The sequence below is a fragment of the Engystomops pustulosus genome, chromosome 10, assembly GCF_040894005.1.
Source record: "Engystomops pustulosus chromosome 10, aEngPut4.maternal, whole genome shotgun sequence".
Taxonomy (NCBI): domain Eukaryota; kingdom Metazoa; phylum Chordata; class Amphibia; order Anura; family Leptodactylidae; genus Engystomops; species Engystomops pustulosus.
The window spans coordinates 24928086-24999361 of NC_092420.1; the positions used below are offsets into that span (position 1 = coordinate 24928086).

At 42.2% G+C, this 71276-nt stretch overlaps 4 protein-coding genes across 9 annotated transcripts; all 4 read right to left on the reverse strand.

Moving 5' to 3' along the window:
- Positions 1–13854: 13854 nt before the first annotated feature.
- On the reverse strand, positions 13855–17628 carry LOC140104120 (DNA damage-regulated autophagy modulator protein 1-like). 2 transcript variants are annotated; one of them, XR_011850248.1, is made up of 8 exons: positions 17471–17628; positions 17237–17304; positions 16659–16801; positions 16249–16420; positions 15887–15942; positions 15515–15601; positions 15244–15409; positions 13855–14170 (listed from the first exon to the last, which is right to left on the reverse strand). XR_011850248.1 is itself a non-coding variant. In XM_072127494.1 (7 exons), the coding sequence occupies exons 1-7, from the start codon at positions 17590–17592 to the stop codon at positions 14108–14110; spliced, it is 711 nt and encodes a 236-aa protein (XP_071983595.1). In that variant the 5' UTR covers positions 17593–17628; the 3' UTR covers positions 13855–14107. The 2 variants fall into 2 exon arrangements, 1 of the variants encoding a protein (XP_071983595.1); XM_072127494.1 differs by lacking the exon at positions 15244–15409.
- Positions 17629–30404: 12776 nt separating this feature from the next.
- Positions 30405–35153, reverse strand: LOC140104076 (DNA damage-regulated autophagy modulator protein 1-like). Of its 3 annotated transcripts, XR_011850239.1 has the most exons (8): positions 34935–35153; positions 34703–34770; positions 33216–33358; positions 32821–32992; positions 32468–32523; positions 32096–32182; positions 31825–31990; positions 30405–30745 (listed from the first exon to the last, which is right to left on the reverse strand). XR_011850239.1 is itself a non-coding variant. In XM_072127430.1 (7 exons), the coding sequence occupies exons 1-7, from the start codon at positions 35054–35056 to the stop codon at positions 30683–30685; spliced, it is 711 nt and encodes a 236-aa protein (XP_071983531.1). In that variant the 5' UTR covers positions 35057–35153; the 3' UTR covers positions 30405–30682. The 3 variants fall into 3 exon arrangements, 2 of the variants coding, with proteins under 2 accessions (XP_071983531.1, XP_071983530.1); XM_072127430.1 differs by lacking the exon at positions 31825–31990; XM_072127429.1 differs by lacking the exon at positions 30405–30745 and having other exon boundaries at positions 30758–31990.
- Positions 35154–46861: 11708 nt separating this feature from the next.
- Positions 46862–53659, reverse strand: LOC140104301 (DNA damage-regulated autophagy modulator protein 1-like). Of its 2 annotated transcripts, XM_072127780.1 has the most exons (8): positions 53502–53659; positions 53272–53339; positions 52701–52843; positions 51629–51800; positions 48308–48363; positions 47585–47671; positions 47301–47480; positions 46862–47176 (listed from the first exon to the last, which is right to left on the reverse strand). In XM_072127780.1, the coding sequence occupies exons 1-7, from the start codon at positions 53621–53623 to the stop codon at positions 47409–47411; spliced, it is 720 nt and encodes a 239-aa protein (XP_071983881.1). In that variant the 5' UTR covers positions 53624–53659; the 3' UTR covers positions 46862–47176; positions 47301–47408. The 2 variants fall into 2 exon arrangements, with proteins under 2 accessions (XP_071983881.1, XP_071983880.1); XM_072127779.1 differs by having other exon boundaries at positions 46862–47671.
- A 12472-nt stretch (positions 53660–66131) lies between these two features.
- Positions 66132–70820, reverse strand: LOC140104538 (DNA damage-regulated autophagy modulator protein 1-like). 2 transcript variants are annotated; one of them, XM_072128113.1, is made up of 8 exons: positions 70628–70815; positions 70394–70461; positions 68977–69119; positions 68681–68852; positions 67791–67846; positions 67428–67514; positions 66957–67326; positions 66132–66852 (listed from the first exon to the last, which is right to left on the reverse strand). In XM_072128113.1, the coding sequence occupies exons 1-7, from the start codon at positions 70747–70749 to the stop codon at positions 67255–67257; spliced, it is 720 nt and encodes a 239-aa protein (XP_071984214.1). In that variant the 5' UTR covers positions 70750–70815; the 3' UTR covers positions 66132–66852; positions 66957–67254. The 2 variants fall into 2 exon arrangements, with proteins under 2 accessions (XP_071984214.1, XP_071984215.1); XM_072128114.1 differs by lacking the exon at positions 67428–67514 and having other exon boundaries at positions 70628–70820.
- Positions 70821–71276: the final 456 nt, after the last annotated feature.

Here is a 71276-nt window from a genome sequence, read left to right on the forward strand (position 1 = left end):
GCCAGGCGAGCTTTCGCCAATCCAAGCCCCTGTCTCTAGGCTACTCCCCAAACAGCACTTCTAAGAACCTTTTGTATAAGATCAAGTGTAGTAGCGTTCTTATAAGTTTGGGATATGGCGGGTGAGGGGAATGTAAACAGATGCGCAAGAAGCGCTGAAATAATATTGGTAAATGATAAAAGTTTATTAGTATATTTTGTGGATAACACAGCTGGGTGGCGACAAAGTTAACAACTTTGATGTGGAATCCATGAAAACAACCCAAATTTCTGCCTGACACACCTCGTTTGATAAAGGGACGATGTATGGAGGCAGCTATATGGACGACTTTTGGAGGTAGCAATGGAGACAACGTGTGGAGGCTGCTATGGAGACAATTTAATTTGGATAGTGCCTGTATGTGGCAGTCCCAAAAATTTTTCAAACCAGAGGAGCAGGTAGGTGGCCCTCCAGAAAAATAGAATAGATTGAGTGCCTGTATGTGGCAGTCCCAAAAAGTTTTCAAACCAGAGGAGCAGGTAGGTGGCCCTCCAGAAAAATTGAATAGATTGAGTGCCTGTATGTGGCAGTCCCAAAAAGTTTTCAAACCAGAGGAGCAGGTAGGTGGCCCTCCAGAAAAATTGAATAGATTGAGTGCCTGTATGTGGCAGTCCCAAAAAGTTTTCAAACCAGAGGAGCAGGTAGGTGGCCCTCCAGAAAAATAGAATAGATTGAGTGCCTGTATGTGGCAGTCCCAAAAAGTTTTCAAACCAGAGGAGCAGGTAGGTGGCCCTCCAGAAAAATGGAATCGATTGAGTGCCTGTATGTGGCAGTCCCAAAAAGTTTTCAAACCAGAGGAGCAGGCAGGTGGCCCTCCAGAAAAATAGAATAGATTGAGTGCCTGTATGTGGCACTCCCAAAAATTGTTTAAAACAGAGGAACGGGTCGGTGGCCCTCCAGAAAAATTGAATAGATTGAGTGCCTGTATGTGGCACTCCCAAAAATTGTTTAAAACAGAGGACCGGGTCGGTGGCCCTCCAGAAAAATTAAATGCATAAAGTACTATAGCAAGAGCCAGTGGGCCCTGTCAAAAAATAGCCAGTTTCCTCTGCTTTACTGTACAAAGAGGAGGAGAAGGAGGAAAATGAGGAGGAGGAGGAGTGGATCAATTATTCAGGTTGAGCTTCCTTCACCTGGTGGAGATTGGAAATTATGAGAAATCCAGGCTTTATTCATCTTAATAAGCGTCAGCCTGTCAGCGCTGTCAGTCGACAGGCGTGTACGCTTATCGGTGATGATGCCACTAGCTGCACTGAAAACCCGCTCGGACAAGACGCTAGCGGCAGAGCAGGCAAGAACCTCCAAGGCGTACAGCGCCAGTTCGTGCCACATGTCCAGCTTTGAAACCCAGTAGTTGTAGGGAGCTGTGTGATCATTTAGGATGATGGTATGGTCAGCTACGTACTCCCTCACCATCTTTCTGTAAAGATCAGCCCTACTCTGCCGAGACTGGGGACAGGTGACAGTGTCTTGCTGGGGTGACATAAAGCTGGCAAAAGCCTTGTAAAGCGTACCCTTGCCAGTGCTGGACAAGCTGCCTGCTCGCCTACTCTCCCTCGCTACTTGTCCCGCAGAACTACGCACTCTGCCGCTAGCGCTGTCAGAAGGGAAATACTGTTTCAGCTTGTGCACCAGGGCCTGCTGGTATTCATGCATTCTCACACTCCTTTCCTCTGCAGGGATGAGAGTGGAAAGATTTTGCTTGTACCGTGGGTCCAGGAGAGTGAACACCCAGTAATCGGTGCTGGAATAAATTCTTTGAACGCGAGGGTCACGGGATAGGCAGCCTAGCATGAAATCTGCCATATGCGCCAGAGTACCAACGCGTAAGAATTGACTCCCCTCACTGGCCTGACTGTCCATTTCCTCCTCCTCCAACTCCTCCAACTCCTCTTCTTCTGCCCATACACGCTGAACAGTAAAGGACTCAACAATGGTCCCCTCTTGTGTCTCGCCAACATTCTCCTCCTCTTCCTCCTCATCCTCCTCCACCTCCACCTCCTCCGATATGCGCTGAGAAACAGACCTAAGGGTGCTTTGGCTATCAACAAGGGAATCTTCTTCCCCCGTCTCTTGTGACGAGCGCAAAGTTTCCGACTTCATGCTGATCAGAGAGTTTTTCAACAGGACAAGCAGCGGGATGGTGAGGCTGATGATGGCGGCATCGCCACTGACCATCTGTGTTGACTCCTCAAAGTTACTCAGCACCTGACAGATATCAGACATCCACGTCCACTCCTCATTGTAGACTTGAGGAAGCTGACTGACCTGACTACCAGTTCTGGTGGAAGTTGACATCTGGCAGTCTACAATGGCTCGGCGCTGCTGGTAAACTCTGGATAACATGGTCAGTGTTGAATTCCACCTCGTGGGCACGTCGCACAACAGTCGGTGAGCGGGCAGTTGGAGGCGGCGCTGCGCTGCCCTGAGAGTGGCAGCATCTGTGCTGGACTTCCTGAAATGCGCACAGATGCGGCGCACCTTCGTGAGCAAATCTGACAGATTGGGGTATGTCTTGAGGAAACGCTGAACTATCAGATTTAACACATGGACCAGGCATGGCACATGTGTCAGTCTGCCGAGTTGCAGAGCCGCCACCAGGTTACGGCCGTTGTCACACACAACCATGCCTGGCTTCAGGTTCAGCGGTGCCAGCCACAGATCAGTCTGCGCCGTGATGCCCTGTAATAGCTCTTGGGCGGTGTGCCTTTTATCGCCTAGGCTCAGCAGTTTGAGCACTGCCTGCTGTCGCTTAGCGACGGCACTGCTGCTGTGCCTAGAGCTACCGACTGATGGCGCCGTGCCCACGGATGGTAGTTCGGAGGAGGAGGTGGAGGAGGGGTGGGAGGAGGAGGAGGCATAGTAGGCCTGAAACACCTGGACCGAGGTAGGCCCCGCAATCCTCGGCGTCGGCAGTATATGACCAGCCCCAGGGTCAGACTCGGTCCCAGTCTCCACCAAGTTAACCCAATGTGCCGTCAGCGATATATAGTGGCCCTGCCCGGCAGCACTCGTCCACGTGTCCGTGGTCAGGTGGACCTTGTCAGAAACGGCGTTGGTCAGGGCACGGGTGATGTTGTCTGACACGTGCTGGTGCAGGGCTGGGACGGCACACCGGGAAAAGTAGTGGCGGCTGGGGACCGAATACCGAGGGGCGGCCGCCGCCATGAGGTTGCGAAAGGCCTCGGTCTCTACTAGCCTATAGGGCAGCATCTCCAGGCTAAGCAATCTGGAGATGTGGACATTAAGGGCTTGGGCGTGCGGGTGGGTTGCACTATATTTGCGTTTCCGCTCCAGCGTCTGGGGTATGGAGAGCTGAACGCAGGTGGATGCTGTGGAGGATCGTGGAGGCGACGATGGGGTTTTTGTGGCAGGGTCCTGGGCAGGGGGCTGACTATCAGCTGACACAGGAGCAGTGGTGTGCACGGCCGGAGGTGAACGGGCTTGTTGCCACTGAGTGGGGTGTTTAGCATTCATATGCCTGCGCATACTGGTGGTAGTTAAGCTAGTAGTGGTGGAACCCCTGCTGATCCTGGTTTGGCAAATGTTGCACACCACAGTCCGTCGGTCATCCGGTGTTTCCTTAAAGAACTTCCAGACTTCTGAAAATCTAGCCCTCGCCGCAAGAGCCCTCGCCAAGGGAGCTTCACTAGTTGACACATTTGGCGCTGATGCACCAGCTCTGGCCCTGCCTCTCCGTCTGGCCCCACCACTGCCTCTTCCAACCTGTTCTGGTCGAGGACTCTCCTCCGTCTCAGAAGCACTGTGTTCACCCGGCCTATCAACCCAGCTTGGGTCTGTCACCTCATCATCCTCCGATCCCTCAGTCTGCTCCCCCCTCGGACTTCCTGCCCTGACAACAACTTCCCCACTGTCTGACAACCGTGTCTCCTCATCGTCGGACACCTCTTTACACACTTCCACTACGTCAAGAAGGTCATCATCACCCACAGACTGTGACTGTTGGAAAACCTGGGCATCGGAAAATTGCTCAGCAGCAACCGGACAAGTGGTTTGTGACTGTGGGAAGGGTCCAGAAAACAGTTCCTCAGAGTATGCCGGTTCAAATGCCAAATTTTCCTGGGAGGGGGCAGACTGGGGGGGAGGAGGCTGAGGTGCAGGAGCTGGAGGAGTGGCGATTTCGGTGACATGGGTGGACTGCGTGGAAGACTGACTGGTGGACAAATTGCTCGAAGCATTGTCGGCAATCCACGACATCACCTGTTCGCACTGTTCTGGCCTCAACAGTGCTCTACCACGAGTCCCAGTAACTTCAGACATGAATCTAGGGAGTGTAGCTCTGCGGCGTTCCCCTGCTCCCTCATAAGCAGGTAGTGTCTCACCCCGGCCAGGACCACGGCCTCTGACCCCTGCAGTAGTTGGACGCCCACGTCCCCGCCCTCGTCCTCTACCCCTAGCCCTCGGGTTAAACATTTTTAAAATGAGAGTTATAACTTTAATTTTTTTTTAACTTTTTTTTGTGTTTTTTGTTTTTTTTTGTGTTTTTGAGTTTTTAAAACCAAACGATGCTATCCTATTGCTATGGCTATTTTCTAGCCAAGTATGAAAGCACACTACTATGCCAGATGAGATGACGCAGAGTTATGAAACAAAATAAACGTAAAATAAAAAAGGAAAAATGGCAGACTGTGCCTAATTGAAATCCAACCCCTACTAAATTTTCCCACTTCGGTCTTTGCAATGGATATGTGCGTCACTAAGCGCAAAACACACCGGTCGCAAGTCTCACTACAAATTGCTCACAATTGGCTAGTAGATGCACTGCAGCAAGTACAGCCACCAGCAGATCAACCAGAAATCAAATATATATAACGCTACTGTAGGCGTAAGTAAGCCGTTTAGATTCTCCTATGGCTATTTTCTAGCCAAGTATGAAAGCACACTACTATGCCAGATGAGATGACGCAGAGTTATGAAACAAAATAAACGTAAAATAAAAAAGGAAAAATGGCAGACTGTGCCTAATTGAAATCCAACCCCTACTAAATTTTCCCACTTCGGTCTTTGCAATGGATATGTGCGTCACTAAGCGCAAAACACACCGGTCGCAAGTCTCACTACAAATTGCTCACAATTGGCTAGTAGATGCACTGCAGCAAGTACAGCCACCAGCAGATCAACCAGAAATCAAATATATATAACGCTACTGTAGGCGTAAGTAAGCCGTTTAGATTCTCCTATGGCTATTTTCTAGCCAAGTATGAAAGCACACTACTATGCCAGATGAGATGACGCAGAGTTATGAAACAAAATAAACGTAAAATAAAAAAGGAAAAATGGCAGACTGTGCCTAATTGAAATCCAACCCCTACTAAATTTTCCCACTTCGGTCTTTGCAATGGATATGTGCGTCACTAAGCGCAAAACACAGCGGTCGCAAGTCTCACTACAAATTGCTCACAATTTGCTAGTAGATGCACTGCAGCAAGTACAGCCACCAGCAGATCAACCAGAAATCAAATATATATAACGCTACTGTAGGCGTAAGTAAGCTGTTTGGATTCTCCTATGGCTATTTTCTAGCCAAGTATGAAAGCACACTACTATGCCAGATGAGATGACACTGAGTTATTAAAAAAATAAACGTAAAATAAAAAGTAAATGGCAGACTGTGCCTAATTGAAATCAAACCCCTAATAAATTTTCCCACTTTGGTGTTTGAGGTGGATATGTGTGTCACTAAGAGCTAAACACAACGGTAGCAAGTCCCCCTGCAAATTCCTCACAATATGGTACTAGCTGCAAATAAAAAAAAAAAAGTAGAACATTATTGTAGCCCTAAGAAGGGCTGTTGGGTTCTTGGAGAATCACTCCTGCCTAACAGTAAGCTAATAGAACACCCTAACGCTTTCCCTGACCAGCAGCAGCTCTCTCCCTAGCGGCATCCAGACACAGAATGATCCGAGCAGCGCGGGCAGCGGCTAGTCTATCCCAGGGTCACCTGATCTGGCCAGCCAACCACTGCTATCGACGTGTAAGGGTACCACGTCATGCTGGGTGGAGTGCAGAGTCTCCTGGCTTGTGATTGGCTCTGTTTCTGGCCGCCAAAAAGCAAAACGGCGGGAGCTGACATTTTCTCGAGCGGGCGAAGTATTCGTCCGAGCAACGAGCAGTTTCGAGTACGCTAATGCTCGACCGAGCATCAAGCTCGGACGAGCATGTTCGCTCATCTCTAATAATAATCTCTAAGTCTCTGGATAGGTTCATAGAACTGAACGTCATACCCCTACTTAAAAAATGGAGAGATAAGGTTAAGATATGGGCGAAATTAAAACTATCTTATGCAGCGAGACTTACCCTGATAAAGATGGTATTTTTGCCACAAGCGTTGTACATTTTTAGAAATTCACCAGTAAAAATTCCCGGGAGAATCTTTGACAAAATTTGTGTGAATTTCTTCTGGGCAGGTAGGAAAGCACGAATAGGTAAAAGATACTTGAATTGCCCAAGAGAGAAAGGAGGACTTGCTCTGCCAGATTGGAACCTGTATTTTTTGGCCGCGCAGGCAGCAGCCATTTTGAATGACACTCCAGCTGATCTGACACGGGGGATCACAAGTCAGTTTAACTTCCAAGATCGTGAAATAAAGATAGAGGAGATAATGGAAACATACCCCACATTGGAGATAAAGAGGGTTAAGTTGGTAGCCACTTCATTTGATAACTGGGAAAAGGTTAAAAAAAAATGATGGGCAATAACGACTGGCTGGAGTATACCCCTATTTGGGATAATTTAGTAGTGAAAGGGGAAAAATTAAGGGACTATAAGGGTTGGATTAATAAGGGTATAAGGTATATGGGTCAATTAATAGAGAATGGAATATTAAAAACGTTTGAAGTATTAAAAAAGGAGTTTAAGCTAGAGGATAGTGATATGTTTAGGTACATTAGGTTATGGTGGTATTTTCAAAAATCAAAACACAAGTGCACTATATCGTGTTCAGGGAAATTTATTGAAATGGTGAGGGAAAAAAACCTAGCTTTTATTTATAATTTATTAAGTCAGGGAAACACGCAAAAGATAAAGTTCAAATGTATACAGGGATGGGAGCAGGACCTGGGAACTCATGTAGAGGGTGAAGAGATATGGGAATATATTCTAGGGAATTTTACACAGGTATCCAATAATGGTTCACATAGAATTTCACAATTTTTCATCACAAATAGGTTGCACAGAACCCCAAAATGGTTAAATAAGGTGGGATACAGGCTAGATGATAAATGTTTAAAGTGTGGGAAGGCAGGAGCAGACTGGGTGCATCTCTTTTGGAGATGCCCGAAACTTTACCGATATTGGGTGGGAGTTTTTGCAAAAGTGAGTAGGGATAGAGATACAGTTAGATGCTTGGGTAGGAATATTGGGTTATATAAAAAAAATTTAAGATATCAAATAAGGAAAAAAAGTTGTTATCCCAAATGTTATTCCAGGCCAGGAAAACAATTCTTAAGCTATGGATACTGGAAACAGCTCCAACTGTCAATATGTGGGAAAGAGAGGTAAATAGAGTATTAGACATAGAAATGGGATGGGCAAGAGCAAAGGGCCAGTTAGAAAAGCATGAAAATAAATGGGGTAGATGGAAGAAGATGTAGTGGGGGGGGGGGGCGTTGGAGAGAGAGGGGAGAGGGAAAATCTTTTTTTTTTTTTTTTTTGGTGATGGATATAATGCTCGTGTATCCTTAACAGGGGAGGGAGAAAAAAAGAAAAGAGAAAGAAGGGAGAGGGGGAGGGAGGGGAAAAAAGAAAAAGAAAGAGAGAAGGAAAAGGGAAGAAAGGAAGGAAGAAAGAAAAAAAAAAAAAGGGGGGGGGGAGAAAGGGAAGGGGAAGGGAAAGAGGGGAAAAGAGTGGTAGAGAAAATTATGCTACAGTTACTTGTGTATTTAGTTAATGTGTGCTATGTTAAGGCTTTCTGTATTCACTGGGGATGTCCAAACTTTTTTACTACAATATATTTTAAATTGTATATTTCATGTTCAGGGCACCTGTCACTTTGATTCAGGTATATGGGCATTGCCTTATGAGTTGTATTTTAAAGCTTTCTACCTATTTAGAGAATGCCCGAAAAAGTTTACCTACTGGTTCTTTATAATATTAATTAATCTTGCACTAGGCACATGTCACTTTGATACAGTTATTTGTATATCTCTTCAACTTGGACGGTAGCACATTCATGGTTAGTAAATGTACCTTGTAATGGAGATCGGCAATATTTTATGTACTGTAGTATGTATACTCAAGACAATATTAATATTGTTGAGGATGTGGAACAAAAATGTATTTTAGTGTTTAAGGATTGAATATATGTTAAAGGGATGTGATATAATGCATTGTCTTGTACATAAAATTGATAAATAAATTTTAATTTTTCCAAAAAAAAAAAAAAAAACCCTTTAAGTGTTCATATATATGGACCTGCGATTTAGAAACTTTAAAAAATTTTTGGAAAATAAATTCATTTAGGCCAAAACTGACAGTTTCATAATAAATGAAATGATGAAACGCTCTGCAGCATTTGATGCCCAATTACTCCAGAGTGTACTGATACCCCATATGTGGTGGTAACTGCTGTATGGGCGCACGGCCGGGCGTAGGATGAAAGCAGCGCTATTTAAGACAGATTTGTATTGTCCCATTGTACAAGATAAAAATTTTGATTTTTTTGGTAATGCGAACAAATGAGTGCTTACTATTTGCAGGACGAGTTACAATGTATAGATTATTAATTTTGGGGGTCTATAGCTTATTTATGAGATTTTATTAACTATTTCAAGCGGGACACAAACAAAATCATCAATTTTTATTTTGGATTTTTAGCATTTTTTCCCCCCGCTCACCGTAACGTAAAAATAATATTTTATCTTTATTCTCTGGTTCACTACGATTACGGTGATACCTCATTTATATCGTTTTTCTTATCTTTGCTCAATTTTACTGAACAAAACCTATATTGGAGGAAATCACATTTTTTTTTACTATTGACAACTTTTCAAGGCCATAACTTCTTTTTTTTCTGTTGTCAGATCTGGTTGAGGGCTTATTTTTTATGAAAAGAGTTGTTCTTTTCAGTTGTATCATATTTGGGAACATAACTTTTTTTTGATCACTTTTTAGAACATTTTTTTGTGATGGCGTTTGATAAAAAATTGTATGTTACGGGAAGTTTTTCAAGTTTTTTTTTACGTCGTTCACCGAGCGGGTTCAATATTGATTTAGATTTATTGTACAGATTAATACGGACGTGGTGATACCAAATATGTACGGTTTTTGTGTTGTATATACTATTTGCATTTTGTGTGTAACTAGGGAGATTATGGGACTTTTATTTCATTTATTTATTTTTTTTTTTTATTATAAAATGACTAAATCTTTTTTTTTTTTTTTACTTTTTTACATTTTCCACCTTTTGGCTTGAACAAGCGTTCATCCGATCACTTGTTCAAGCCTTTACACTGCTATACACTGCAATACATGCTCAGTTACATACAGCCGGGTGAAACCCGGTGTGAAGGAGAGCCGACAGCCTCGGGGCACTTGCCAGACCCCGGGGCTGCAGCAGGAGGGATCGGATCCCCCAGTAAGCACACCAAGGGGGTCCGATCCACGGTGGGGACACTTACACTCATGCTTGACCTCAGCGTGTAAGGGGTTAAACACCCAGGATCTGAGTTTTTCCAATCCCAGCTGTTAGTGCCAGGTCTGGGCTGGGAAATCACAGCCCGACAACGGTACTATACTGACCCGATATCCCTAAATCGTCTTCTGACGCGCGGCCGTAGAAAGGCGTCGTGTCAGAAGAAGTACCCTTAATGACCGCCGTAAAAAGACGATAGGATGGTCATTAAGGGGTTAAATAAACCTTCCATTATTGGACATTAATGTTTGGTGACTTTTGTGATGAAGCCTAACCCCCACAATATATATATCTACTGTAGATATACTCTACATGCAGTCAAGGCATAAAATGGTTAATGGAGAAAGGTGATCGCTGGGGTAAAATGTATTTTGTGTGTGATTTTCCTGTTAGAGAGTAACACAACCATCGGCCTCAGAAGCAAAATTCCTGTCAGGAGAGAGAGATCGTCCTGTAACTTATATAAATGTTGTTCAGGGGAAGATTTATCAGAAGTGCCTGAGAGCAAAACTGTTCTAGTTGTTTAAGAAAACCAATCAGAGCTCAGCTTTCATTTTCCTACAGCAGTTTGTAAAATGAAAGTAGAGCTCTCATTGGTTGCCATGAGCAACTAGTACAGTTGATAAATCTCTTCTCCATCTTATCTGATGTATATCAGCAGGGGGGCACGGCCATAGATGACAGTCAGGGTGTAGCTGACCGCAAGCCAGGCCGTACACCAAAACTCCAACAATGGGGGAAAACCCACATGTCTGAAATCTAAAGTAGTCAGGAGAGGCACCAACATACAACATATTATAATGTGTGGGGGTCCAGTAAGTGGCAGGGCAAAAGATGCTGCCACATGCCATATCTTTTGCCCCTCATGCGCTGCTGCAAAAGTTTGGAGGTGTGAAACTTGATCATTAGAAATCTATGATGGTTTATGGGGCAGATGCCCTGAAGGTCCATTATAATATAAACTAAGTTTTGATCCCTCGATCACTAGGGATCCCATAGATTGGACCTACATTTGGAAACATTGTTAAACATTGATAGCACAATCCCTTTCAGGCCTCCTGTGCACAGCCTTGTCCTAAGTCAGGCCATAACCCAGATGCAGCTCATGGACGGGTGAAGAAGGGAGGGGGGTGAGAGGGCCTCACCTCTGCACTCTCCATTGAGATTAATGAGGACGCCAGTTGCACATGAAACTGGCGTCCTCTTTAAGATTTTATATTCACATTTCATCTCTATTTCAACATTTTGAACATTAGAGAAGTTGGAGAAAGACAAAAAACAGCGTTTTATGTCTGAATGGTGGTTTGTTCTTGAGGAAGATTTTCTAGTTGTGTAAAAACCTCAAAGAAGCTGCATTACCACTGAAGTTCCCAATACTTTATCAGCATAAAGAGATCAAGAGCTCCGGGCAGATTATGTTTTTCTTAATGTGACTTTTTTGGACATTAGTGGATTGGCTCTGGGCTCATTTTCTTTCCAGATACTGACTCCTGAGTTTCATGTCCAGACTGCTGACACAGAGCAAATTGTTCCTTTTCATTTAGTGGCTAAATAACAGAAAACACTGGACAGATAATAATATTACCTAATACAGGAATGGGTTCAAAGTAACATGAAGGCAGGAATTTATAAATTTTTTTTTCAATGCACATATCAGCATAAATGTCATAGGGGAGGTGGGTATGCAAATGAGACTGAAGAGCTTTGTAATCTCTGTTCACATGGGACAGTCTTGTATCAAATATTTCTGTGACAGACCCAAAAATCTCACTAGGGTCTACAGAAATCCATGTGCCTGTCACCAAAATAACCCACTCTTGTATAGTCTGGAATAAGATGTGCCTTTACAGTGACGTAACAAGACAGCAGTGGGCCCCAATGCGGACTTTGGTTCAGGGCCCCCATCATGCTGCCACCCCTCCCCACACATCACACAGCCTTCCCACACAGAAGCCTCCATTCAAAATATCCAGCAGCAGCCTTCACTCATTAATTAGATGCCCAGCAGCAGCCTCCAGTCATTAATAAGATGTCCAGCAGTAGCCTCCAGTCATTAATAAGATGTCCAGCAGCAGCCTCAACTCAATAAAAATGACCGGCAGCAGCAGCCTGCCCCTAAATAAAATGATCAATAGCAGCCTCCACTCAAAAAAAGTGCCCTGTCAGTAGCCTCCACTCAAAAAAGTGCCCTGTCAGTAGCCTCCACTCAATGAAAATGAATGACATCAGCAGCCTCCACTCAATAAAATGATTCACGGCAGCAGCCTCCACTCAATGAAATTGACAGCAGCCTCCCGACAAAAGCAGCCTCCATTCAATAAAATTGACAGCAGCCTCTATTCAAAATGTCCAGCAGCAGCCTTCACTCATTAGAAAGATGTCCAGCAGCAGCCTCCACTCACCAAAACGTCCAGGAGCAGCCTCCATTCATAGAAATGTGCAGCAGGAGCCTCCACTCACTGAAATGTGAACTTTGTGTCAGGGCCCCCATCATGCTGCCACCCCCTTCCCACACATCACACAGCCTTCCCACACAGCAGCCTCCATTCAAAATGTCCAGCAGCAGTCTACACTCATTAATACGATGTCCAGCAGCAGCCTCGACTCAATAAAAATGACTGGTATCAGCAGCCTTCACTCAATAAAAATGACTGGTATCAACAGCCTTTACTCAATAAAAATGACCGTCAGCAGCAGCAGCTTCCACTTAATATAAATGTCCGACAGCAGCTGCAGCCTCCACTCAATTAAAATGACCAGCAGCAGGCTCTACTCAATTAAAATGATCGACAGCCTCCTCCACTCAAAAAAAGATCGACAGCAGCAGCCTCCACTTAATAAAAATGGCTAATGACAGCAGCCTCCACTTCAGTGGGCCTTTGGGCGACAGAGCCTCAGTGGGCCCTTTTGCATTAAACTCATATAGTATCATTGGATTAATTATATACAGCCCCCTCACCCCCAAGGATTATATGCAGCTGCCTCTTCCCCATGGATTTATTATATGCAGCCCAGATCCCCTCACCACCCATAGATCAATTATATGCAGCCCCCCTCCCTCACATGGATTGTATGTATCCCCCTTACTTCCCTTTATATGCAGGCCCCCTCCCCCCATGGATTTCTGTGTACGGGGCGATACTTTACGGAGCCTGCGCCTGGCACAGGTAGGCTGTTGGGGACGGATATGTGGCCACAAGTTGGCCCTTCCAGCAGCTGTGGGTCCCTGCACTTGCCCGGGTTTGCCAGTTTGTGACGCTGGCCCTGAGGTATATACATTCCAGCTGGAACCAGTCCGGTTCACAGAGGCACTCATCCATGTACCTCCCGGCTTTTTCACACTTCTGCGCATAAGTAATGTGGCAAAGCACTGGCAGGGTAATGAAGTCACTGTCCCACACTACTTCAGTAAACTGTGTGACAGAGCCGGAAGTGTCCGTGTGTATCACTTCCTTCTCTGCCTTGGCTTTCAGCAGTTCCGGAGCACAGCTCCGATACATCTCAAATCTGCACTATGAAACCTGGATGGACCCCCGATATCAATTAATATGCCAACAGCATATTTATGACAGCGGCCCGGACCGCGGCCTCCACTGTTCATTATTCTACCACTTACAGCCTCGGCCCCGTCCTATCCCCTCCAACGGGCCCATTAACTATAACTCCCAAAGTCAAAAATGGCACTTTTTTGCCATTTTGAAAAATATAAAAAAAATTCTATAAAAAGTGATCACACAAATATAGTAGACCTGTCATTTGGGGTGCACCATGAATGCTGTCTAATCTAATCCCACAAGAAAAAGGCGAAAGATTCATTTTTTCACCAATTTCACTGTATTTGAAATTTTTTTCCCACTTCCCAGTACACGGCATAGAATATTAAATACTGCCACTATGAAGTGTAATTTTTGACACAGAAAACAAGCCTTCACACAACTCTTTACATGTAAAAATAAAAAGTTATAGATTTTTGAAGGTGGGGAGTGAAAAATGAAAACGTAAAAATGAAAAAGTGCTCTGGCGTTAAGGGGTTAAGGCAAAGCCCTAAGATCCCAAACTACACATGTAATGTATGGACTAAACACTTCTATAATGTGCGGAGACAAAGATACACAGATTGATGCTATAAACTGACTTCTTTATTAACTACATTATAGGTTTTATATGTAGAGGTTGTTATGAGAAGTCCGAGCAGCAATCCTGTGGCCCTGTAGATGGTGATGATGGGTCTCTGACTCACAAACAATTGTCCTTCAGCAACTCAGGAGAGGAAAAACCCCCAGTGGAGGAAACCTCTAGGGAACCATGGCTGAAGGACTGCCCTTCCCTTGGGCAATGGATGACGATTTGTGAGGACAGAGACCGGGCCCAGAATCTGCTTCTTGAAGTGCGGGTCAAGTGATCCTTATATGGTGGTCATGATGTTATCGATGGTAGAGTCATCACTTCTATCTGAAGACCCCGCTCTGGAATAGTAATCTGCAAAACATAAAAAGATAATGGACTATGATTGAGTGTGGAGCAAGTATATATTTGCAGAATACAATTTACAAAGTATAATGTATGAGATTGACTCTATTCTGTCTTAAGTTGGGAGGTGAGTGATTGGACACAACTCTTCTGGATGGCGCAGTATTACTCTGCTGGGATATGAAGTACACAATTTTATGATGAGCATAAATGACAAACTAACGTATATAATTGAGTATAAGTTGACTCGAATAAAACAGAGGTATACACTTTTACCGCAAAAAACTGTGAAAAAACCTATTGACTCGAGTATAAGCCTATGATGGAAAATGCCACAGCTACTGGTAAATTTCAAAAATAAAAAAAAAGATACCGGTACCAATATAACTACAGACATCAGTAGGATAAGTGTTTATACTTTGGTATATGGAGCTATTTTAGGAGTCATACTTTGCAGGCTGAGATGTTGTTTTCAGTGCTACCATTTTAGGGACTGTATGACCTTTGATCACTTTTTTATTACTAATCAGTGCCAGTACCAACCAAGGAAGGATAGGAAAATGCTTGACTTGCCAAAATATGGCATGGAGTTATAATGGAGACTGCTTCAGTTGGCCTCAGAGGATACACGGAGAGCATGAGGCTGGCACCCAGCAGGTGAGGAGGTTTGGAGGAGGAGGTTTTCTATGGGAGCAGCAGTGGTTAAATTAACTGCTTCTGTATCAATCCATATAATAAATATAAACCCCTTTTCCACTAGTAGATCAACTTTCATAGACTGTCACAGACAGTTATATACTGTGACAGCCTAGGAGAGCTAATCTTGGTCAGGGAACACTGCTGCCATTATTTAGGGGTGCCAGACAGGGGCCTCCGCACCACTGACTGTCACAGTGTGTATATGTGTACACATACAATCGGAGGACCCTGACTTATCACCCATATGAAGGTCCGATATTACACTGACTTGTGTATAAACCAAGTCGGGATTTTTTAGCTCAAAAATTGAGCTGAAAATCTTGGCTTATAAATAAGTATATATGGTAATCTCTGCTATATTGATATATGGACATCATACTTACCTTTTCTGTGATTTTATCCATCACAGACATCATTACACAAGCCTCAGGGCGTTACCGCGCTATTTGCTGGGTGTCCAGTTCACAGCCCATGTGGTTACACTGCAGAGTCCTGGTTCTCTCTTTTGCAGATGGTGTAGCCTTTCCAGGACACTGTCAATGACAATTGCTAAAGAAAAAGAAATCCTTATTATAAGCCCAAGGATTGTACAGAACAATAATAATGTTATTATAGTAAGAGAGGAAATAGTAAGTAAGGTGAGCGTCAACTGACCTGCATAGGCTGAAAGCAGGTAACTAGCTGTATCAGGATGAGGAGCAGCATCAACCATTCTGTGCTGATGGAAATTATTTCAATGATCTGTAGAGAAATCATATTAATAGTAAAAAAAATTGAATATAACAATAACTTTAGAATAAATTTTTACTGCATTCCATTGAGTCCTGTGACTGGCGGCCATGCCACATAGAGATAACTGGTTATGTGATAACATAGACATCATGGCCCCTATGATGATATGATTAAGTTCTAAAGTTAGTGTTCCCATTGCTGTCCCATAGAACTGCTAGAATGTGTCCAATAAAACATATTTCTTAATAATAAGATTTAATCCAGGTGATGTTTATAGAAATGTACAGGACTTACCTTCTCATAGTCTCCGATGCACAGCTTGGTGAAAACTGATACCCGACATCCAATGACTGATGAATTATAATTCAGGAAAGTAACATAAGATAATCATGTGTTTTATAGCATTTACTACATTTTATGAGGGACCTCCTTATTGTGGGCCGCAGGATATATAATAATATACGATATATAACACAAGGCAGCACCGCAGATTTCTTTTCAGTTTGTAAAAAGTTCAACAATGTCGCCTTGTTGTAGCAGCAGGTCACCATCTGACGGCTAACATCATAGAAGTGACCAGAAATAGTTTTCTAACTAAGTCTGATTACAAAGGACGGGCGGATTTCATGTGATTGTATTTAGTATAGAAAGGATACAGGTAATAACACCGATGAAGGCCATTGCGCTGGACACCATTCTTATATGGCAGATGGCTCTGCGGATTCCAGGAACTTCGTAGAGTAGTATGGCCTGCCACAGGTTGTAAACGCAGCCACAAGCAAAGGCGAAGAATGCTCCTACACGATGCGTCACTGGATAAAAATCGGTCTATATAATAAACAGACATGAGTTAGACGAAACTCCACAACTCTATGAGAGCGGTGGAAATAGCCAATACTATATACTCAGGACAATACACTTCCAGCCCACCTGGTACATGGTAGAACATACAGATGTCCTATATACAGATGTCCTATATACAGGTGTCCTATATTCTATACTGGTGTGTCCCAACAATTAATAAACACCACAGGCACCCTTACACTTACAATCTTTAATAACTTACCTCAAACACAGCCAACACAGCGGTGCCAATACAGGATGTTATTCCCATCGCCAGCAGGATCCTCTGTATCATGGGCTGACGAGCTCCAAAGGCCTCGGCATGAAGCAGGATGAAATTATACTGGAGCAACGCCAGAAACAGATCTGAAAAAAGAGCCAATGATCAGAATAAACCATGTAAAAAAACCTAGTGACCGACCCTAAACCAGACAAATGGAACCTTCCATGATGGACCATTCCATTTACCTGCATAGTCTTATCTGGCCCATTATTATCAATAACAATTAAAAACATGTCTAATTCACTTTATTTCTTATTTCTTATTGTTATTACGGACTGGGATAAGAAACGGCATTGTGTGACTGATAATAAGTCTGAGTTCTTTTTGATACTGGTTGCTAAGGATACACTTACTTAGCGACCACAACTTTTTCTATGAGGTCATCAGGAAATGTCACACTAGAAAACTCCTTGCTGCCTTAATACTGAGATGGTAAGTTTTAGGCCAGAATTATCTTATAACCTGTTATCAGCAGCAGTAAACACATATTATCATACATTTCTATAAAATTGACTTACTGGCATTGGACATCCCAAGGAATCCGATTTTAAATGTGATGTTTTCAGGATAATAATTTCCTGTATCGCTGTGAAATGAAAAAAAGAAAGAGGGTCAAATGTAAATTATATGGGGAATGTATCAAATTGTATAATCTGAATTTTCTGTATATTACAATCTATAGGACGGAGGGGTAAATTATTGATATATAAATGTAATAAGTGATATGAGCGTCTTGTGTTTCTCCATCTTACCTGATATACATCAGCAGGGGGGCATGGCCATAGATAACAGTCAGGGTGTAGCTGACCGCAACCCAGGCCGTACACCAAAAGGCAATGAAGAGGGGGACGAACCCCAATCCTCTAAACTCCATAGTATGCAGGAGAGTCACCGATACACAACTAATCGCTCTGTGTCATCCACAGAAATGAAGTCTGGCTGTCTGTCACTGGAATGTTACCTCCTGGCTGTTTATGACATCACAGACAAGTGATGATGTCACAAAGGTTTGCTCAACCAATCAGGATGCTTCTTTTAGATTTCTCAATAACATGTACAAAGTAATTGTGGCAGAGAGAGACATAGTCTCACTGCTCTCAAAGAGGACAAGTATCCATATTTCTGCCTAGAGTTTTGAGACTTTTTGCTTTTTTATGACTTCACTGCGACTTTTGTTGTCGTTTCTCAATTACTACCTTTGTGTGCACCTTGTGCAGTGTCTTATTTATCTTTATTTTCCATACATTTTGTGCGACTTTTCACTTATGTATCACTGTTTTGGCTTACTTTTGTGACTTTTTAGGTGCAAATCTTCACCTGGTCCAGGGAAGGTGCAGAGGTGGGATTTTTTTTTTATGGACTCTGTTTTAACATGTTATTTGAGATTATTTCACCTGCTTTACATGTTTAAAATATTGCACATAAATCTGCTGGGCATTGAAAGTTTGGACTATATTTTTTTAATTTATAAAGTTTTGCATTAACCCCCCGATTTGTGTCGCATAAAAGCAGGTGCGATTGCGACTCAATCCAATTGCGTGCGACACAATCCCCGGCGCGATCCCCGAAAAGTTGGGAAACTCGACAAAAATGCAGCTTAGTAAATAAGCTCCATTGTCACGGTGCTTCCACAACCCTTATCACAGGTTGCGGGCTCACCCATGCCCCGCGCCGGCATCACGTACCCGTCCTTGCTCCAGTCCCGGGCCAGCGCACCAATGATTGGTGCTGGCCGTCCCCTGGAAGTGCATAAAAGCCGGTCTCCCCAGCATTCCCCGCCGGATCTTCGTGCTTATGCCGATGAGAAAGCTTCTGTCCCTGCCTTGCGCTAGTGTTTGGATTTCCCGTTGTGAAGCCGGTTCTGTGTTTGACTATGATCCTGTTCCGCCTGCCATGACCTCCTGCTTTGTTCCTGACATTGATCCTGTGCTGCCTGTCTCAACCTCCTCCCTGTCCCCGACCACAAACCTGCCATCTGTTTCTGTACCCTGTATTGTACCTGCCACCGTGGACAAAGTCGCACCTGTGGAATGATCTGGTGGTACCACGCCGCAGCAAGTCCAACCCGCTTTGCGGCAGGCTCTGGTGATAACCGGGTGCCACTTAGACTCCAGTTCCAGGTGTCGGTTTACGACATTATCTACAGTGGTCCAGTGGGTCCACTACCCCTGGAGCCTGACAAACACCCTCAAATCCAAAATTTACAGTAGTGTCCACACCTGTACACACTGTAACTCCCTCAAGTGGCTTGTGTCCATGTGGATGTGAGACATTTGCAACAAAAAGTCTAAAAAAAAGCCAAAAGTTGTATGTATCTAAACATGTATCATAAAAAAGACATGAACATACATAGGGTTGCAAAAATGACCTTTGTGTATTTCAAAGTGGGAGGAGCTTGGCCCAGGTACATTCATGTACACTGAAATACTTGCAAAACATATACCATGTGTTTAGCATGTAAAAAAGCAAAACACAAATAAGTGTTTGGAGAGAAGTTACACCAGATCTGCTGGATCATACACCACCAAAAATACAGCTATGTGCATGTAGTCTAAGGATTTTGGCAAACATACATGTGCAACGCCCGCGCCAGGCATACGTTCAGCAGGAGAGGTGAAGGGGTGGGCGCTGTTGCTCCATTGTTTTCCCAGTGTGGGGATGCTATGGTGATATGTGTATGCTTACCATACTGTGCCGTACATAATGCACTCACATGGTGGCTATATACTAGCTGCCATCGATAAGGCTAGCATATGGCCGCCATATAGGTTTTATGTGAAAGGGGCCTAAGGTGGGGATGGGACTCATTGTGATAAATGATGAAAGGAAACCCTGCTTCTTTGCAAAATATCAGCACCCAACTGTTATAATTACACTTTAGAACTGCTGTTCTGTGGGGAAACACAGGGATTTCGTGCATTATGTATCACCATGATTCCATCCTCACTGTGGTGAATCCATTAAATCCTAAAATACAAATGTGTATCCACATACCCTGAGAGCCGATACGTGTCACCGAGGTGCCTGGCCTCAGTGAAGTAAGCCTCTAATCTTTGTCAGTAACCTAAGGTTTCTGACCCCTATTTAAAAGTAGTATAGCTGCTTGCTGCTTTTAATGGAGTACTCTGAGAGCTGGTTGGGATGACTACTGCCTTGCATTTATTAGCCTGGAGGTGTAGCAGATCTGAGAGTGTGTGGCTCCAAGCCTGAAGTGTTGGTCTGGTGTCTTTCTCTTGCTGTTGTCTCAGGACTGGGTCAGAGACACTGGAGGACTGTGCTGTAACTTTGCAGACTGTATGGCGAGGATAACCTGTCTTATGGTAAAACCTTTTGCCAGAAGAAAAGTCAACTTTATGTTATGCCTTTATTTTGCACCCTGCTGAAAAAAGCTGTGTATTTTCATTAGTGACTTTGCTTTAACCCCTTATCACCGGCACTAGTTTTCAGCTTAATGACCAGACTTGATTTTTCAAATCTGCCCTGTGTCACGATAATTGGTTATAACTTCGGAACACTTTAACATACCCAGATGATTTTGATAATGTTTTCTCGTGACACATTGTACTTCATGTTAGTTGTAAAATTTAAGTGATAAGTTTTGCGTTTCGGTCTGAAAAAAAAGTGAAAATTTGGCAAAAGTTTGTAAAAATTCTTCATTTTCCAAGTTTGAAATGTTCTGCTTTCCACACAGGAAGTAAAACTACCCAAAAAGCTTGATAATTAACATTTACGGAATGTCTGCTTTATGTTGGGATGATATTTTATGCATCCTCTCATTTTTCTAGGATGTTATGAGGCGCAGAACTTTAGGTGCAATTTTTCTCATTTTCATGAAAATCCCCAAAACTCACATTTTGTGGGACAACTCGGCTTTCAAGTGACTTTGAAAGACCTAAATAATAGTAAAACACCATAAATTACCCCACTATAGAAACTTCACCCCTCAAAGTATGTAAAACAACTTCTATTAACCCTTTAAGTGTTTTTGCCGCTGGGTACTCGATTTACTCTAGGGGAGTCTGTATACTGATAAGGAACACCACTAAATTTGTTTCTCAGGGGAAATGGATCGATAAAGAAGGGAGGTTTGTGCTTCTACATTGTATAATTCAGGAGTTGGAGTGTCTTATTGCATCTATTTATATCCCTCCACCATTTGAATATGGAGTCTGTAAAAGGTTACAAGAGATAGTCCAAGATAACAACTTGTGTGACTTACCCTTTTTATTCATAGGGGATTATAACGGGGTTCTAGACCCCGGGAAGGATCGGTTAAATCCAAACTCGCAAAAGCAGGGAAATGTGGGTGGCTCCAAACTCAATATATGGTGCGAGGAACTGGGGTGGTTGGACCTTTGGAGACTGAAATACCCAGAAAAAATGGTTTTCTCCTGCCACTCCAAATCTTGGGGCAGTTTTTCTAGTATCGATTTGGCACTGGGTAATGAAAGGATGTATCAAAATATACAGGATGTTAACTATGGTGTAAGGGGCTTTTCAGATCATTCCCCGTTGATTGTTAAACTGAAGGTAGCGAGTACAGGGAGTCAGTGCAGATGGAAGATAAACAGCTTTTGGGTGAACAAGGTTGGATTACAGGGAAATATAGAACCAGAACTAATAGAAATCTTTAAAGAATCCCAGGGGGATAGGGGGAAGATGGAGCAATGGGAAAAAATGAAAAAAGCTCTGAAAAAAATATATATAAGAGAAGTATCAGCCTGTAAACTTAAGTTCCGTCAAAAGGAGGAAAGGTTGAAGAAAGAAGTGGAAAAGACCGAAAAGGGATATTTAAACACAACTTCAATAGAGAAAAAGGTACTGTGGGAGAATGCTATTGAGGAGTATGAGAAGCATATCGAACAAAAGGTTTACAGCTCCTCACTTATTTGTAAAAGCATGTGGTATATGGAGGGGGAAAAACCCAGTAAACTTCTTGCAAAATTAGTAAAAGAAAAAGGGGACTCCCAATTGATAACAGCTATTAAAAATAAATGTGGGCTTATGTTAAATAAGGAAGCAGAGATTTTGGATTTCTTTCAGGAATACTTCAGGGACATATATACTTCAGAATGGAAGGAGACAAGGGAGATGCTATATGAATTTTTTGAAGGGGTGGAAGTAGAAGTATTAAGAGAAGATAGCAGGAAACTACTGGATTCTCCTCTGTCAATACAAGAGATTAGGGAAGTCATTAAGGGACTTCCAGGGAATAAAGCTCCTGGCCCAGATGGGCTACCAGGGGAGGTATATCAGAGATATGCAGAGATCCTAGCGGCGGAATTGTTGGAGGTATATGAACAGGCCTTCACTAAGGGAGAGTTACCTTCATCAATGTATGAGGCAGATATCATCTTAATCCCAAAACCAGATAAGGACAGAACCGATCCAGACGCATATAGACCTATCTCACTTTTGAATGTCGATGTAAAAGTCTTAGCACAAATTTTGGCTAAGACACTAATAAAAGTTATAAAGGAGATTGTCTCGGAAGATCAATGTGGCTTTATGGCGGGTAGAACAACTACGGGTAATCTTAGGAGGTTGTTTCTATGCATTAACGATTCGGAAGTGCTGGGGGACGGGGGGGCGATCCTCTCCCTTGATGCAACCAAGGCGTTTGATCGAGTAGAATGGGACTTCTTGTGGGTGGTAATGGAAAAGATGGGATTTGGTAGATCATTTATTAGATGGATACAATTACTATATAAACACCCAGTCGCCGCGGTTTGCATTGGGGGACGGAGGTCGCCTCCCTTTTCCTTAGCCAGAGGGACAAGGCAAGGCTGTCCTTTGTCCCCTTTCATTTTTTCCTTAGTGATAGAGGTAGTGGCAGTCATGATTCGCAAGGAGGGAGAGATTAGAGGAATTAGTTTTGGGGAAAGCGAACTAAAAACGTCCCTATACGCGGACGATATGGTAATTTTTCTTGGTAACCCGTCAGAAGACATAAGTAAGGTGAAGAATATTTTATATAAGTTTGGAAAAATGTCAGGCCTGAGTATAAACTGGGTAAAATCAAAGTTAATGCCCCTCGGGAAAGAAGTAATTGTATCTGACTTGCCAGTGGAAATTATCTCTGGGCAGAAAACTTTTAGATACTTGGGGATAATAATCTCTAAGTCTCTGGATAGGTTCATAGAACTGAACGTCATACCCCTACTTAAAAAATGGAGAGATAAGGTTAAGATATGGGCGAAATTAAAACTATCTTATGCAGCGAGACTTACCCTGATAAAGATGGTATTTTTGCCACAAGCGTTGTATATTTTTAGAAATTCACCAGTAAAAATTCCCTGGAGAATCTTTGACATAATGGACAAAATTTGTGTGAATTTCTTCTGGGCAGGTAGGAAAGCACGAATAGGTAAAAGATACTTGAATTGCCCAAGAGAGAGACTTGCTCTGCCAGATTGGAACCTGTATTTTTTGGCCGCGCAGGCAGCAGCCATTTTGAATGACACTCCAGCTGATCTGACACGGGGGATCACAAGTCAGTTTAACTTCCAAGATCGTGAAATAAAGATAGAAGAGATAATGGAAACATACCCCACATTGGAGATAAAGAGGGTTAAGTTGGTAGCCACTTCATTTGATAACTGGGAAAAGGTTAAAAAAAAAATTATGGGCAATAACGACTGGCTGGAGTATACCCCTATTTGGGATAATTTAATAGTGAAAGGGGAAAAATTAAGGGACTATAAGGGTTGGATTAATAAGGGTATAAGGTATATGGGTCAATTAATAGAGAATGGAATATTAAAAACGTTTGAAGTATTAAAAAAGGAGTTTAAGCTAGAGGATAGTGATATGTTTAGGTACATTAGGTTATGGTGGTATTTTCAAAAATCAAAACACAAGTGCACTATATCGTGTTCAGGGAAATTTATTGAAATGGTGAGGGAAAAAAAACTAGCTTTTATTTATAATTTATTAAGTCAGGGAAACACGCAAAAGATAAAGTTCAAATGTATACAGGGATGGGAGCAGGACCTGGGAACTCATGTAGAGGGAGAAGAGATATGGGAATATATTCTAGGGAATTTTACACAGGTATCCAATAATGGTTCACATAGAATTTCACAATTTTTCATCACAAATAGGTTGCACAGAACCCCAAAATGGTTAAATAAGGTGGGATACAGGCTAGATGATAAATGTTTAAAGTGTGGGAAGGCAGGAGCAGACTGGGTGCATCTCTTTTGGAGATGCCCGAAACTTCACCGATATTGGGTGGGAGTTTTTGCAAAAGTGAGTAGGGTAGTAGGGATAGAGATACAGTTAGATGCTTGGGTAGGAATATTGGGTTATATAAAAAAAATTTAAGATATCAAATAAGGAAAAAAAGTTGTTATCCCAAATGTTATTCCAGGCCAGGAAAACAATTCTTAAGCTATGGATACTGGAAACAGCTCCAACTGTCAATATGTGGGAAAGAGAGGTAAATAGAGTATTAGACATAGAAATGGGATGGGCAAGAGCAAAGGGCCAGTTAGAAAAGCATGAAAATAAATGGGGTAGATGGAAGAAGATGTAGTGGGGGGGGGGGGCGTTGGAGAGAGAGGGTAGAGGGAAAATCTTTTTTTTTTTTTTTTTTTTTTGGTGATGGATATAATGCTCGTGTATCCTTAACAGGGGAGGGAGAAAAAAAGAAAAGAGAAAGAAGGGAGAGGGGGAGGGAGGGGAAAAAAGAAAAAGAAAGAGAGAAGGAAAAGGGAAGAAAGGAAGGAAGAAAAAAAAAAAGGGGGGGGGGAGAAAGGGAAGGGGAAGGGAAAGAGGGGAAAAGAGTGGTAGAGAAAATTATGCTACAGTTACTTGTGTATTTAGTTAATGTGTGCTATGTTAAGGCTTTCTGTATTCACTGGGGATGTCCAAACTTTTTTACTACAATATATTTTAAATTGTATATTTCATGTTCAGGGCACCTGTCACTTTGATTCAGGTATATGGGCACTGCCTTATGAGTTGTATTTTAAAGCTTTCTACCTATTTAGAGAATGCCCGAAAAAGTTTACCTACTGGTTCTTTATAATATTAATTAATCTTGCACTAGGCACATGTCACTTTGATACAGTTATTTGTATATCTCTTCAACTTGGACGGTAGCACATTCATGGTTAGTAAATGTACCTTGTAATGGAGATCGGCAATATTTTATGTACTGTAGTATGTATACTCAAGACAATATTAATATTGTTGAGGATGTGGAACAAAAATGTATTTTAGTGTTTAAGGATTGAATATATGTTAAAGGGATGTGATATAATGCATTATCTTGTACATAAAATTGATAAATAAATTTTAATTTTTCCAAGAAAAAAAAAAAAAAAAACCCTTTAAGTGTTCATATATATGGACCTGCGATTTAGAAACTTTAAAAAATTTTTGGAAAATAAATTCATTTAGGCCAAAACTGACAGTTTCATAATAAATGAAATGATGAAACGCTCTGCAGCATTTGATGCCCAATTACTCCAGAGTGTACTGATACCCCATATGTGGTGGTAACTGCTGTATGGGCGCACGGCTGGGCATAGGATGAAAGCAGCGCTATTTAAGACAGATTTGTATTGTCCCATTGTACAAGATAAAAATTTTGATTTTTTTGGTAATGCGAACAAATGAGTGCTTACTATTTGCAGGACGAGTTACAATGTATAGATTATTAATTTTGGGGGTCTATAGCTTATTCATGAGATTTTATTAACTATTTCAAGCGGGACACAAACAAAATCATCAATTTTTATTTTGGATTTTTAGCATTTTTTCCCCCCGCTCACCGTAACGTAAAAATAATATTTTATCTTTATTCTCTGGTTCACTACGATTACGGTGATACCTCATTTATATCGTTTTTCTTATCTTTGCTCAATTTTACTGAACAAAACCTATATTGGAGGAAATCACATTTTTTTTTACTATTGACAACTTTTCAAGGCCATAACTTCTTTTTTTTCTGTTGTCAGATCTGGTTGAGGGCTTATTTTTTATGAAAAGAGTTGTTCTTTTCAGTTGTATCATATTTGGGAACATAACTTTTTTTTATCACTTTTTAGAACATTTTTTTGTGATGGCGTTTGATAAAAAATTGTATATTACGGGAAGTTTTTCAAGTTTTTTTTTACGTCGTTCACCGAGCGGGTTCAATATTGATTTAGATTTATTGTACAGATTAATACGGACGTGGTGATACCAAATATGTACGGTTTTTGTGTTGTATATACTATTTGCATTTTGTGTGTAACTAGGGAGATTATGGGACTTTTATTTCATTTATTTTTTTTTTATTTTTATTATAAAATGACTTAATCTTTTTTTTTTTTTTTTACTTTTTTACATTTTCCACCTTTTGGCTTGAACAAGCGTTCATCCGATCACTTGTTCAAGCCTTTACACTGCTATACACTGCAATACATGCTCAGTTACATACAGCCGGGTGAAACCCGGTGTGAAGGAGAGCCGACAGCCTCGGGGCACTTGCCAGACCCCGGGGCTGCAGCAGGAGGGATCGGATCCCCCAGTAAGCACACCAAGGGGGTCCGATCCACGGTGGGGACACTTACACTCATGCTTGACCTCAGCGTGTAAGGGGTTAAACACCCAGGATCTGAGTTTTTCCAATCCCAGCTGTTAGTGCCAGGTCTGGGCTGGGAAATCACAGCCCGACAACGGCACTATACTGACCCGATATCCCTAAATCTTCTTCTGACGCGCGGCCGTAGAAAGGCGTCGTGTCAGAAGAAGTACCCTTAATGACCGCCGTAAAAAGACGATAGGATGGTCATTAAGGGGTTAAATAAACCTTCCATTATTGGACATTAATGTTTGGTGACTTTTGTGATGAAGCCTAACCCCCACAATATATATATCTACTGTAGATATACTCTACATGCAGTCAAGGCATAAAATGGTTAATGGAGAAAGGTGATCGCTGGGGTAAAATGCATTTTGTGTGTGATTTTCCTGTTAGAGAGTAACACAACCATCTGCCTCAGAAGCAAAATTCCTGTCAGGAGAGAGAGATCGTCCTGTAACTTATATAAATGTTGTTCAGGGGAAGATTTATCAGAAGTGCCTGAGAGCAAAACTGTTCTAGTTGTTTAAGAAAACCAATCAGAGCTCAGCTTTCATTTTCCTACAGCAGTTTGTAAAATGAAAGCAGAGCTCTGATTGGTTACCATGAGCAACTAGTACAGTTGATAAATCTCTTCTCCATCTTACCTGATGTATATCAGCAGGGGGGCACGGCCATAGATGACAGTCAGGGTGTAGCTGACCGCAAGCCAGGCCGTACACCAAAACTCCAACAATGGGGGAAAACCCACATGTCTGAAATCTAAAGTAGTCAGGAGAGGCACCAACATACAACATATTATAATGTGTGGGGGTCCAGTAAGTGGCAGGGCAAAAGATGCTGCCACATGCCATATCTTTTGCCCCTCATGCGCTGCTGCAAAAGTTTGGAGGTGTGAAATTTGATCATTAGAAATTTATGATGGTTTATGGGGCAGATGCCCTGAAGGTCCATTATAATATAAACTAAGTTTTGATCCCTCGATCACTAGGGATCCCATAGATTGGACCTACATTTGGAAACATTGTTAAACATTGATAGCACAATCCCTTTCAGGCCTCCTGTGCACAGCCTTGTCCTAAGTCAGGCCATAACCCAGATGCAGCTCATGGACGGGTGAAGAAGGGAGGGGGGTGAGAGGGCCTCACCTCTGCACTCTCCATTGAGATTAATGAGGACGCCAGTTGCACATGAAACTGGCGTCCTCTTTAAGATTTTATATTCACATTTCATCTCTATTTCAACATTTTGAACATTAGAGAAGTTGGAGAAAGACAAAAAACAGCGTTTTATGTCTGAATGGTGGTTTGTTCTTGAGGAAGATTTTCTAGTTGTGTAAAAACCTCAAAGAAGCTGCATTACCACTGAAGTTCCCAATACTTTATCAGCATAAAGAGATCAAGAGCTCCGGGCAGATTATGTTTTTCTTAATGTGACTTTTTTGGACATTAGTGGATTGACTCTGGGCTCATTTTCTTTCCAGATACTGACTCCTGAGTTTCATGTCCAGACTGCTGACACAGAGCAAATTGTTCCTTTTCATTTAGTGGCTAAATAACAGAAAACACTGGACAGATAATAATATTACCTAATACAGGAATGGGTTCAAAGTAACATGAAGGCAGGAATTTATAAATTTTTTTTTCAATGCACATATCAGCATAAATGTCATAGGGGAGGTGGGTATGCAAATGAGACTGAAGAGCTTTGTAATCTCTGTTCACATGGGACAGTCTTGTATCAAATATTTCTGTGACAGACCCAAAAATCTCACTAGGGTCTACAGAAATCCATGTGCCTGTCACCAAAATAACCCACTCTTGTATAGTCTGGAATAAGATGTGCCTTTACAGTGACGTAACAAGACAGCAGTGGGCCCCAATGCGGACTTTGGTTCAGGGCCCCCATCATGCTGCCACCCCTCCCCACACATCACACAGCCTTCCCACACAGAAGCCTCCATTCAAAATATCCAGCAGCAGCCTTCACTCATTAATTAGATGCCCAGCAGCAGCCTCCAGTCATTAATAAGATGTCCAGCAGTAGCCTCCAGTCATTAATAAGATGTCCAGCAGCAGCCTCAACTGAATAAAAATGACCGGCAGCAGCAGCCTGCCCCTAAATAAAATGATCAATAGCAGCCTCCACTCAAAAAAAGTGCCCTGTCAGTAGCCTCCACTCAATGAAAATGAATGACATCAGCAGCCTCCACTCAATAAAATGATTGACGGCAGCAGCCTCCACTCAATAAAATGATTCATGGCAGCAGCCTCCACTCAATGAAATTGACAGCAGCCTCCCGACAAAAGCAGCCTCCATTCAATAAAATTGACAGCAGCCTCTATTCAAAATGTCCAGCAGCAGCCTTCACTCATTAGAAAGATGTCCAGCAGCAGCCTCCACTCACCAAAACGTCCAGGAGCAGCCTCCATTCATGGAAATGTGCAGCAGGAGCCTCCACTCACTGAAATGGGAACTTTGTATCAGGGCCCCCATCATGCTGCCACCCCCTTCCCACACATCACACAGCCTTCCCACACAGCAGCCTCCATTCAAAATGTCCAGCAGCAGTCTACACTCATTAATACGATGTCCAGCAGCAGCCTCGACTCAATAAAAATGACTGGTATCAGCAGCCTTCACTCAATAAAAATGACTGGTATCAACAGCCTTTACTCAATAAAAATGACCGTCAGCAGCAGCAGCTTCCACTTAATATAAATGTCCGACAGCAGCTGCAGCCTCCACTCAATTAAAATGACCAGCAGCAGGCTCTACTCAATTAAAATGATCGACAGCCTCCTCCACTCAAAAAAAGATCGACAGCAGCAGCCTCCACTTAATAAAAATGGCTAATGACAGCAGCCTCCACTTCAGTGGGCCTTTGGGCGACAGAGTCTCAGTGGGCCCTTTTGCATTAAACTCATATAGTATCATTGGATTAATTATATACAGCCCCCTCACCCCCAAGGATTATATGCAGCTGCCTCTTCCCCATGGATTTATTATATGCAGCCCAGATCCCCTCACCACCCATAGATCAATTATATGCAGTCCCCTTCCCTCACATGGATTGTATGTATCCCCCTCACTTCCCTTTATATGCAGGCCCCCTCCCCCAATGGATTTCTGTGTACGGGGCGATACTTTACGGAGCCTGCGCCTGGCACAGGTAGGCTGTTGGGGACGGATATGTGGCCACAAGTGGGCCCTTCCAGCAGCTGTGGGTCCCTGCACTTGCCCGGGTTTGCCAGCTGGTGGCGCTGGCCCTGGGGTATATACATTCCAGCTGGAACCAGTCCAGTTCACAGAGGCACTCTTCCATGTACCGCCCGGCTTTTTCACTCTTCTGCACATAAGTAATGTGGCAAAGCACTGGCAGGGTAATGAAGTCACTGTCCCACACTACTTCAGTAAACTGTGTGACAGAGCCGGAAGTGTCCGTGTGTATCACTTCCTTCTCTGCCTTGGCTTTCAGCAGTTCCGGAGCGCAGCTCAGATACATCTCAAATCTGCACTATGAAACCTGGATGGACCCCCGATATCAATTAATATGCCAACAGCATATTTATGACAGCGGCCCGGACTGCGGCCTCCACTGTTCATTATTCTACCACTTACAGCCTCGGCCAAGTCCTATCCCCTCCAACGGGCCCATTAACTATAACTCCCAAAGTCAAAAATGGCACTTTTTTGCCATTTTGAAAAATATAAAAAAAATTCTATAAATAGTGATCACACAAATAATGCTGTCTAATCTAATCCCACAAGAAAAAGGTGAAAGATTCGTTTTTTCACAAATTTCACTGTATTTGAAATTTTTTTCCCACTTCCCAGTACACGGCATAGAATATTAAATACTGCCACTATGAAGTGTAATTTTTGACACAGAAAACAAGCCTTCACACAACTCTTTACATGTAAAAATAAAAAGTTATAGATTTTTGAAGGTGGGGAGTGAAAAATGAAAACGTAAAAATGAAAAAGTGCTCTGGCGTTAAGGGGTTAAGGCAAAGCCCTAAGATCCCAAACTACACATGTAATGTATGGACCTAACACTTCTATAATGTGCAGAGACAAAGATACACAGATTGATGATATAAACTGACTTCTTTATTAACTACATTATAGGTTTTATATGCAGAAGTTGTTATGAGAAGTCCGAGCAGCAATCCTGTGGCCCTGAAGATGGTGATGATGGGTCTCTGACTCACAAACAATTGTCCTTCAGCAACTCAGGAGAGGAAAAACCCCCAGTGGAGGAAACCTCTAGGGAACCATGGCTGAAGGACTGCCCTTCCCTTGGGCTATGGATGAACATTTGTGAGGACAGAGACCGGGCCCAGAATCTGCTTCTTGAAGCACGGGTCAAGTGATCCTTACATGGTGGTCATGATGTTATCGATGGTAGCGTTATCACTTGCATCTGAAGATCCCGCTCTGGAATAGTAATCTGCAAAACATAAAAAGATAATGGACTATGATTGAGTGTGGAGCAAGTATATATTTGCGGAATACAATTTACAAAGTATAATGTATGAGATTGACTCTATTCTGTCTTAAGTTGGGAGTTCAGTGATTGGACACAACTCTTCTGGATGGCGCAGTATTACTCTGCTGGGATATGAAGTACACAATTTTGTGATGAGCATAAATGACAAAGTAACGTATATAATTGAGTATAAGTTGACTCGAATAAAACAGAGGTATACACTTTTACCGCAAAAAACTGTGAAAAAACCTATTGACTCGAGTATAAGCCTATGATGGAAAATGCCACAGCTACTGGTAAATTTCAAAAATAAAAAGATAGATACCGGTACCAATATAACTACAGACATCAGTAGGATAAGTGTTTATACTTTGGTATATGGAGCTATTTTAGGAGTCATTCTTTGCAGGCTGAGATGTCTTTTTCAGTGCTACCATTTTAGGGACTGTATGACCTTTGATCACTTTTTTATTACTAATCAGTGCCAGTACCAACCAAGGAAGGATAGGAAAATGCTTGACTTGCCAAAATATGGCATGGGGTTATAATGGACACTGCTTCAGTTGGCCTCAGAGGATACACGGAGAGCATGAGGCTGGCACCCAGCAGGTGAGGAGGTTTGGAGGAGGAGGTTTTCTATGGGAGCAGCAGTGGTCAAATTAACTGCTTCTGTATCACTCCATATAATAAATATAAACCCCTTTTCCATTCTGACCAGTAGGTCAACTTTCATAGACTGTCACAGACAGGTATATACTGTGACAGCCTAGGAGAGCTAATCTTGTTCAGGGCACACTGCTGCCTTTATTTCGGGGTGCCAGACAGGGGCCTCCGCACCACTGACTGTCACAGTGTGTATATGTGTACACATACAATCGGAGGACCCTGACTGATCACCCATATGAAGGGCCGACTTTACACTGACTCGTGTATAAACCGGGTCAGCATTTTTCTGCTCAAAAATTGAGCTGAAAATCTTGGCTTATAAATAAGTATATATGGTAATCTCTGCTATATTGATATATGGACATCATACTTACCTTTTCTGTGATTTTATCCAGCACAGACATCATTACACAAGCCTCAGGGTGTTACCGCGCTATTTGCTGGGTGTCCAGTTCACAGCCCATGTGGTTACACTGCAGAGTCCTGGTTCTCTCTTTTGCAGATGGTGTAGCCTTTCCAGGACACTGTCAATGACAGTTGCTAAAGAAAAAGAAATCCTTATTATAAGCCCAAGGATTGTACATAACAATAATAATGTTATTATAGTAAGAGAGGAAATAGTAAGTAAGGTGAGCGTCAACTGACCTGCATAGGCTGAAAGCAGGTAACTAGCTGTATCAGGATGAGGAGCAGCATCAACCATTCTGTGCTGATGGAAATTATTTCAATGATCTGTAGAGAAATCATATTAATAGTAAAAAAAATTGAATATAACAATAACTTTAGAATAAATTTTTACTGCATTCCATGGAGTCCTGTGACTGGCGGCCATGCCACATAGAGATAACTGGTTATGTGATAATATAGATATCATGGCCCCCCTGATGATATGATTAAGTTCTAAAGTTAGTGTTCCCATTGCTGTCCCATAGAACTGCTAGAATGTGTCCAATAAAACATATTTCTTAATAATAAGATTTAATCCAGGTGATGTTTATAGAAATGTACAGGACTTACCTTCTCATAGTCTCCGATGCACAGCTTGGTGAAAACTGATACCCGACATCCAATGACTGATGAATTATAATTCAGGAAAGTAACATAAGATTATCATGTGTTTTATAGCATTTACTACATTTTATGATGGACCTCCTTATTGTGGGCCGCAGGATATATAATAATTTATGATATATAACACATGGCAGCACCGCAGATTTCTTTTCAGTTTGTAAAACGTTCAACAATGTCGCCTTGTTGTAGCAGCAGGTCACCATCTGACGGCTAACATCATAGAAGTGACCAGAAATAGTTTTCTAACTAAGTCTGATTACAAAGGATTTTATGTGATTGTATTAGTATAGAAAGGATACAGGTAATAACACCGATGAAGGCCATTGCGCTGGACGCCATTCTTATATGGCAGATGGCTCTGCGGATTCCAGGAACTTCGTAGAGTAGTATGGCCTGCCACAGGTTGTAAACGCAGCCACAAGCAAAGGCGAAGAATGCTCCTACACGATGCGTCACTGGATAAAAATCGGTCTATATAATAAACAGACATGAGTTAGATAAAACTCCACAACTCTATGAGAGCGGTGGAAATAGACAATACTATATACTCAGGACAATACACTTCCAGCCCACCTGGTACATGGTAGAACATACAGATGTCCTATATACAGGTGTCCTATATTCTATACTGGTGTGTCCCAACAATTAGTAAACACCACAGGCACCCTTACACTTACAATCTTTAATAACTTACCTCAAACATAGCCAACACAGCGGTGCCAATACAGGATGTTATTCCCATCGCCAGCAGGATCTTCTGTATCATGGGCTGATGAGCTCCAAAGGCCTCAGCATGAAGCAGGATGAAATTATACTGGAGCAACGCCAGAAACAGATCTGAAAAAAGAGCCAATGATCAGAATAAACCATCTCAAAATTATAAGACAACCTAGTGATCCGACCCTAAACCAGACAAATGGAACCTTCCATGATGGACCATTCCATTTACCGGCATTGTCTTATCTGGCCCATTATTATCAATAACAATTAAAAACAAAAATCTCTTTATTTCTTATTTCTGTTATTACAGATTGGGATAAGAAACGGCATTGTGTGACTGATAATAAGTCTGAGTTCTTTTTGATACTGGTTGCTAAGGATACACTTACTTAGCAACCACAACTTTTTCTATGAGGTCATCAGGAAATGTCACACTAGAAAACTTCTTGCTAAGAGGAGCAATGGACTGAGGCCTTAGAATTGGTGCCAACCCTTTCGCCCAGTGAAGCACGTAGGATGTCTCACTTATTTCTTTTACATCGAGCGTATAGGTCACCCCAACTACTATGTCGGATAGGAGTACATGATGTGGGGATGCAGAGAACTGGAGTCTTTTTGGAAATCTATATTAGAATTGACGTGTAAAGTTTTCTCTGTAACTATTGAAGAAAGCCCACTAGCATGTCTATTGGGAGTTCTGAAGATAGACAACCTGACAGAACCTAATAATATTGCAATACAAAGGTCTTTATATCAAGCTAGAAAAGTCATAGCTGCCCATTGGATCAGGCCTAGGCCACCGGACAAGAAAGAGTTTATAGACCGTTTGAATGCAGTAATACTATTGGAATATAGCACATATGTGAAGAGGAATGGGGTCTCTAAATTCGAAAAGATTTGGGGCAAGTGGCTAGATACACCTGGTTTACCATCAAACTCCCTAATAAGGCTAAGAACTAGCTTAGAATATCAACTATCACTGGTAAGATAGTAAAGATAAGTTTAGGTCTTCTTTAATATGTGAAGATATATATGAGACCGGAAAGGTCTTGGAGAGCTGGCTCGTAGGGGTGGGTGGGGGGAGTTGGGAAGGGAGGGAGGGAGTATGTTACTAGTAATAAGCGTATATGATAAAACAGACATTCTGTAAGAGAAAATGGATACAAATGTAATTACCTTGTGTATGCTTTAATGTGTATAATTTCAGGCTGTATTATTGTACAAAATCAGAGCTTATTGTAAAGATATGTACATACTCCCCTCCAAGTTGTGCTTGTTGGGTGTGTTGTTTTTGTTTTTTTCTTAAAAAAATGTTCAATAAAAATATCTGATTTAAAAAAAAAAGAAAACTTCTTGCTGCCTTAATACTCAGATGGTAAGTTTTAGGCCAGAATTATCTTATAACCTGTTATCAGCAGCAGTAAACACATATTATCATACATTTCTATAAAATTTACTTACTGGCATTGGACATCCCAAGGAATCCGATTTTAAATGTGATGTTTTCAGGATAATAATTTCCTGTATCGCTGTGAAATGAAAAAGAAAAAGAGTCAAAAGTTAATTATATGAGGAATGTATCGAATTGTATAATCTGAATTTTCTGTACATTATAATCTATAGGACGGAGGGGAAAATTATAGATGTAGAAATGTAATAAGTGATATGAGCGTCTTGTGTTTCTCCATCTTACCTGATGTACGTCAGCAGGGGGGCATGGCCATAGATAACAGTCAGGGTGTAGCTGACCGCAACCCAGGCCGTACACCAAAAGGCAATGAAGAGGGGGACGAACCCCAATCCTCTAAACTCCATAGTATGCAGGAGAGTCACCGATACACAACTAATCGCTCTGTGTCATCCACAGAAATGAACCCTGGGTGTCTGTCACTGGAATGTTACCTCCTGGCTGTTTATGACATCACAGACAAGTGATGATGTCACAATGGTCTGCTCAACCAATCAGGATGCTTCTTTCAGTTTTCTTTTAATCTTATGGATATAGTTATATATATGCAGCTGCAGATGAAGAATCTTTTTCATGGACTCTTTTTATGTAATTTGGGATTATTTCACATGCTTTAAATATTTAAAATTTAGCCCACAAACCTGCTGGACATCGAAAGTTTGGGCTGTTTTTTTTTAAATGTATTTATTAATTTCTGCATTAACATTTTATTGAATTAGTTTGTTACTTGTAAGGGTGCGGTAACACGTGTTGTTTGAGATCCGTTTTTAAGCTCATTGCAGAATCACATATGCTTTACATTTTGCCATGCGTTTTGATGGTTAGAAAGCATTTTTTCTTCAAGTGTAAGCAGCTGTGAAAATGGGGACACCGGTGCTTACACTTCCAGCAATGAAGAGAAACACTTTCAAACCAACCAAACGCATGGTAAAATGTAAAACACATGCATTTCTGCAGTACTTCTAAAAATGCATAACAAATGCCACATTTGATCACACCCTTATATGTCGTCATTTCCCTGTGGTCAGGCTAGCGTGCTTAAAAATGCAGGGTACGGCCTCAAATCCAAAATTTACAGTAGTGTCCGCTCCTGTACATAACCCCCTCACATAGCTTGTGTCCATGTGGATTTGAGACATTTGCAACTAAAAGTGTCAAAAAAAGCCAAAAGTTGCAATTGCCAGGATAGTAAAAACTATCACAATAAAAAAGACATGATCATACATAAGGCGCAAAAAAGACCTTCCAAAAGTCTTAATTATACATTAAAGAAAAAGAAAACTAAGATGCATGTCCCTCACAGGGTCTATGGTGATGGTAGAATAGCCTCTCCTCTAGGTGTAGAGGATGCCCCCTGTCTATGGTGATGGTAGAACCGCTTCTCCTCTAGGTGTAGAGGATGCCCCCTGTCTATGGTGATGGTAGAACCACCTCTTCTCTAGGTGTAGAGGATGTCCCCTGTCTATGGTGATGGTAGAATCGCCTCTCCTCTAGGTGTAGAGGATGCCCCCTGTCTATGGTGATGGTAGAACTGTCTCTCCTCTAGGCGTAAAAGATTCCCCCTGTCTATGGCGATCGTACAACAGCCTCTCCTTTAGGTATGATGTGCCCTGTATAAAGCGCCTCTCCAGTAGGTGTGGAGGATTCTTTCTGTCTATGGTTATGACAGAACCTCCTTGGCAGCACGGGAAGTAGAGGAGGGGGCGAGCGCTGCTTGCCCCGGCCCCTCTCCCTAGAAAATACTAGCCGCACCTCCATAGATATGGCCAAAGATACAGCAGGCTCTATCTTTTTGCGGCTATGGCTCAGAATGGTGAGCGCATGTTGCTTGTTGTTATTATCTAGCCCGTGCGCCAAAGCTATCTATGGGGGACGTATCGGACTTGACAGTTGTGTGTAGGGGCCTAAGGGTACAATGGGAACAGGGCTGTATAAGAAGTTTGGGGCCCCATGAACCACATTCACATGATGTGTTTGAATACAATATTGAAAATCAACAGGTAAAGTAAAGTAAAATCTACAATGGAAGGTTCACAAATAAACATATCCCGTGTTATAATGGCAAAGTCACATCCAGACCTGAATCCCATCGAGAATCTGTGGAAAGAGCAGAAAACTGCTGTTCACAAACACTTCATCCAACCTCACTGAGCTCCAGCTGTTTTCCGAGGAAGAATGGGAAAGAATTTCAGTCTCTCGGTGCAAAACTGATAGAGACCTGACACCCCAAGCGACTTGTAGCTGTAATCAGCATTGCATTCTACTTCCCAATTGTTTCCCACTTGTTGTTGATTCTTCACCAAAAATGTACATGTTTTATATCTTTATATTTGAAGTCTGAAATGTGGCAAAAGGTAGAAAAAAGGGGGCTGAACACTTTCGCAAGGCACTGTATTTATCAGGGATGCTATCCCATCAGGGCTCGTGACTAGTAGACCTTATAGAGGGTCCTGGAGGTGGAAAATAGGTTTAGTAGTTCTTCAGGGAGTTTACCAATACAGTTACCCCCCTATAATATCTATTCTGCGTTCACCCAACATTCCAGTGTCTAACAATCTCTTAGTATCCATATACACTGGTTTGGATTGCAGTGTTGCAAGGGCGGCATAGGCCTGTTGTACCTGCAAAAAGGAAGGTGTGAAGTATTTCAAATTTCTCCAAGGCAACTTTACATTTATGTGATACATAAGCTATCATATAGCCCCTCATGACCGCCTTTGACGCTGTACACATTAAAGCCTGGTCATCAGAATGCTCTAAAGTCTAAACGGTCATCTAAGTAAGATGCCCAGTTAATTTTAAGAAAAGTACAGAAGTCCCCTGGCTTAAAATGTGGGTATGTGCCATATATAGCACTTGAATTGCTTTGGTAGGACTTCCAGGGTCAGTGTGACTGGGGCATGGTCTGTAATAGTGATTGGGTGAATAGTAACCAAGTAAAGGGAGTCCATCAGGGTGATGGGCAGCAAGAACAGGGCTATGTGGAAGAAAAATGTATATTCCTTAGCTGAGTAATATATCATTCAACAGACATGACATAGTGAGAACTGTTTCATTAAGTATAACAATGATCTGGAGGATGGCATCAGTCTGCTGAGGAGCAGTTGAGGAGCAGTCAAGCCTAGAGTCCATCACCGCATTAAAATCTCTCCCCACTATCAAATTTTGTGCATTTACCTCAAATATCATTTCAACCAGCTTAGAAAATAAAATCTGTTTTAGACTGAATGGGGCATGTTGTTCAATATGTTATGTTTGGTCCCGCCAATTAATACTAACAGTAGTAGAAGATGCCCCTGATCATCAGACTTAACATCAAAGACCTCATAGTTGAGACCTCTTCTGCACAAAATTGCCACCCTCCTGGATTTGGAAGTGTAGGAAGATGCATAGCAGGCATCCACCAAGTGAGCTATAAGTGATCACTGTGCCCAACGCTTCAAATGCATCTCTTGTAACAGTATGACATCTGCTCTAAAACTATGGAGGTTTTGGGTAACTTTTGGCATTTAACGGGGGTATTTAGCCCTGCCACATTCCAGGATACAAACTTAAGGTAGGGAGTAGCCATGTATGTGTCATTGGTGTCAAATGTGAAATCAGGGTTTGGGTCGAGACACAGGTGGTCAGACAATTGGTGAAGTATTTGCAACATCCCCCACCAGGGACTTGCCTTTTCAGCCTTGGTCACGCTGATGTCACTATGCTTGGTATGGGGACCGGGGGGCTGTCCTAAAGCATGCCAGTTCTCCAGCAGGTGGTGTGTGCAAGAAATATGGAGGGAGAGGCTGATGTACGGGTTCTCCCTGGGGCAACCCCTGAGGTGTCTGTAGGATGAGTCCTTGGGTGATGGATGGGGAGCCCATGGTGGTAAAAAGCTGAATCCAGGGATCAGACGGAGGCATTATGCAAATCAATTTACAGTTCTTTATTAAACAGTAGGCAATGGCCAAAACAAGGAACAGCAGATTTTTTATTCTGGAAAGGTCATGGAGAGTTGGTCCGCAGGAACGGGGCACACAGCCTGATAGTAGATGCAGGCTGGGCTGGTTCAGGTGGAACCGAGTCCAAGTGGTGGAAGCTGCAGTTCTGGGCTTAAGTCTCTGGACTTGCCCTGTGAAATAGGCAATAGGCCTAAGGCACTAGAAGTTCCTGGGATTAATGGCTGTGGCAGCACAGAAGGTGTGCTACTTTCTCTCTCTCTTGACACTGCAGTCTGACTCCAAGATGGAGTTTCTCACTATGACCATGAGGACTGAACCATGTATATATTCTGTATTTATACTGTGGTAGTACCCCTCCAATCACCTTCCAGCTTGTGTTACAGAAACACCATTGGATAGTTACATTATACAGTTAACTGTTGCCTTACCAGGCAATAGCTACAGCTGCAATTACACAATACCCCGGATTCTAGGATCGTCCTAAAGAGGTGATCAGTCTGCCTATCAGCTCCTGACCTGGAAAGGGGAGCTATTCGCAACCATGCATCAGCAGGGGTGTTGCATATCCTAACGTGTAGAGCCTAACCAGTGCTAGATGGACGGAGGACTCTATATTCTGGCTCAGGCAGATGAGTGGGGGGACCAATAGGCCTCCTCTGCGGATCTGTAATAGCAACGAGAATGATGAGTAAGTGTCACATAAGAATAACAAATAACTAATGACATAAGCAAGGAAAAACAATGTTAGCAATAGCATCATAGTGTAAACTTCATAGGACATAGACTCCTCATATTTTCCCCATGATTCAGCTTAAAGTGCCTAAATGTAAGTGTCTTTTAGCTTCCTCTTGATCTTCAGACATCAAAGTACATCTGTTTTGTTGGACTTGTAGACGGGCAGAATACTGAAGCTAAATCATATGCCCTGGTCATGTAAATGACTTCTACAAATCGCTTTCTGCACTGCAATACCATGGTGGAAAAGTCATGGAATAGAAGAATCTGTTGCCCATAGATAGTGAGTTGCACCTGGTTTCTGTAGGCCTTGAGGATTTTTTCTTTTGTCGCCCAACGAAGATATTTGACTGGTCTAGGGCGTCCTCCTCTGTTGTCCCTCGGGGGGCCTATGTGATGTGCAAGCTCACTGGACGTAGGGTCTTGTGGAGTGTCCAAATTACATGTGGAGTGTCCAAGACAAATTATGGAGCTGTTCATATATCAGGTGACCTAGTACCTCGCCAGGTCTGCAAGCTTGCTATCTCCTGTATGATCACAAGATGGTGCCAGAGAGCTTGAAATGATGCAGGAAATATGTTAACTCTTCACAGCCAGGCAGCTGTAATATGAGCTGGTATTATCAGATTCCGGGCAATGTTGAAGATAGCAGAATGATTCCAGAACAATATATAATGTCAGGGTTTGAGCATCCTGGAACTCTGGAACAACATATTTCAGCAGAATCCGGCCAGGATAAAAGAATGACTTAGAAAAAATAGGGGTAAAAGTGACTTTTTGGAAACATTTTCAACTTTTTCAATTTTCAGGCCTAATTGGATCATACACCTATAGGGGTAAATACACATATTACACCTTGCTAAATTATCAAAGGGGTGTACTTTCTAAAATGAGGTCACTATTGCGGTTCTCCTCTGTACCACTAAGGCTCAGCAAAGGAGCAGCTCTCTTTCCCTACCAAGTGCCCCCCTGTGCCCATACATCAGGGTACAGTGACAAAATGGGTATTGGCATACCCAGGAGGAATAAATATAAATAAAGATTCTTAAATATACTCAGGGTAACAAAATAACATAGACTGCTCAAATAATAAACACTAATTCACCAGGAGCAGGATTGCCCCCTTTAATACCGCATAGTCCAAACATAAATAACCAAACAGAAAAATGTTGCTTAACCATTTTTCAATTGTGGGTTGACTGTGGGTCGGTCACAGTTTTAAAGGGATATTCCCACAAAGACAAGTTTATTAAACGTACTCAAGATAACAAAATAACAAATTCTCTAATTCACTGTTATTAACAAAAATACAAGATTTCACAGATAATTCCTATCTGTGTCTATCAGTCCTGGTGTAGACAATCTTTATAGTCTCTACACACAACCTTGTATCTTCTGAATTTAGAGTCGGAGAAAACATCTTGTTTTTCTGTCTGACGCTGCACTGAGCTGCTTTCTGCCTCTAGCCACCACCCTTGCATTTCAGGATGAGCTCACACACACAGACACTGACTTCCTGTCTGGCTCTTGAGGAGAGTAAAGCTACAGACAGATAAGTTTTTTTTTATCAGGGGGAGAGGGAGACAAAGCAGATCTGACAGTATGTGTTATAGGTGAGATAAAGCAGAGATGTGTATATTATAGTAGTAGTAGCCTTTATAGTAGTCATTTGTAATATGCATCTCATGGATATCATAATCTCTCATCTTTGATCTGTTTCATCTCTGATGTGTCTTTTTCTAGTGAATTTCAGAAGCTAAATACCAACCTGTCTCTATCAGTCCAGGTGTACAAAATTTTGGTTGCCCTTGGATCCAACAGTTAACCTTTTGACTTTAGGGTCAGGAGGAAATATTCTTCTCATGTCTGAGACTACACTGACCTCCTCTCTGCCCTCAGCCCTCACGATTTCCAAGACGAACTCACACATAGAGACTTCCTGCCGGCGAGCAGCGTGAGTAGAGTATATCTACGAGCTACAGACAGATAAGATCTTCATCCAGGGGACAGGGAGTGAGGCATATTGCAGATCTGACAGTGTATGTTATGGCGGAGATGTTGCAGGGCTGAGAATGTAATTTTGTGTCATATACATCTCATGGATCTCATCATCTCTCTGATCTGCCTCATTTCTCTTTCTATGTATCAGATGACACATACAGTACAGAACAATGTTCAGAAGCTATATAAAAGTGTTTACAAACCTGGACCCTGATAATTTATGCACATTGTTAGCTCACAGCATCTCACAGCACCAGAGGGATCATGAAGTGTCTGCTTAGAAAGTCCCCACCCACACTGCTGGAATCTTACACTGACCAGCCTAGGGAGTGATTGGAGCTAAAACAGCAATAAAACTGATTAAGATTGTAAAGTAAGGGGTTTAAAATGATCTTTATTGTGTAAACATCACTAGGGGATTGAAATGTGAGAATTTTCTTTCGCGGGAAAACACCTTTAAACCAAGAGGACCATTCACCACCCAACATGTCTGCCACACAGATCCAGGAGCCCTTTGAATTTTATGGTTGTAGAGACATGAATCCAAATATTTGACCATTGTAATCTGTGCATTTGCATTTACGTCACTTACTCTTAGGGTGGTGATACACATGGCGTTTTTAGGCCGTTTTTAGTTTTAGTGCATTTTCAGATCGTAAAAAAACACATTTTTTTGAAAACGCAAGTGTTTTTGACAGGTTTGACCAATTATCTTAATTCAAACTGGTCAAAATCGCACGCGTTTTTCATGATCTGAAAACGCACCCAGCCCAAAAAACTAAAAACAGCCCAAAAACGACCTAAAAACACCATGGGTGTCACCACCCTTCAGTGGAGTTTGCATCCCTCTTATGCTTACCCAGCATTTGCATTTGCATTGAGCTTACGTAGTATTTGAGTCTATCTTACGCTTACATGAGGTTTTCATCGTGCATATGCTTACGTGCCATAAACATTCGCTTACATGGACTTTGCGTTTGCGTTGCGTCTATGCTTACGTGGCATTTTTGTCATGTTGTGTTGCATTTATGCTTATGTGTCATTTGAGTCACATTTCCACTTAAGTGACATTTGCCTTGCGTTTGCGTCACTCTTACACTTAAAGAGAACCAGTCAAGCAAATTAACCCTCAAAACTAAATATATTTTCATAAACTGCCATTAAAAAGCATTGCCAATATCCCTACATTGTCCCACTACATGCCTGTAAACAATCAGGTACTAAAGCTGTATGCAAATGACCGTAGAGAGGACTAATGAATCATTATCATATTCAGATGTCCACCGTATTCATGAGTGTGAGACACAGCCACACCCCCCCAGTGCTTGGCTGACAGCCTGTACATTGATGTGACACTCCTGGTGGTGGCTCCTCTACTTGCTTCTTGGTGTCCCCTGCAACTTGTGTATGTATGAGATATTCCTATACACATGACTGACAGGGTTTATAATGATGTGACACTCCTGGCGCTGGCGCCCCCTGCAGCTTGTGTGTGTATGAGATACTCCTATACACATGACTGACAGCCTGTATAATGATGTGACACTCCAGGCGCTGGCGCCCCCTGTAGCTTGTGTGTGTATGAGATACTCCTATACACATGAATGACAGCCTGTATAATGATGTGACACTCCTGGTGCATGGCAGAGCCATGTGCTTCCTAGTGTCAGTGGCTACGCTCCCTGAAGCTTGTGTGTGTATGAGATAATATTATACACATGACTGACAGCCTGTATAATGATGTGACATTCCTGGTTATGGCTCCTCTATGTGACATTCCTGGTTATGGCTCCTCTATGTGATATTCCTGGTGCTGGCGCCTTCTTATGTCACGTTTACACCAACATTTATGTGGTGTTTGAGTTTATGTGGGATTTAAATTTACGGAATTGTTTGCGTTTAAGTTGTGTTTGCACTTGCGTTTACACCTCTGTAAGGTTTGCATTTATGTCTCGTTTACACTTACACTTATGTGGCATCTGCATTTATGTTGTATTGGCATTGTGTTTATGCTACCATTTGTTTGGCACTTGCGTTTATGTCTCCTTTGCATTGCATTTATATTTATGTGGCATTTGCATCACATTTGCTTGTACATGGAGTTTGTATCACATTTACTTTGCCTTTACGTCACATTTGTATTTTGGGTGTCCTTTATGTTGTATTTACATTTATGTGGCCTTTGCTTCATTTTCATGTTGCATTTGCATTTACATTGCATTCACTTTTACATCTGCATTTACATTATTGTTTCCCCTAAATCCCTTCCTCATCCAATCCCTACCCTTCCTTGTTTGAACTTGATGGACAAGTGTCTTTTTTCAACCGTATAAACTATGAAACTATGAAACATGGCATTTGTCCTTATGTTTACATGGGGTTCCCATTGACATTGGGTTTACATTTTCATGGCATTTTCATGGCATTTACTTTGTGTTATTGCATGATGTTTGCATTTACATTGCATTTCCGTTCACATTATATCCATGTTTACAATACATTTGTAACATTGTATTGTAAGACAGATCTTTAATAAATAGTGATGGCTGCAGTGTTTCTGTTAGACTGATCCATGGACACAGGCAGCGATGTTACCGATGCCTACTACCCAGGTGCCATCGCTGTCATCGTCTAAGCCTGGGTCAAAGAGACGAGAGCATGGGAGCGATGAGGAGCTGGCTGCAGGGAGCGCTGGTAAGTGAATATTCTTTTTTTTTTTTGCTGTGACTACCTATCTACTGGGTAGCATTTGCTGTGGCTACCTATATACTGAGAGTATGTGCTGGGGCTACTTATCTCCTAGGAAGCATGCGCTATGGCTACATATATACTGGGGGGGGGGCACTTGCTGTGGCTGCCTATTCACTTGGGGGGATGTGCTGTGTTTCCTGACCCCTGCTTTGGATGATCATAGAAAAAAATAACTCTCTTCTGACAGTATTACAGAAGCTTAGCAAAACACAGGCCTCCAGCTCCTCCACTCTGACTAAACGTAGATTATAATGGTCAGGTATCGGGACTGATGTCTCTGCAACCATGGGGGCTGGAAAGAAAATTCAAAGTACTCCTTAATCTGTACACAGCATTCTATGCTAATTTCTATTCATGTGAGCTAGTGAAAGGTCCTCTTTAAATGCCAAAATCAAGCCAACAATGGCATTTAAATGTCTGCAGGAAGGTTCCCTGCTCAATCGGCTTCCCCAAAGGGGAAGGGGGGGGGGGTTTGATCAGGGTTCTGATTAGCACTATGGCAACCCTGGACTCAGGGGTTAAATCAGGGGTCAGGAACCTTTTTGGCTGAGAGAGCCATGAACGCCACATATTTTAAAATGTTATTCAGTAAGAGCCGTACCATATGCACATGCCCCCCAGTAGACAGGTAGTCCCAGTGTCTCGGATCGCAGGCACACCTGTGCCCCCTCTCCATGGCGGCACCCCTTTCCAAGCTCACTCAACCCACCACTTTCCGGCTCCTGTCCTCCTGGCCAGTGCGCCGCTGATTGGCACTGCCCACTTCCTGGGTTCCTATAAAGACCGGCGGCTACCAGATAGGTAGCCACAGCACATGCCCCCAAGTAGATAGGTAGCCACAGCACACGGCCCCAGTATTTAGGTAGCCACAGCACATACTCCCAGTATTTAGGTAGCCACAGCACATACTCCCAGTAGATAGGTAGTCACAGCAAAAAAAAAAAAAGAATATTCACTTACCAGCGCTCCCTGCAGCCATCTCCTCATTGCTCCCACATTCTTCTCTTTGACCCAGGCTCAGATCATAGCGGCGATAGCGCCTGGGTCATACAAAGGACGTAGGCAGCTGTAACATCGCTGGCTGTGTCCAGTGATCAGTCTAAGAGACACACAGCAGCCATCACTATGTATTAAAGGTCTGAGAGCCAGATGCAGCCACCAAAAGAGCCACATCTGGCTCCCGAGCCATAGGTTCCCTACCCCTGGGTTAAATCCATAGAAAATGTGCATAGTAAATATCTTTAAGGTCATGACTGTGACAGGACCTTACAGGCAGTGAGTCAGCCTATGCATCAGTATCACAGGCTATTATAATGAACAAACGATTGCTTGTTCATGTCCCATAGTGGAAAAAGTAATAAAGTAAAAAAAAAAAAAAAATAAATATGAACTAACAAATGAATAAAAAGCCCCCAAATCCCCATTATTATTATTATTATATACACCTACATATAAAACAAATAAAAGTGGAAATCACCATATAAACCCCTCACATATAAAACCGTAGCGTCCGTAATGACCCGTGACATAAAACAAAATCATTATTTAACCCAAATCATGAATATTTTTTAAAAACACACCAAAAATGATGAATTTTAACTATCTTCTCCCACATTGAATGCAACAAACAAATAAGCTATAAGCAAAAAACTTTTGAGTTGCAAAAGAGTTGCATCCGGCACTCCAAGCTCATAGCATAAAAACTTGTTTATTTAGTAATCATTAAAAAAGAGATAAACGTTGCATAGTCCTGTAGACCTACGTGTTTCGAATGCCATAATTTAGTTCTTACTCATGGTCTAAGGTACACACACCAAGACAAAGACTGGTTAAAAAGGGAAAAGACAAGTGAATTGGAGAACATCGCATGCATGCTAGAGTAGAATCACTTGCGCATACGTGTTTGGATAGAAGGAATATTTGTAAGAGACAACAACAGAGGAAATACGTATAGGGGCACATTTAATCCCTGCGCAATCCCCGAGCTGCGTTGTCCGCCGGAATCCACATCTGCCACGATCCATGAAGATCATGCGCCCCAGTTCCTGCATGTGTCGCTTCCCCGATCAGGTCCGCCGGAGTTCACCATCTTCCTCAGAGTGCATGTAAGTGCTTGGCTTGCAACACAAATTGCTTTGTTAAATCCTGTGCGTTGTCCGAATCCGTCGGATCGTCCGACAGCCCACCCCCGATTTGTGACGCATGAAAGCCGGCGCCGATGCAGCAAATTCCAATCGCGTGCGGCAAAATCCCTTTCTAAATGCGGCGCACATCGGAAATCGTCAGGTATTACGACTATAGTGCGGACCGCGGACCCTTAGTAAATGAGCCTCATAATGTAATTTTAGAAAACAGGAGAACGGCTTAAATAAGGGTACTTCAGAGGACGGCTCCCAAAATACTAAAGTATTTTGAATGCTACTTTATAAGTTTTGTTTTCCAGGAATACATTTTGTTCCTAGTGATCTGTTTTAGAAAAATAATTATTATCTTGTTGGAAATTTTGTTACACCAGGGGCGTGGCCATGTCTGGTCTAGCATCAGAGGCTGATACTAGTCCAATACCTGGCCCAGTAATAGAGAATTGGACTCTATTTTGCCCAGATGTGAGAAAACTATAGGGGTCCAAAGTCCTGGGATCCCCAACCAGACATGTGTGCACTCAATGCTTCTTTAATGTACACAGTTATAGACACAGTTTGATGATATACATTGACTTCTTTATTGGCTACATTATAGTTTTGTATGTAGAAGTTCTTGTGGCCCTGAAGATGGTGATGATGGGTCTCTGGCTCACAAAAAGTTGTCCTTCAGCAACTCAGGAGAGGAAAAACCCCCAGTGGAGGAAACCTCTAGGGAACCATGGCTGAAGGACTGCCCTTCCCTTGGGCTATGGATGAACATTTGTGAGGACAGAGACCGGGCCCAGAATCTGCTTCTTGAAGCGCGGGTCAAGTGATCCTTACATGGTGGTCATGATGTTATCGATGGTAGAGTCATCACTTCTATCTGAAGACCTCGCTCCGGATTAGTAATCTGCAAAACAAGAAATATAATGAATTGCGATTGAGTGTGGAGTAAATAAAAAAAATAATATGTTGCGATGAGCATAAATGACAAACTCCTCTCTGCTACATTAATATATGGACATTTTCCTTACCTTTTGTATGAGTTTATCCAGGACAGACATTACACAAGTCTCAGGGTGTTGCAGTGTTTGCACCGCGCTCTTTGCTGGGTGTCCAGTTTGTGGCCCATGTGGTCCCCATTACACTGCAGAATCCTGGTTCTCTCTTCTGGAGATGGTGAAGCCTTTCCAGGACACTGTCAATGATAAGTGCTAAAGAAAAAACACATATCCTTATAATAAATCCTGGCATTGTAAAGAGTAATAATAATGTTATTACAGTATGAGAGGTAATAATAAGGTGAGCATCTACTGACCTGCATAGGCTGAAAGCAGGTAACTACCTGTATTAGGATGAGGAGCAGAATCAACCATTCTATGATGATGCAAATCATTTGAATGAACTGTAAAGAAATAATATTAATACAAAAATTAAATAAAACAAGAATTTTTGCAACACATTTTTACTGCATTCCATGGAGTCCTATGACTGGCGGCCATGCCACATAGAGCTAACTAGTTATATGGTGATAATATGGATGTAACAGCCCCCATGATGGTAAGAATAAGTTCTTAATTTACTGTTCCCATTGGAGTCTCATAGAACTGCTAGAATGTGTCCAATAAAACACATTTTTAAAAATAAAATCTATTTCAGGTGATGCAGGTTTATACAAATATTCCACTTAATTTAAACTTCCTACCCCGTAAGTCAATGGGGCACATTTACTTACCCGTCCGTGCGCGTTTCCCGAGGTGTGTTCCCCGACGAGAATGTGCAGCTTCTGCGATTCACAAAGATCGTGCGCCCTTTTCCTGCATGTGTCACATTCTCGCTAAGGTCCCCCAGAGACCTCTCGGCGCATGTAAGTGTTTGGCTTACGACACAATTTTGAAGTTAAATCCTGCGGTTTATCCGAATTGTGTAGCTTGAAAGCTGGCGTGATTGCGTCAAAATCCCTGTCTCGGCCTGATCCCCGAACCAGGACCCTTAGTAAATAAGCCCCAATAGTAATAGTAATAACATATACAGCACTTACCATCCCACACTCTCCGGTGCACAGCTTGGTGTACACTGGTACACGACATCCATTATCTGGTAAATTATGATTTAAGGAAAGTAAAATAAGGATATCATGTGCTTTACAGGATTTACTACATTTTATGATGATCTACATGATGTGGACTGTAGGATATATGATAATATATGGTCTATCGCATCTCAGTTTTCTTTTCTGTTTGTAAACGTTTTTCTTAACCCCTAAATAACAACTGTATCATGTTTTTATGACGGCCATTAAGGGTATTTCTTCTGACGTTCTTCTTCTTTCTACATCAGCGCTTTATAAGAAGCTTCCGGGACATCACGTCCTGCAAGACCAGGCACAAACACCTGGAACTGGAAAGACTTTGATCCCGGTTGATTAATCCCTTACACACCGCAGTCAAGCATGACCATGGCATGTAAGTGTGTCCCCCATGGATCGGACCCCCCAGTGAGCTTACTGGGGGATCCGATCCATCCAGCCACAACCCTGGGGTCTGACATGTGCTCCGAGGCCGCCGGCTCCTCTTCACGCCGCGTTCTGCCTCCTGGCAGGACCCGGATGTAACTAACTGAGCATACTCCACTTACATTGTACAAAGCAATACAAGTGTGGAAAAATTTTAAAATGTCAAATAAACTGTAAAAATAAAATCCCAAGAAAGTATATAAAATACAAAAAAGTACATATTTGGTATCACAAGGTCCCTATTAATCTGTACAATAAATCTAAATCAATATTGAACTCGCTCAGTGAATGACATAAAAAAAAAAAATCAAGAAACTTCCCATAATATACAATTTTTTATCAAATATCCTTTCCAAAAAATATTCTAAAATGTGTTAAAAAAGTTATGTTCCCTAATATGATACGACTGAAAAGAACAACCCTTTTCGCAAAAAATGAGCCCACAACCAGATCTGTCAACAGAAAAATGCAGAAAAGTTGTTGGGATTTTTATCCAATATTGAAAATTGGAAACATATTGAAAGGTACGTACAGTGTTTTTTATTAAAGGTTTAGGGGGCGGGCTGGCTATATACTGGCTATATACTGCAGGGGCTGGCAGGTTATATATACTTGGGGGGATAGGCTGGCAGGCTATATATTGCAGGGACTGGCAGGCTATATACTGGGGGGGCAGGGGCTGGCAGGCTATATACTGGGGGATATGGGCTGGTCACCGTAGGCTTATACTCGAGTCATTAGAAACTAATAAATGCTCAACAATCGCAAAGTACAAACCACAAGAGGAGTCTAGTTACCTTATATAAAAGTTATGTGTTCTTAATTACAGCGATGATCACAGTAAGCATAATATTAATCATCTCAAATAATAAAGTCAATGGGGGTCATTTACTAAGGGCCCGATTCACGTTTTCCCGACGTGTTACCCGAATATTTCCGATTTGCGCCGATTGTACCTGAATTGCCCAGGGATTTCGATGCACGCGATCGGATTGTGGCGCACCGGCGCTGGCATGCACGCGACGGAAATCGGGGGGCGTGGCCGAACAAAAAAACAACGTATTCGGAAAAACCGCTGCATTTAAAAACCGAAAATGTGTCGCTTGGGAAGCGCTTACCTTCACCTGGTCCAGCTCGGTGTATTCCGGCGCGTTCAGATTATTTTCAGCGCAGCAGCGCCACCTGCTGGATGGCGGAGGAACTACCTTCATAAATCCCATCCGGACCCGAATCCTGTTCGGAGAACGCGCCCCTGGATCGCGAATGGACCGGGTAAGTAAATCTGACCCAATAAGTCAATAGGTTTTCCAGTTTTTGTGGTAAAATTAGGTACCTTGGCTTATCCTCTGGTCGGCTTATACTTGAGTATATACAATAAATGAGGTATCACCGTAATCGTAATGAACCATATAAAATTGATGGTTTTGTTTGTGTGCTTGAAATAGTTAAAGTGGTATTCCCATCTGGGTATTCAATTTAAATTTAATTCATTTGTCATACTTATTCTTCAATTGGATGTTATTAAATAATTTCTCATAAATGTAGCCATGTTGTCCCCTAGAAACAAGATGGCTTCCTCGGATACGACCACCCCACACTCTGGCAGCAGTGGCCAGGTATGTGCTATTGAGCCCTGCCTGACCACCTGGATTCAGCGATCATTATTACAGGACGACTGTGGGACCTGGAGTAACTCCTCGGACATTTAATATTCAGAAACTCTTTGTTTCTTTGTGCAATCCCTCCAGCAGAGGTGGCTGTAACCAAGGACATAGCCTTGTTTCTAAGGGACCATATGACTACATTTAAGAAAAAAAAAATTCACAAATGAACATTTTTTTGTATAACATCTAATTGAAGAAATGTTTATATATGGCAGATTAATGAAACTGAATGTGAGTGCCCAGACGAGAATACCCCGTTAATAAAATCTCATGACTATGCTATAGATCTCCAAAATGAATTATCTATACATGTTTATCGATGTATATTTATAGCTCGTACAATGTGACAATACAAATTTGCTGTAAATGTCACTGCTTTCATTCCATGCCGGGCTGTGTGCCCACACAGCAGTTACCACCACATATGGGGTATTGGTACACTTGGGAGAAATTGGGCATCAAACTTCAAGAGCATTTTATAATTTAATTCATTATGAAAGTGTCAGTTTTGGCCTAAATGAATGTATTTCACCCAAAAAAATCCAAAAGTTTCTAAATCGCAGGTCCATATTGTTTTAACCTATGTGAAACACATAAAGGGTTAATAGGCTTAATAGAAGTTGTTTTACATACATTGAGGGGTGTAGTTTCTATAGTGGAGTAATTTATGAGGTTTTACTGTTGTTTAGGACATTTCAAAGCCACTTGAAAACTGAGTTGTCCCTCAAAATATGAGAAAAATCTAAACCTAAAGTTCTGCCCCTCATAATATCCTAAAAAAAATGAGAGGACGCATAAAATATCATTCCAACTTAAAGCAGACATTCTGAAGATGTTACTTATTAATCTTTTTGGGTAGTTTTACTTCCTGTCTGGAAAGCAGAACATTTCAAACTGTGAAAATGAAGAATTCTTTTGAACTTTTGCCAAATTTTCTTCTTTTTCGTCAATTTTTTTATCAGAAGAAAAGCAAAACTTATCACTTTACTATTACAACTAACATGTAGTACAATGTGAGAAAACAATCTCAAAATCACTTGGATATGTTAAAGCGTTCCAATTATTGTGACACATGTCAGATTCTAAAAATTGAGTCTGGTCACTAAGCTGAAACAAGGGGTTGATGTAACTCTAAATACGGACGGGTAATTTTCATGTGATTGTATTATTACAGAAAGGATACAGACAATAATACCGATGAAGGCCATTGCGCTGGACACCATTCTTATATGGCAGATGGCTCTGCGGGTTCCAGGTACTTTGTAGAGTAGTATGGCCTGCCACAGGTTGTAAATGCAGCCACAAGTAAAGGAAATTACTGAGCCAACCCGATGTGTCATTGGATAAAATTCCATCTAGAAAATAGACAAACATAGGTTAGCGGAAACACCACACAATAGGTCCTGTCTCTGGGATCCTCAACTTTCTTGAGATCAGTTAAACTCGGGTCAGTTAAACTCTCAGCTGAGCTGAGCAGAGAGTCTATCATGACCACATCCCCTTCAACTCTATAGGAGCGGTGAAAATAGCCAAGAGTCCCATAAAGTTAATGGAGAACGGCCATGGATGTGGAACTACCCTCCCCACCTCTGGATAATATGTGTAATATGTTCTCAGTCCACACTAGTACACAGTAGCACATACAGTTGTTCTATATGCAGGGCAGGTGTTAAACCACAGCAAAGTGGGCAAATTCCCCAAGGCCCCAATCCCAAGAGGGTCCCCTGGTCATCTGTACTATTGATAGTGCTAGGGCAGTCGTCTCCGTCTGCTCGAGTACTATCACACTATAGACTACAGCTAACATCCCCAATGTGTGTGACACACCCGAGAGCCTTCCCAGTGTATGTCACAATCTGACCCAGGATGCACAGAGGTGTCATGATGTCATCAATGAACCGCGCAACTCTTTCTGTAATGTATTAATTGACAAAGAGCAGTGGTCATGGGGTGGAGCTATTATGTGGTAATGGCAGTGGTCATGGTGTGGGGGTATTATGTGGTAAGGGCAGTGGTCATGGTGTGAGGGTATTAGGGGATAATAACAATTGTCACGGTGTGGTGGTATTATGTGGTAATAAGAGTATTCATGGTATGACAGTATTATGTAGTAACAACAATGATCATGGCTTGGGGTATTATTTGGTATATTTAGGTTTAGTATAGTGTTTTTTTAAGCTTACTTAAACATTTGGGGGCACACTAGAAATTTTGCCCAGGGCCCCACTTTAAACTTACAATCTTTACTCACTCACCTTAAACACAGCCATCACAGCTATGCCAATACAGCATGTTATTCCCAACGCCAGCAGGATCTTCTGTATGATGGGCTGACGAGCTCCGTAGGCCTCAACATGAAGCAGGATGACTTTATAGAGGAGCAACATCAGAACCAGAGCTGAAAAAGAGCCAATGATCAGAATAAACCATGTAAAGAATATAAGACAACCTAGAGACCGGCCCTAATTCTGACTGATGGAACCTTCATTCCATTTACCTGCATAGTCTAATCCAGCCCATCATTATCAATGACAATTAAAAACACATCTAAATCACTTTATTTCTTATATCTGATTACTATTGCAGACTGGCATAAGAAATGTCTGTGTGACTGATAATAAGTCTGAGCTTTGTTTCATACTAGTTATTAGGGAGACCCTTACCCAGCAACCACAACATTTTCTATGTGGTCATCAGAAAATGTCACACTACTGGCACAACTGCTGCCTTAATAATCAGATTTACCCAAAAATGTGAAGTTTTATCCAAATAATCTGATAAACCATTATCCACATATTGTAAAACTTTTCTGAGAAATTTACTTACTGCCAATGGACATTCCAAGAAATCCGATTTTAAATGTGATGTATTCAGGATACATATTTCCTGTTTCGCTGTGAAAGAAAAACAGGTTTATTACATGGGAAATTGTATAATCTGAATTTTCATTACATTAAAATCTGTAGGATGATGGGGGAAATTATATAATCTGATTGGAAAAATTATATAAATCTATAAATGAAGTGATATGAGTGTCTTGTGTTTCTCCATCTTACCTGATGTACATCAGCAGGGGGGCATGGCCATAGATAACAGTCAGGGTGTAGCTGACCACAAGCCAGGCCGTACACCAAAAGGCAATGAAGAGGGGGACGAACCCCAATCCTCTAAACTCCATAGTATGCAGGAGAGTCGCCGATACACAACTAATCGCTCTGTGTCATCCACAGAAATGAAGTCTGGGTGTCTGTCACTGGAATGTTACCTCCTGGCTGTTTATGACATCACAGACAAGTGATGATGTCACAATGGTCTGCTCAACCAATCAGGATGCTTCTTTCAATCTTCTTATTTTAGTTGCGGTGAATTGAGAATTGTTTTACTGCATCTTACAAAATATACATAGTATTATAAATAAACCTGAAGTCGAGGATGTGCAGTGAAATACTTCTAAGAAAATGGAAAAATGTAATTCATGAAGTCATTAAAATGATGAAGTGGTGTATAAACGGAATGCAATTTATCTTATTCCCCTTGATAAAGTGATGTGATCCATTGGCTCTGCTTCACAAGGCCACAAGCAGAGCTGTAAACATATACATATACTCATTGTTGTAACATGATGGCAGGATGAAGTTGCACCAAAGAACCTTATAGGGCCCATAAGTCGTCTCTCTTATTGTAAGGGACTAGTACTATAAAGCAGTGATTTTCAACCTTTTTTGAGCCGCGGCACACTTTTTATACTTAGAAAATCTTGGGGCACACCACCAACCAAAATAGCACAAAATGACACTAAAACAGTCATAAAAGGCCTCCCTTTACTAATAAAAAACCCCTAGAGGCCTCCCTTTACTAATAAAAAACCCCTAGAGGCCCCCCTTTACTAATAAAAACCTCTAGAGGCCTCCCTTTACTAATTAAAAGGCCTTAGAGGCCTCCCTTAACTAATAAAAAGCCCCAGCCTCCCTTTACTAATAAAAAAAAGACCCTAGCTGCCTTCCTTATACAAATAATAACCTTATATACTTACCCTTGATGTCTTCTTCCGCGTATCTTCACTCCTAATGGCGATCCGCCCACCCCGCGTCGGCGATCCGCCCATCTTCTGTAGCTCCTGCACCGCGCGCCTCTGGTCACGTGACTTATGTGACCTGACGTCAGGTCGCGTCAGTCACGTGACATGGGCCGCGCGGTGCAGGAGCTACAGAAGATGGGCGGATCGCCGACGCGGGGCTTGTAGGTAAGTACGGGGCAGAAACACGGGGGGCGCGGCGGCAGCACTACACAGGGGCACCATGGTACGGGGAACTTTCCCCGCGGCACACTCAACCATGTGTTGCGGCACACTAGTGTGCCACGGCACACAGGTTGAAAATCACTGCTATAAAGGATACAGTGTAGTTTAAAATCTGGAATAGATTTTGAATTGAGGCCCAGAAGCTCTAAGTTACACCACTACCTATTTAAACAATTTCAGAACCAATAAAACATTTCTTACTTGCCCCCTATGATCAGTCTATAATTTTGGAAATTTTGGATACATGTTTAAGGGATTGTCTGCCTACAGTGCCATTCACATTGCATCCTTCTACTGTTTATATTTAACAACTTTTTCTATGTCCATCTCTGTAAATGTGCAGCGGAGGACACACATGCTCAGTCTTACCTCTCTCTTTGCATCCTTGGGTCTCTGAGCGATTTCTTTTATTATGGGATGTCTGCTTGTGCAGATGCCGCATTATTTTTGTATAAGAAGGTGATTGGGCCCTAAGCTATCAGACTGCCGTGTAAGCTGAACCCTACTTAAGGTTCTTTGCCGCTTAAATAAAACCTAAGTCCTTGTACAGAGTGAAAATGTAAGCGTGTTATGGGTAAAGTGGGTAGGCCACGGCTTTTATTTTATGAACAACTTCTGATTGGATTTATAGTCAACAATGTAAAAAGTACAATAGGAAGAACATTCTTACCCCATGCGCTATACCCCATCTTCTTAGCATTGCCTGGAATCACAGCTCAGGGGAGGCAGCAGGGATGTGCGCAATTTATGAACATCGTTTTGGGCATGTGGAAAACTGCCAACCAGCTGTGAGGATCTGCAAGACAAAAAGAAAAAACAATCGAAGAAAATAGCCATATAATGTGACAGCTGAGGGCAGGGTGGGTGGTAGAACTTTTAGTAGTGATTGTGGCCAGAAGGTAAGAGGTCCCCTCAATGTGTCCTCACTATTTATGTAAGATCACATAATCACCTCTCCCGGTGAGGTCATACCGGCACGGTAGGGCTTCGTCTTTTAATATTGTAAAGCCACCTGAAATCCACCGCTGTCTATGACCCCTTCTCTAACTGAATTGAGATCTATAGTAACCTCCCCTAGTACAGTATTGGCGAACCTTTTAGAGACCGGGTGCCCAAACTACAACCAAAACACACTTATTTATTGCAAAGTGCCAGCACGGCAATTTAAGTCGTTTATTGCTACCTGTTCTACCACAACTTTCCACATGTTCCACCTCTTCCTGCAGTCCCAAGTAATCAAGAACGTGTTGCTTTAAAATAGCACTGAAAGCAGCATTTCAACTGCAGGATGATTCTTTGAGTCCTGTCTGGATGGTGAGAGACTCTGTGCTGTGTGGATGGCTTGGGTGCCCACAAATAGGACTCTTGAGTTCCACCACTGGCACCCGTGCCATAGGTTCGCCACCACTGTTCTAGTATATCTATTGTATATGTTGTGGAGCACCCCCTGCAGGAAATTACCATGGTGATCTTTGGCCAGATTAGAGTGCAAGGCCTCAGGATGTGTGTATTCAAGGGATCCAAACTTCAAAGGACTAATCATTTATATTTTAATATACATTAGAGCTGTGGCAGAACCTCTTTCTTGGCCTTATTCCCATCAATTCTTCCTTCTGCTTTAAACCATACAATTTTGATGGTGTTTTCACTTTGTGACTTTTAGTTCAGGCATTATTTCTAGTGTTTTGGAAGTCCCATAGAGAAACCAATAGAGAGAAAAAGAAGAAGACATCCCATACTCAAAGCATGAAGGGGTAAAATAACCAAACAGATGTTCCCCACTTTGAAACAACATATTTGAAAACCACTTTGGGTAGTGGGGTTTTCATATGTTGTAAATCCATGCTGCATATTATGTGCAAATATTAGAGCTCCAAGAAATCTAATCAACTAGCAGGAGATAGAAGTCATTAATACAATGAAATATGTATTATTCAGCATCAGACACTGGGAAACATTTACTAAAAACTATGCGGTGTGTAGTGTGCAGAGGGAGACAGATTCTGCACTGCTCCGACAGTGCACCAACTTTTCTGTCGGACTTTGCACTATAAATGTGTCGCATGGTTCGTCTGCGCACAGAAATGTACTTTTCAGTACATAAATTTGTGTCACGTGAAGAATAGTGCAACTGTGTTACAAAAGGGTAAAATACATGTGCAAGCGGTGTGCAAGTCCGACAGAAAACTGGTGCAAGGTCCTTAGTAAATGTGCCCCATTGTGCGCAGGATAACTTTGCACAATGTAACTTTCCAAAGTTTCCTTCAATCAGATATTAGATCTCCTATAAGCAAGAAAATTATTTGCAACCCCAAAAAGTGCTAAAAATATTGATACTGTGTGGCTGACCCATTATACAGGAATACTTGGTGTATTTTTTGTGTTCTGGCTTAAATAGTGTACAACGTTATAGATTTATATAATTTAAAGGAAACCTACCACTTGTAGTGGCAGGTTTCCGATGGAAATACCGGGCAGCAGCTCAGGGTGAGCTGGTGCCGGAGCTTATTTTAGTTAGTGTTTTAAACAACGGTATCGCGGTTTAAAACACTTTTTAAACGTTATAGCCGGCGCAGGCAGGTACGCGCTCGGCGCTTACCGTGCACGCGGCTCTCATTCACTTCCTATGTAGCCGCGCGCACGGTAAGCGCCGATCGCGTACCTGCCTGCGCTGGCTATAAAGTTTAAAAAGTGTTTTAAACCGCGATGCCGCAGTTTAAAACACTAACTAAAATAAGCTCCGGCACCAGCTCACCCTGAGCTGGTGCCCGGTATTGCCATCGGAAACCTGCCACTACAAGTGGTAGGTTTCCTTTAACCTGAGCTTAGATCTTAACACTAAATTATAATGCAAGTTCACCACTAAGGCTGCCTTCACACCATCTGTAGAAAAGGCTGGGTGCGTCCAAACCATGGCGTTTTGCTACTCTGGGAGCGTTTTTCTTCATTGCTGGAAGTGTAATGAAGATGTATCACTTACGGCAATAAAGAAAAACAGCTCCAGAGTAGCAAAACGCATTTTAACCCCTTCCAGACATGTGACATGTGACGCTGCATATTGCAGCAAAGGCTTACCAGTAACACCCGCAATCGGTGCCGGCAAAGCTGATGTCATTGGGGGGGGGGGGGGGGCGGTGATCAGTTGCCATGACTGCCTAGTCTTAACCCATTAATACTGTAGAATGGCAGTATATGGTAGAATCGAACAGACAACCTAGAGTTAAGGTACCCTAGGGGGCTTGAAAAATAGTAATTAAAAAAAAATTATAATAAAAAACTGAAAAATGCAAATCATTCCCCTTTCCTTAGAACTAATATAAATATAAATTAACAGTAAAAATCATAAACACATTAGGTGTCAACAAAAATGCCACATCTATCAAAATATGATAACTGTTTTTTATTGCGTTTAACCCCATCATGGAAAATAGCACCCAAAGTCAAAAATGGCATTTTTTGCCATTTTGAAGCATATAAAATATTATATTATTATAGCATTATAGCAGTCCTAAAAATGATAGCATTGAAAACTTCATCAAAAGTTGCAAAAAATGACACCACCCACAGCTCCGAGGTATGAAAAAGTTGTTAGTGCCAGGAGATGGCAAAATAAAAAAATTTTTGTTTTGTACAGGAGGTTTTAATTTTTGTAAATGTATGAAAAAATTATAAAACCTATACAACTTTGGTATCCCCGTAATCATACCGACCCAAAGAATAAAGTAGACATGTCATTTGGGGAGTACAGTGAAATCCGTAAAATCCAAGGCCACAAGAAAACGACCCAAATGCTTTTTTTTCACCAATTTCACTGCATTTGAAACAGCATTTACAACCTTGTTCTGCATTGCTCCCAGTTCTGCATCAGGGGCTAACAGCACTGGCTGCTGGGAGAGTGCTAACATTAACCTCTGGACTGCCTCCTCTGCCTCTGGTGTCCAGTGGATCATCCCTGACTTCCCCCCTTTCAGTCAGTTAGAAGAGCTACTATAGATGCAAAATGTGGCACAAACCTACAATCGTAGCCGGCAATCCCAGGAAATGCCCTGAATTGTTTGTGTTTGTTTTGTTAGAGGTCTTGACCAGTTCTGTATTGCTCTAGCTTACAGGTTTTATTATGCCTTTTCCAGTTACATAGCCCAAGTACTTGGCTTACATTAGCCCTAACACACATTTCTCGGGGTTAATTCTAAGGCCTGCTTCACATCTAGAGTCTAGTACTGTTTGGGCAGAGATGACTTCCCCAGTCTGAGCTGTGAATGACCAAATCGTCCAGGTAATGCACCACATAGTCATGATATGGCTGCAAGATCTGGCATCACCCTCTACTGAAACAGCCCTTCTGGCACGGCAAAGGCAGTTTTTTCTTTGGCCTTCTCAGACAATGATATTTGCCAATAAACTTTTGAGAGATTACCCATCTTTTCAATAAGGTTATCTACTTTGCGGATTGGATAAACGTCAAGTTTTGAAATGTTACAATCATTACTGAATCTCCAAATAGTTTGGAGATGTTTTCAGGAAAATTGAATTAGGCCATTGCTTTATAGACTCCTCAATCACACATTATTAAGCATATGTCACAACCTCCCTATATACCACTGGTATCCTTGAGTACTTGAGTGCATTTCAGAGGACTTCAGAGCAGCAGCGCCACCTGGTGGACGTCAGATTACCTTAGTGAATCCCGGCCGGACCCGTATCCACCGCAGAGAACGCGCCGCTGGATCGCGAATGGACCAGGTAAGTAAATCTGCCCCAGTGTGTTAGGTATGTATGCCCTGGCAGCCAGAGAACTTGAACTTATTCTTTTGCTTCTTTTTGGGGCACTAACAGGGTCCCATTTATATGAACTGGAAGAATTGCTGGATTCCAGGACTTTCTTCTTCCAGGTTGGTGCACTTTAAATTTCACTGGCCCTACTTTTTTGTAATTTCATATGGGCCTTGCCACTTTGCTAAGAACGTATCGTCCACTGTAGGCACCAATATAAGGAGTATCCCTTGGGTTAAACTCTGATTCTAGCCGAACTATTGTAAATTCTGGTTTGGTCCTCTTGTGATTATTGAAGATGTTCTTTAATAAACAGCCTGACCATCGTATTACATTACAGCCTGACCATCGTCTTGCATTTTAGCTACATGCTTGATAAAACATCAGTACTTTTCATAACAATGGTGAATCGTATCTTAAACGGAACTAGAAGGCAGTGCCGAGATGGTGTCCTAAATAAACATAATTTCATTATAATAATAATAATTCCTTTAATTATATAGCATACACAGATTACGCAGCGCTGCACAGAGCTTGTCAAATCGGCCCCTGTCCCCAAAGGGGACATACAAACTCTTTGTGGATGTTGACCCAAGACTTGAACCCAGGTCCCCAGCCCTGTAATGCTAACCACCAAGCCACTGTACTGCCTTAGAGATTTAATGGGTGGTGAATGAAAGAGATGGGAGCAATGGTGATAGGAAGACACTGGGATACTCACAAGGAATGTTACAGCTGTGACGTACAGTCTGTCCTGTGTCAGGAGCGTCTGAGAGTGAAAAAGTTACCGTATATACTCGAGTATAAGCCGACCCGAGTATAAGCCGAGACCCCTAATTTTACCACCCAAAACTGGGAAAACATATTGACTCGAGTATAAGCCGAGGGTGGGAAATGCATTGGTCACAGACCCAGCCAAGTATATAGCCAGCCAGCCCCCTATAATATACAGCTTGCCCCCAGTAGTATACAGCCTGCCCCAGCCTGCCCCCAGTAGTATACAGCCTTCCCCCAGTAGTATACAGCATGCCCCCAGTAGTATACAGCCTGCCCCCAGTAGTATACAGCCTGCACCCAGTAGTATACAGCCACCCCAGCCAGCCCCCAGTAGTATACAGCCACCCCAGGCAGCCCCCAGTAGTATACAGCCACCCCAGGCATCCCCCAGTAGTATACAGCCACCCCAGCCTGTCCCCAGTAGTATACAGCCACCCCAGCCTGCCCCCAGTAGTATACAGCCACCCCAGCCTGCCCCCAGCAGTATACAGCCACCCCAGCCTGCCCCCCAGTAGTATACAGCCTGCCCCCCAGTAGTATACAGCATGCCCCCAGTAGTATACAGCCACCCCAGCCTGCCCCCCAGTAGTATACAGCATGCCCCCAGTAGTATACAGCATGCCCCCAGTAGTATACAGTGTCCCACCAGTAGTATACAATCAGCCCAGAATAAAAAAAAAACTTATTTACTCCGATGCGCAGCGCTGCTCCCCCGATGTAATCGGGGCTCCTCTTCTGGCTTCCCGGCTCCTCTTCTTGCTTCTGCGCCGTCTTCTGTCTTCTTTAACATCGCGTTGGGCGCCGCAACTGTTCTCTCCCGTGCGGCGCCTAGTATGACGCGCCGCTGCTGACGTCATACTAGGCGCCGCACGGGAGAAGAACAATGGCGGCGCCCAACGCGATGTTAAAGAAGACAGAAGACGGCGCGGAAGCAAGAAGAGGAGCCGGGAAGCCAGAAGAGGAGCCGCGATGACATCGGGGGAGCAGCGCTGCGCATCGGGGCCACCGGAGGGTGAGTAAATAATTTTTTTTTTTTTAGTCCATTTTTAATTTTTTGACTCATGTATAAGCCGAGGGGACGTTTTTCAGCACATTTTTTGTGCTGAAAAACTCGGCTTATACACAAGTATACACGGTATATAGAGTGCAGCCTGAGGTGAAGAAGAGGCTGCGCATGCGTCTTCCATTGGCAGATGGGACTTACCGGAAATTCTGAGATTAATAAATGAGAGAGAAGATGTGGCAGAGTGTGCATGTGCACTATAGTGGATACGATGCAAGAATGGGATGAAAACAATGTAATGTGATATAGCAGTGATGGAGAACCTTTTGGAGACAGAGTTCCAAAACCACAACCAAAATCCACTTATTTACCATAAAGTGCCAATATGACATTTTAAGCAATAAGTTATTGCTACCTGATCTTCCACATCTTTTAATCATATTGGACCCCTGAGGCCACCAATACAGTTGAAATAACATCATTGTGGGGTCCAGGGTCCCTCTGTAGAATAATGAAGGGTCCAGCAGGATGACCTCCAAAGATAATGCAGCCCTGTCCACACCTTCTCACTTTTCCCGCAGTTCCAAACAGCCAATGAAGTGTTGCTTTAAAATATCCTTATATTTAAAGCGTCTCTTAAGTTTCCTGGGACTGCAGGAAGATTTGGTGGATTTGGTCCTATTTGGTGAACTCTGTCCTGGGGTGATGGTTTGAGTGCCCACAGAAATGACTCTGAGTGCCACCTCTGGCACCCGTGCCATAGGTTCGCCACCACTGTGATATAGTATAATATAATGCGGCATGGGGAAGGGGTAAATGATTAAAATAAAAGGCTGTGGGATTGGATTTTTTGTTTTCACGCTCTAATAGAGAACAGCAGGTATAACAACAGGCAATTACAATCACAACCATGTTTTTCTACCACTTTTTTGAGAGTTTGATTAAACCACTTCACTAAATCATCTGTTTGGGGATGATACACAGAGGTATATGTGTGGGCAATTTTAAGCAGCTCTTTCACCACCTTTGAAATAAGAGGTGTGCCCTGGTGAGTCAGTATTTCTTTAGTGAGCAGCATGAACTAAGACAGCCAGCATATATTGGTGACCTCTAGCACACTTGACTATTGAACCCATCAAATCCATAGCAATCCTTTCAAAAGGTACCTAAATGATGGGCAGAGAAACCAAGGGACCACGGAAATGTGGTGTTGGGACATGTACCTGATGTGTAGGACAGGACATATACCGTATATACTCGTGTATAAGCCGAGTTTTTCAGCACAAAAAATGTGCTGAAAAACGTCCCCTCGGATTATACACGAGTCAATACTTAATATATATACTTAAGAAATATTTTTTTTAAAAAAACGTATATACTGACCCTCCGGTGGCCCCGCCGTGCAGCGCTGCTCCCCCGATGTCCGCGCGGGTCCTCTTCTGGCTTCCGCGGCCGTCTTCTTGCTTCTCTAACTTCGTGCCGGGCGCCGCCATTGTTTTTCTTCCAGGCGGCACCTAGTATGACGTCAGCAGCGGCGCGTCATACTAGGCGCCGTTCGCGGGAGAGCAATGGCGGCGCCCGGCATGAAGTTAGAGAAGCAAGAAGACGTCGGCGGAAGCCAGAAGAGGACCCGCGAGGACATCGGGGGAGCAGCGCTGCGCGTCGGGGCCACCGGAGGGTGAGTATATAAGTTTTTTTTTTTTTTTTATCACTGGCCAAGCTGTATACTACTGGGGGCAGACTGGGCAGTGCTGTATACTACTGGGGGCTATGCTGTATACTACTGGGGGCTTTGCTGTATACTACTGGGGGGCAGGCTGTATACTACTGGGGGCAGGCTGTATACTACTGGGGGCAGTGCTGTATACTACTGGGGGCTGTGCTGTATACTACTGGGGGCAGTGCTGTATACTACTGGGGGCTGTGCTGTATACTACTGGGGGCAGGCTGTATACTACTGGGGGCAGTGCTGTGTACTACTGGGGGCTGTGCTGTGTACTACTGGGGGCTGTGCTGTAAACTACTGGGGGCAGGCTGGCTACATACTGGGGGGGTCTGTGACCAATGAATTTCCCTACCTCGGCTTATACTCGACTCAATACGTTTTCCCAGTTTTTGATAGTAAAATTAGGGGTCTCGGCTTATACTCGGGTCGGCTTATACTCGAGTATATACGGGTAGTTGTCTTTCGCATCACTATATGTAATTTATCTTTATGTAATTTGGAACTGTATATTTTATTATTGTAACCGCAGCCAAAATTTTTTTGGTCTTTGCAACAATAGTATTTTAAAAATGTTGAATTGTCATAAGAACCAGGATTAACAATAAAGCTTAAAATTGCAGACACACTTGATAACTGTTACAGCTGATCATTTTAGCTTGAGACTAAAGTAGAGTAAATCACCAATATCCAGAGGTTCATTTGTAACTGGAGGTCGTCTGTAAGTCGGGTACCGTCTGTACATGCCTGCTGGCCAGTAGAACCTTTGGGGAATCCTCTCCTATGTTTGTCTAACCACACTATCAGAAATAATATTCTCTGGTCTGATGAGACCAAGATTAAATGTTTTAGTGTTATCTCTAAGCAGTATGTGTGGAGAAAACCTGCCAAATGCAATTGCAACAGTGACACATGGTGGAGCCAGCATCATGCTATGGGGTGTGCTTCAACTGCAGGGATAAGACGACTGGTTGGAATTGAAGGATAGATGAGTACAGAGATATCAGGGATTTAAAAAGAACCTGTCATCAGTTTTGGGACACTAAAGAACACTTCAAGGGCGCCGATCGTGCCAAAGAGTTAACACCGCCGATTGGAGCATGCTCTGACTGCAGTTGTTTCACGGCCATGTTAGTGGTGGGACTGGGGCACATTTACTGAGGCCCTTGCGCCAGTTTTCCATCGGATTTTGCAAGTTCTTTTAGGTGCAAACTGCTTGCACAGGTAGCTGCACTTGGCATCATGCAACATAAACTAGGAGGCGTTCTGCTGCGCAGTCGGACCGTGCACCAGATTTAACATTTAATATCCGCCAGAATTGTGTCGCATGGCCCACATTACATGTTAAAGGGGCACCAAAAAAAAGTTGGGGCAGTGCAGGGAGCGCAAGATTCATGAAAAACGTGCGGCAGAAATCCTGAATCTGGCACCCCCTGCACTTTACACTAAATGCAGTTTGCCCTGTTCTTAGTAAATCTGTGTTTCCCGATACCCGTTCAGCTATGACTAAGAACTGAACTAGTAGTGACTCCACAAAGTAGAATTACAGAGTGGAGCGCTATTAGCCAAAAATGTGGTGATTGTGAATGTGACAGTACAGATTACTTTAGTGGACATACACACAAGGCAGAAAAGGGTTAATGGAGAAAGGGTAATGCTAGGGTTAAATGTTGTTATGTGATTTTCCTGTTAGAAAGTAACACAACCATCAGCCTCAGAAGCAAAATTCCTGTCAGGAGAGAGAGATCGTCCTGTAATTTATATCAATAAAAAGTACCAGAGAGCAAAACTGTTCTAGGTGCTCAGGAAAACCAATCACAGCTCAGCTTTCACTTGCCTACAGGAGTTTGTAAAATGAAAGCAGTGCTCTGATTGGTTGCCATGAGCAACTAGTACAGTTTTTCTCTCTGTACTTATGATAAATCTCCTCTCCATTGCATGGCCATAGATGACAGTCAGGGTGTAGCTAACGGCAACCCAGGCCATACATCAAAAGGCCAGCATTGGCGGAAATGAGCCCCACACTTCTGAAATCTAAAGTTAGAAGAGGCACCAATATACAAAATATTCGCTCTTTTACTGGAAGAGACGGGGGTTGGGGGGTAAAGGGGAGTAAATGGTAGGGCAAAAGATATGGACAAATGCCACATCTTTTGTCCTTCATGCGCTGCTACAAAGGTTGGAAGGTATGAAATATGAAAATTACAAATCTATGGGATTTTCATGATGGCTTATAGTGAAAGGGAACTTCAGGGCATCTGCCCCATAAGTTCGGTTTTGATCCCTCAATCACTAGGGATCCCACAGATTGGATTTTAATTTGGAAACATTGGTAGACTATGATAGCACAATCCCTTTAAGGCCTTATGTGCACAACCATGTCCCCACTCAGGCTATAACCCGGATGTAGCACATGGCCAGGTGAAGAACGGAGGGGGAGTGAGAGTGCCCCCACATACACACATTGAAAGCTGAGTACTCGGCTAGGTCATGAGGAGACACTGTGAGTGCTATATGCATGACCAGGTGCCAAAGACCTCTATGGGGGCCGTTATATGACCGTATTATTGCGTGCATGGGGCCTAAGCTTCCATTTGCATGATGTGTCTCAAACTTTAGCCAGACCGTACTTGTAATTTATATAATGAGCCACTTTTTCCACTACAAGTGCGTTGTGTCAATTAGGGCACATAATATGTAGATTTCATTCACCTCTGTAACAATGATTGTCTGCTGATCTTTGTTCTAAATCAGGATGAGTTCACATGGGAAATATCAAATATTCCTGTGACAAACCCAAAAATCTGACTAGGGTCTAAAGAAATCCATTTGCCTGCCCCCAAAACAACCCACTCTTATGTAGTCTGGAATAAGATGTGTCTTTACCACATATAAATTACTTATTGATGTAGAAATAGATGTATTAATGTAGCATTATGCAGGTCCAAAGCCTGGTCCAGTGATGAAAGGTTTTCTCAGTATGTGATATTTTGTGTAGATGTGAGAAGAGAGTCTAGGGGCCCATGTTCTCATGAAAGTGAATTCTCGTGAATCTATAAAGTATCTATGACAGATAATTATCAGAGACAAAGATACACAGTTTGATGATATAAACTGACTTCTTTATTGGCTACATTATAGTTTTGTATGTAGAAGTTCTTGTGGCCCTGTAGATGGTGATGATGGGTCTCTGACTCACAAAAAGTTGTCCTTCAGCAACTCAGGAGAGGAAAAACCCCCAGTGGAGGAAACCTCTAGGGAACCATGGCTGAAGGACTGCCCTTCCCTTGGGCGATGGCTGAATATTTGTGAGGAGAGAGACCAAGCCCAGAATCTGCTTCTTGAAGCACGGGTCAAGTGATCCTTACATGGTGGTCATGATGATAGCGATGGTAGAGTCATCACTTCTATCTGAAGACCCCGCTCTGGAATAGTAATCTGCAAGAAATATAATAGATTGTGACTAAATGTGGAGCAAGTATATATTTGCAGCATTCAATTACAAAGTATAATGTATGACTGACTCTCTATTATGTCTTACCTTGGGAGTCCAGTGCTTGGAGCCAAGTCTTCTGGGTGGTGCAGTATTACATGGCTCGGCTGGGCCGTGTAGTACACAATTTTATAATTTGCATAAATGACAAACTAATCTCTGCTACATTGATATATGGACATTATACTTACTTTTCCTATGATTTTATCCAGGACAGACATCATTACACATTTCTCAGGATGTTGCAATGTTTGCAACACGCTCATTACACTGCAGAGTCCTGGTTCTCTCTTCTGTAGATGGTAAATACCTTTCCAGGACACTGTCAATGATAAATGCTAAAGAAAAAACATAAATCCATATTATAAACCCCAGGATTGTAGAGAGCAATAATAATGTTATTACAGTATGAGAGGTAATAATAAGCTGAGCATCTACTGACCTGCAGAGACTAAAAGCAGGTAACTATATGAATCAGTACAAAGCAGCGTCCACCGCTCTATAATGATGGAAATTATTTCACTGATCTATAAAGAAATTACGGTATGTTAATATTCCAAATATTAAATCAAACAATAATTTTAGCAATAAGTTTTGGTTGCATTCCATGGAATCCTGTGACTGCCTCCTCTCTGCTACATTAATATGTGGATATTTTCCTTACCTTTTCTATGATTTTATCCAGGACATTGTCATGTCCATTGTTGTGGGTGTCCAGTTCGCAGCCCATGTGGTCCACATTACACTGCAGAGTCCTGGTTCTCTCTTTTGCAGATGGTGTAGCCTTTCCAGGACACTGTCAATGACAATTGCTAAAGAAAAAGAAATCCTTATTGTAAGCACCAGGATTGTAAAGGGTAATAATAATGTCATTACAGTATGAGAGGTAATAGTAAGATGAACATCTTCTGACCTGCATAGGCTCAAAGCAGGTAAGTATATATATCAGGATGAGGAGAAGCATCGACCACTCTGTGCCAATGGAAACAATTTCACTGATCTGTAAAGAAATAATATTAATAATATAAAAATTTAATATAACAAGAACTTTAGAACAAATTTTTACTGCATTCCATGGAGTCCTGTGACTGGCGGCCATGCTACATAGAGATAACTGGTTAAGTGATAATATGGATATCATGGCCCCCAATGATGATATGATAAGTTAGTGTTCCCATTGGTATCCCATAGAACGGCTAGAATGTGTCCAATAAAACATATTTTTTAATAATAAGATTGAATCCAGGTGATGTTTATAGAAATGTACAGGACTTACCTTCGCATAGTCCCCAATGCACAGCTTGGTGAACACCGATAACTGACATCCAGAGACTGATTTATTATAATTCAGGAAAGTAACATAAGATTATCATGTGTATTATAACATTTACTACATTTTATGAGGGACCTCCTTATTGTAGGCAGCAGGATATATGATAATATATGATATATAACACAAGGCAGCACCGCAGATTTCTTTTCAGTTTGTAAAAAGTTCAACAATGTCGCCTTCTTGTAGCAGCAGGTCACCATCTGACGGCTAACATCATAGAAGTGACCAGAAATAGTTTACTGCGTTTCTGGAATATGCCGTCCAGTTCTGGCCTCCGGTCCAAAAAAAGGATGCCCTGGAGCTGGAGACGGTTCAACGAAGAGCCACAAAAATTATAAGGGGTATGGAGTCAGATATGAGGAAAGATTAATACAACTAGATTTATTTAGAGGGGACATGATTAATTTATATAAATATATGAATGGTCCATACAAAATATATGGTGGTAAATTGTTCCAGACTAAATCAAAAGACGAGGGGGCACTGTCTCCATCTGGAGAAATCAAGGTTTAATCACCAGAGGCGACAGGGATTTTTTACTATGAGAACTGTCAATCTGTGGAATAGCCTGTCTCAGGCGCTGGTCATAGCAGGGACAGCAGAGAGCTTCAAGAAGGGTCTAGATGCCTTTTTACACCTCAATAACATTGATGGTTATGTTATATAGAATTGTTTCCCATAAATCTCTTCCTCATCCAATCCCTTCCCCTTCTTGGTTGAACTTGATGGACATGAGTCTTTTTTCAACTGTACAAACTATGATACTATGACTGTAAATCTGATTACAAAGGACAGGTGGATTTCATGTGATTGTATTAGTATAGAAAGGATACAGGTAATAACACCGATGAAGGCCATTGCGCTGGACGCCATTCTTATATGGCAGATGGCTCTGCGGATTCCAGGAACTTTGTAGAGTAGTATGGCCTGCCACAGGTTGTAAACGCAGCCACAAGCAAAGGCGAAGATTGCTCCTACCCCGTGCGTCACTGGATAAAAAGCGGTCTATATAATAAACAGACATAGGTAAGAGGAAACATCTCAATATATACTAGCCCTATATACTAAACTGGAGAGCTCCAACAATAATCAAACACCATCCGTACACTTACAATCTTCAATAACTTACCTCAAACACAGACATCACAGCGGTGCCAATACAGGATGTTATTCCCATCGCCAGCAGGATCTTCTGTATCATGGGCTGACGAGCTCCAAAGGCCTCAGCATGAAGCAGGATGAAATTGTACAGGAGCAACGCCAGAAACAGATCTGAAAAAAGAGCCAATGATCAGAATAAACCATCTCAAAATTATAAGACAACCTATTGACCGTCCCTAACTGCCTGCATAGCAAGTAACCAAATTGAACCCCCAAACCATCCTCTTTAAGAAAAAAATGAAAATACCATATCTTACATTTAAACTTGTGCTATGACAACAGGGAGTCGGCCACAGCTTTATTAAAGGGGTTGTCCACTATGGGCAAATATTTGATATGGTATGTGTAATGAAAAGTTATTAAATTTTCCAATATATTTTCTGTATTAATTCCTCTCCTTTTTCTAGATCTCTGCTTGCTGTCCTTCTAAAGAAAGCTTCTATGTTTACTTCCAGTTGATAGAAATCTGCCCATGGTGATGTGACGGACATGCAGGTGCACAAACCGTTATTATCACAGAGACTAATAGTAGTTGTGTGATACTAATGGCTTGTGCACCTGCATGTCCATCATCATCAATAAGTGGACAACCCCTTTAACTTTAAACTCCTCCTCATAGAGTAGAAATAATTTTTATAACTTCAAATAATAATCCCGTTATTTATATAGTGCACACAGATTCCGCAGCGAGAGAAGATACAAACGCTTTGCAGATGTTGACCTGGGACTTGAACCCTGGTCCCCAGCGCTGCAAGGCTAACCACTAAGTCACCATGCTACCCAAAAAACTCTAACCCTTATGACCTGGCCCTTTTTTCAAAAATCTTTAACTTTTTTTTTTATTTTTACATATAAAGAGCTGTGTGACATGTTGTTTTCGGTGTGTAACAAATTGCACTTCATAGTGACAGTATTTAATATTCTATGCTGTGTACTGGGAAGCAGGAAAAAAAATTCCAAATGCAGGGAAATGCAGGTGAAAAAATGCATTTGCGCCATTTTCTTGTGGGCTTGGATTTTGCGGTTTTCACTGTGCGCCCCTAATATCATGTCTTCTTTATTCTTTTGATCGGTGTGATTAAGAGGATAACAAATTTGTATAGGTTTTATAATATTTTCATACATTTACAAAAATTAAAACCTCCGGTACAATTTTTTTTTTTTTTTTTGCCATCTAAGTCTGAGTTCTTTTTGATACTGGTTACTAAGGATACACTTACTTAGCAACCACAACTTTTTCTATGAGGTCATCAGGAAATGTCACACTAGAAAACTTCTTGCAGCCTTAATAATCAGATGGTAAGTTTTGGGCCAGAATTATCTTATAACCTGTTATCAGCAGCAGTAAACACATATTATCATACATTTCTATGAAATTTACTTACTGGCATTGGACATCCCAAGGAATCCGATTTTAAATGTGATCTTTTCAGGATAATAATTTCCTGTATCGCTGTGAAATGAAAAAAAGAAAAATAGTCAAATATTATTTACATGAGGAATGTATTGAATTGTATAATCTGAATTTTCTGTACATTATAATCTATAGGACGGAGGGGAAAATTATAGATCTATAAATGTAATAAGTGATATGAGCGTCTTGTGTTTCTCCATCTTACCTGATATACATCAGCAGGGGGGCATGGCCATAGATAACAGTCAGGGTGTAGCTGACCGCAACCCAGGCCGTACACCAAAAGGCAATGAAGAGGGGGACGAACCCCAATCCTCTAAACTCCATAGTATGCAGGAGAGTCGCCGATACACAACTAATCGCTCTGTGTCATCCACAGAAATGAAGTCTGGCTGTCTGTCACTGGAATGTTACCTCCTGGCTCTTTATGACATCACAAACAAGTGATGATGTCACAATGGTCTGCTCAACCAATCAGTATGCTTCTTTCAGTTTTCTTTTACTCCTATAGTTATAGTCTTGCAGGTAAAACTGCAGCTCATTTGAAAAAATGCTGTTTATACAGCCTATGCTCAGGTAGCCTTAAATGAATAAATTATATATATACTTCATATTATCATAATAGATAAGGTTAATAAAATACACAGATATTAACACAGGCCTCTCATGAACATGTACAAAGTATCTGCAGCAGAGAGAGCCATAGTCCCGCTGCTCTTATAGTGTCTACGGCGCTGTAAGAACCGCCTCTCTTCTAGGTGTAGAGGATGTCCCCTGTCTATGATGATGGTAGAACTGCCTCTTCTCTAGGTGTAGAGCATGCCCCGTGTCTATGGTGATGGTAGAACTGCCTC

Coding starts and splice junctions, on each gene's coding strand:
- LOC140104120 (XM_072127494.1), bottom strand. CDS start 17,592: ATGGAGTTTAGAGGATTGGGGTTCGTCCCCCTCTTCATTGCCTTTTGG. Junction 15,602..15,886: donor GCATCGGAGACTATGAGAAG/GTAAGTCCTGTA, acceptor ATTTCTCTACAG/ATCATTGAAATAATTTCCAT. Junction 14,171..15,514: donor CCTGCTTTCAGCCTATGCAG/GTCAGTTGACGC, acceptor TATGTTTTGCAG/ATTACTATTCCAGAGCGGGG.
- LOC140104076 (XM_072127429.1), bottom strand. CDS start 35,056: ATGGAGTTTAGAGGATTGGGGTTCGTCCCCCTCTTCATTGCCTTTTGG. Junction 33,359..34,702: donor CCTTGGGATGTCCAATGCCA/GTAAGTAAATTT, acceptor CTCTTTTTTCAG/ATCTGTTTCTGGCGTTGCTC. Junction 32,183..32,467: donor GCATCGGAGACTATGAGAAG/GTAAGTCCTGTA, acceptor ATTTCTCTACAG/ATCATTGAAATAATTTCCAT.
- LOC140104301 (XM_072127779.1), bottom strand. CDS start 53,623: ATGGAGTTTAGAGGATTGGGGTTCGTCCCCCTCTTCATTGCCTTTTGG. Junction 51,801..52,700: donor CTGTGATGGCTGTGTTTAAG/GTGAGTGAGTAA, acceptor TCTATTTTCTAG/ATGGAATTTTATCCAATGAC. Junction 47,672..48,307: donor GCACCGGAGAGTGTGGGATG/GTAAGTGCTGTA, acceptor ATTTCTTTACAG/TTCATTCAAATGATTTGCAT.
- LOC140104538 (XM_072128113.1), bottom strand. CDS start 70,749: ATGGAGTTTAGAGGATTGGGGTTCGTCCCCCTCTTCATTGCCTTTTGG. Junction 68,853..68,976: donor CTGTGATGTCTGTGTTTGAG/GTAAGTTATTGA, acceptor TTTATTATATAG/ACCGCTTTTTATCCAGTGAC. Junction 67,327..67,427: donor CCTGCTTTGAGCCTATGCAG/GTCAGAAGATGT, acceptor CTTTTTCTTTAG/CAATTGTCATTGACAGTGTC.